This window comes from Cajanus cajan, chromosome 10 (genome assembly GCF_000230855.2).
Source record: "Cajanus cajan strain Asha chromosome 10, NIPB_CcT2T_4, whole genome shotgun sequence".
Classification (NCBI taxonomy): domain Eukaryota; kingdom Viridiplantae; phylum Streptophyta; class Magnoliopsida; order Fabales; family Fabaceae; genus Cajanus; species Cajanus cajan.
In genome coordinates this window covers 36,121,529-36,193,617 of record NC_138526.1, presented here as the reverse complement: position 1 = coordinate 36,193,617, position 72,089 = coordinate 36,121,529, and the positions used below count along the sequence as shown (strand labels likewise).

The window sequence follows — 72,089 nt, the reverse complement described above, 5'->3', positions numbered from 1 at the left end:
GCTTGTCTTGCAAGCTTCTAAACTCAAGCAAGGTAAGCTTACCTTACCATGGTTCTTAAGTGAACCATGGTCAAGGTTAGCTTCTCCTGCAAGCTAGCTAAACCGTAGGGAGTTAAGTACACCTTACCATGGTTCCTAGTGAACCATGGTTAAGGTTAACTTCTCCTAGAAGCTACCTCTACCCTATATATTTGTAACTCCTTCATTTGTAATCACTTTTGAACATTTGAGAAATAAAATTCTGTTTTCTCTCTCAAGAGTCCCTCTCCAAAACCGAATGAGAACCTTCTCTCCTAGGTTTTCTAGCAAAGTTTCTCAACTTTGCCTTGGTTCCTCAAGCTTCCTTCACAAGCTTTAGGAAGTGGCCGAACCTCCTCTAAGACTTCTCCTCCATTGAAGGTTCTTCAAAGGAGTTTTCAGAGGTCTCAAAGTGTCAACCTCAAGAAGCATCACGGTCCTTGCATGGAGACTTGAAGAATCAACATTCTTCTCCAAGTAACTCCATCATTTTTGGTATCTAGAGCCTAGTGCTCTTGAGGTTTTTTTGTTCTAACTTTTTCTAATAGAATCCGTGTTGTATCTTCCTCCTATTACATGTCTTCTTATGTTTGCTGAATGGATCTAGATTTTATACATACTTTGATGGATCCAAAATGTCACATAATAATTGTTTGATTCATATATGCTTGTTCTTCTAATTCTTGAATCAAACCGGTTTTGTTGTGCTTTAGGTTCCTTGCTTGTGCGTTTTTAATTTTTGCTTGAGTATCTCCATTCATTCACATGTGTCCGTGATTGGACAATATGCATTGAGTATAGATTTTGTTTCTTAATCAATTGTTTTGTCTTAGAAAGTAATGTGTAGTCCTTTGTATGTCAAAATTTCCTAGAATAGCTTGTTTTGACCTAATTTTTGTTTTGTGATGATTGAGTCCGAAATTTTTGTGTCTTTGCTTATTAAATTTGTACCTCACTATATGTGCTTTTGATTTACATGATTGAGTTCTTAATTTTCTATTAGTCCTAGCAAATTTCTTAGAGTTAGGTTTCTATTATGTCTTGTTAAAAAAGTTTTGTCAAAAAAATTTGTTAAACACTACTCCTATTAGGTTTCTTGTGTCTTGTTGAGTGGCTGAACCTTATTGAAACTTTTTGAGCCTTAAAACAGATACAAAACAGAGGTGTGAGTGTCTTAAATGCATGAGAAAAACAAAGGAAAAAGTGCTTAAAAATTTGACCTAAAATACTACAAAATTGTGAAGCACTAGAAAAGAAACATGCATGTGAACACCTTTGTTTTGTGTAATAATTTTTGCTGCAGTTATTCAGTATTAAAACCGAGACCTATAAGAGTCTAAAAGGCATTGAAACTCCTGAACATCAAAAGAAAAACAAGTGAAAAATATTTTGCAAAAGAAAAAGAAGAAAATTAGCAAAAGAAATAGCCAAAGAAAAAGCCAAAAAGGAGTGAAAATTGGTGAAGTGTTGCTCTCGGATTTGGTGTATTTTTGGTTACATCTTTGCATTGGTCCAGCCACATCTTTGTGTCTTGTTTGTTTTATAATCTTAGATTTTGATTTTTGTAATCCAATTCTAGTGCCATTCATAGGTTATTCTTGTGAGTGCTAGCTTTCAAAATTAACCTTAATTGTTGCTTGTCATTTGTGAAACTCTTTCTAGTCTTGTCTCTTTCTTTTCTACCATTTGGTGTAGCTATTCTAAATTGTTCCTTTTCAGTTTTTAGCACTAATATTCAGTCTTGAAGGTGGTTGAGTGCTTCTTAAAAGGTGTAGGAGGCCAAGGCAAAGGACATCCACTTGAAGGCTTTGGTGGTTGCTTAGGGAGTTTGTTCTCTCTTGGTGGCTAGGCTCTTGAAAACACCTAGAAGTGACTAATATCAAGGTTGCTTCTAAAAAGAGGAGTGAAACACTTTGTGAGGCTGCAGTTGGTGGCTGAATTGGAGCAAGAAGGAGTAAAGCTAATTGTGAAAATTTTTGTGAAAATTTAGAACTAAATTTAGTGACGGAATTTTTTGGTTTCTAAAACTAGTTTTTCCTTACAAAATCCGTCTCTAAATTTGTTTCTAAATTAGTGGCTAATTTGTTTTCTTTGAAATTAAGTGCAGCCACTAAATTCATTTGAAAGTAAATTTACATTTCATTTGGAGTGTGAATTTACATTTCATTTGAAGAAAATTTTAATTTTAATTTCCTTGTAATTTTTGTCTTCCAAATTTTTGTACAAGGCCTTTATTAAGGAGTGTCTTGGAGTGCCTTTGGTGTATCTCCATCTCTCCTTAAGAATTCTTTTAGTAAATCCGTGTAGCACTTGTGAGAGTGGTCCTTGAAGGTCTTTGGTGCCTCTCAAGCTCTCACTTAGGTTTAAATTGCTTACCACGCCTAGTTTATGTTTTCTTGTCTTTAAGTTTTCAAGCACTTTATGTTTTAAGCAATTTATGTTTTCAGTCATTTAAGTTTTCAAGCAATTTATGTTTTCTTGCTCTTTATGTTTTCAAGCATCTTATAAATTGTACACATAGGCACTTGCTTGTTATTTTCTTTAAGAAAAGTTCTTTGTGAGAAATTGTTTTGTGCAAGACAAAAGTACAAGGGGGTTTAGAGATTTTTACTTGAAGAGGCTTGGTTATTAAGTGGCTCTTTAGTAGCTCACCTCCCTCCAAAGTTCAATTTGTACTCTTAGACCTCTAAGTGCCAAGTCTAAGCACTTCAAAAATTTTATTTTCATAAAAACTATTTTTGTTTAGAAAAATCTCTTGAATTAAAATGTCTCAAAATTCCTCCAATAGTGAAAGTGATGACTCTCCAAAAAGTCTTTCTTACATCACTAAAGAGCTCAAATCACTTAAACTATGGAAAAAGCAAGAGTCCATTCAAAGAGAGAAGGAAAGAATTGAAAGAGAAGAACAACTTGCTTATCTTGAGGAAGAATTGAGAATTTTAAGGCAAGAGGAAGAAAAATTAAAAGAAGATATGAAGAAACATAGGAGAAAGAATAGGAGCTCACATTCCCAATACACATCCCCTAATGAAAGCATGAATCAAGGGGATCACTACCAACATACTCCTAGGAGGACCACAAAGCCTAGGGAAGTCAAAGTTGACCTCCCACAATATTTTGGCAAAGATGATGTGGAGTTATACCTAGATTGGGAAATGAAGGTTGAGCAACTCTTTGCTTGCCATAGGGTGAGTGAAGAGAGAAAATTCCCTCTGGCTACCCTTAGCTTCCAAGGGCATGCCATGTATTGGTGGACAGCCCTAGAAAGAGAGAGACGCCTCCACAATGATCCTCCAATTCAATATTGAAATGATCTTAAAAGTGCAATGAGGAGGAGGCACATTCCCACCTATTATGGAAGGGAGCTTATGAATAAGCTCCAAAGGCTCCAACAAAGGGATTTGTCTGTAGAACAGTACAGGCCACAAATGGAGCTTTTAATGATGAGGGCATGTATTAGGGAAGAGGAAGCCACCACTGTAGCTAGATTCCTAAGTGGTCTTGACTTAGAGATTAGAGACCAAGTGGAGCTACTACCCTACATGGACTTAAATGATTTAGTCCAACTTTGTGTAAGGGTAGAACAACAAATGTTGAGAAAATCTTCTTCTAAAAGAGAAGGCTCCCACTCTAGATCTCTTAAGAAAGACTACATGGAGGAGGAAAAATCTTTTGAAAAGAAAAATATTTTAGAACCCTCCAAGGAATTAGCTAAGAATAAGGATAAGAACAAAGAGAAGGGTAAAGGTACCCACACTCCACACACTAGCACAAAGACTAGTGATATTAAATGTTTCAAGTGTCTAGGGAGAGGCCACATTGCTTCTCAATTCCCTACAAAGAAAGTCATGATCTTAAGGGGGCATGACACTTATAGTAGTCAAGAAGAGACTACTACCTCCTCTTCTAGCGAGAGTGAGGTTGAAACAAAGCTTCAAAGGACCAAAGTGGAGCCAGTTTATCCTTATAAAGGAGAGCTCCTAATGCTTAGGAGAATCCTTCATAATCAACCTAGTGGTACCCTATCACAAAGAGAGAACATCTTTCATACAAGATGTAATATTTTAAATAATGCTTGTTTTCTTATTGTTGATAGTGGTTCATGGTGCAATTGTTGTAGCACTAGGTTGGTTAAAAAGATTAGTTTAATTACTATGCCACATCCTCAACCTTATCATTTGCAATGGCTTAATAAGGATGGCGACATAGTAGTTGACCAACAAGTGAAGGTCAAGTTTTCCATTGGGAAGTATGAGGACCAAGTTTTATGTGATATGGTACCAATGGAAGCTTGTCATATTTTGTTAGGAAGACCATGGCAATTTGAAAAGAAAACTATACATAATGGTCTTACTAATGAAATTTCTTTCACTCACAAGGAAAAGAAATTTGTACTTTATCCTCTTTTACCTCAACAAGTGGCTGAGGATCAAGCACAAATGAAAAACAAAAGAAAAAGAGAAAAGGTAGGGAAGAGTAAAGAGGAAGAAATATCCTCTAAGGGAATTATGTCTAAAGAGAATTGCTTTATCACTAAAGAATCTATGAAAACTATTCTCTTTATTCATAAAGACCTTAACTCTTACCCTCACGCTGCCACTAGTCTTGAAAAAGAGATTCACAAATCCATTATTTTTAAAGAAAAAGAATCTCAACTTCAAGATTTTGTGAAGGAGAAGTGGACTTCATTTAGTTCTACTTCTCATGCTACTTCCTTGGTGGTGCCCAAGGTAGATAGCCTTCCTTTTTGTAGGACTTGTCCTACCTTAGTTGTGTCAATAATGCACCCAATTTATGGAATATATTATTTGTTGGATATAACATATGAACCTTCAAGGTTCCTTGTGACAAATTCTTTTCATAACCATCCAACAAATAATATAATCCAAAATTGTTTAGGAAATTTCTTAGTAGTATTTTCCTTATTTTCTAGGAAATGTCTAGGTTACCACATAGGGTACTTTAGGCAAGATATTTTAGTTTTTGGGATTAAGTCTTTAGTGTGCTATAGTTTTAGTTTTACCACATTTTTAGGATTTAATAATATACCTAGTCTATGTTTAGGAGAGGATCCTATTCATTATACTAGTAGGTCTAGTGTCATTGATTTCATTAGGTTCCATGAAAGGATTTCTTCTAGGATATTCCTTTCACATTTATTTGTTGAAAATATCACCTCTAATGAATTTTATTATATATTTGTAGGTATGGCCAATAATCATGAGGACCCTCGAGATTTGAGGTCAAATCCTTTTCAAGAGGGAGGGGATGATAGACTATGGTCAAGGCCAAGGAATCCAAGAGGTGATATACTGAAAGAACCAAGAGGAATGGGATGATATTAAAGACCTTTTTCATATATTTTGTAAATAGTCTCTTGTATAGGTTATTTTTGCCTTTGTATTTGTGAGGCACTTTACTTGCTTTTTCCTAGTGATTGTATATTGTTTTTAAGGTAGGCTACTTGTAGAGTTTAGCTCCATTTAACCTCCCTAGTTGATACATTCATTTTGTATTTTTTCAGTAGGGAAAAGGGGGGTGACATTTAGCAATGCTTGAGGGTGTGCTTAGAAATTGGGCCTGAGTTGGGCCTAGGCAAAATTTTGCATATTGGACTCATTTTGCTCCTAATTTTTCATAGATTTGATTTAGCTAGGTCTCATCATCATATGATGAACCTAACTAAACCAAATCAAGGATTTTCAAATTAAATCATGGAGCATTTTGAGCCAAAGGCCGCCTAGCCCTTCCTTTCCTCTTTGGCCGAAATTTCAAGCATTCCTTCTTGAGTTTTCAAGCTTGTCTTGCAAGCTTCTAAACTCAAGCAAGGTAAGCTTACCTTACCATGGTTCTTAAGTGAACCATGGTCAAGGTTGGCTTCTCCTGCAAGCTAGCTAAACCGGAGGGAGTTAAGTACACCTTACCATGGTTCCTAGCACTACTACAAAAATACAAATCTACATCAGCACATCTACATCGGTTAACAAAAAAATGATGTAAAAATAAGGCACGGTGGCAGTATCGTAATTAGCTGTATAATATCAAGCATATTTACATCGGTTTTAAGTGAGACCGATATAAATATACAATAATCTACATCGGGTTTAAGAAGAACCGATGTAGTATTAGAAAGACGGTGGCATATTTGTAATTAAGCCAAAAACACAAAGAAATCTACATCGGTTAAGTTAGTGCCCGATGTAATATTGAGAACCCTTAATTTGCTTCCCGCGCGCGCAGTCCCTGAATCCCTAGCTTGCTCCTGAATATTGAGTTTTCTTTCCTCGCGCGCGCATGAGCCGTTGCCCCGCCATTGCCCTGCTGTTGCCCCGCCATTGCCCCGCTGTTGCCCCACCCTTGCCTCGCCCTTTCCCCTAAATCCATTGCTCCTGAGTAACCCTCTGTAAGCATCAACTGAATCCTTTTTCTTTGATTTGCTTACCTTGTATGCGCACCCATGAGCCCTTGCCCCTGAATCCCTTGCCCCTGAATAAACTTCTCTAAGCATCATCTATAACTTTATTATTTTATTTTCAGGTATAAGGTTTGTTTTGTGCAACCCCTTTCCCTCGAAGAAGCCTCTCTGGAAGCATTGGAAGCCTCATTGTGTTACTTTCGAATAGCAGGTTTGTCTCACCTGGTCGTAAGTTTCTGATGAATGTAAACAGATTCTGTGATTTCAAGTGGTTCTACTTTGGCTTTTTTATGTGATGGATTTAGATTCAATTATAAAGGAACTGTTAATAGTATGTTTGGTTAATTGGTTTAGTGTTCAAAGTTCAAACCATCGTGCATAAAATTAAATACGTGATAAAGTAAAAGTTATACATTGTTACTTAGCTTTATAACATAGAAATTTGAATCGATTTTGACAAAAATGAAGGCAAGCTAATTAACATGCAAGAAGTTTAGGACATGAGTATGCATACAGAAGCTTAAGAAGGTGTTAGCTAGTTGTGTTTGGCAACTACGGGATTACCAAAACCCAAGAAACATGCAGTGGAAGTTGGTCAAACAATTGAAGCAATCGCGTGTTGAAAATTGAAAAACTATTCTTAATTCATCTATGGGGTTAATTTAAGTTCTGTTTTTTACTTGAAAAAAATGACAATATTGACTCATTTTCCATTGCTTTCTTGTTCAGTCTAGGTTGAATATCATATCACGGCATGCGATTGTGTCATTTGTGTGTTAAAAGAAACTGAAATGAAAAGCAATGTGATGAGTGTTCTGCATTCTTGGCAATGTATGAACGGTTATGTGCTTATGAGTGGGTAGATTGGCCAATGCACTCTAATGTCCATTGCTAATCAGTTAATAAACCTCCGAGAATCAGAGTGTTCATTTTTTTTTCTGTTCATAGGTTTCTAACTTGTGTAAGAAGTTGTTGATTTGAATTGAACATTAGGTTCATTGTAAGGCTAAATATTTGACATTGAGGACTGCAGATGAAACAACTTAAACATTTCAAAAACCATTGTATATGTTGGTTAACTAGATAGATATTAGTATATTCATAAGGCCCTGCTGGGAGACTTGAAATTATTCATAAGCAGTTGAGAATTGAGATCCGAAATGGTGTGTGGTTTGAGGGATGTAATTGGAACAGGGATAAGGAAGTGTTGACCGTTGACCCTTTTGTGAGTTGGAGAGCAGAGGAAGATGATGCTGCAACAATGGGCGTCTCCATGTGGAAATCAATGAACCAACAAATACGCTGCACTTACCCAAATCCCATGTATATATATATTTTACTATTTTCATTTCAATTTCATTTCAAGATTTATGGAACCCTCATAAGTATTCTGCTTTTCTTTCTCATTCAAAATTTGCTTCTAGGGAGAGTATTCTGCAAAAAGGGATGCAACTCTGACGGGGAGACATGGGAGGAATGCGAGATCATTTCCATGTTTTTTTTTGTGTTTCTGCATCAATAGTTCGTTCCTATCCCTAATAAACTGTTTAAAAATAGGTAGTATCCAATTTGGTCTTTTAGAGTTTAACTACTTGTGTTGCTTTGGTAACTCAAAGTGCACTTACTTACAAATTGGTCTTTGAAAGTTTCAGTTTTCTAGTAACAAGTTAACGTTGTCAAGTTGTCACCTTGTATACAATTTCACACCTATTTATACAGTGTGCTCTCTAACTTGTCTGATTCCGACCTTTTGTCGGGAGGGGTGGTGCTTATTCTACCCTTCCCACGTGCATGAAAGGTCTTGGGCTCAAGGGTCTTGGTCCTTTGACCTTATAGAAGCTCGGCATTTGCTCTGTATACTTCGGTTGACTCTGTATAATTATTTTTACTATAGATATTTTCTGAACGATCTGCAGTTATTTTCCTCCACTTATGTGACACTGAAATTTATTATCTTTTATTTAATTTTACCATTACGTGTGTGTGCAGATAAATGTACCCATTCCTAGTTCCATTAAAATTGTTATATTGCATACCCATATCTGTTTCAAATTTCAATTACCATGCTAGTATCTATACAACATGTGCCACACCACACATCAAACTAAGACACTCAGATGCAACACAGAATCAACAGAAACAGGAGCTTAGTCTTCATTCCTTTCATGGTCAGAGATCTTGTCACATTTTGGATTACCTGACTGTGCACTAAATCTTACTATGAGGGCTGAAATGATGATTGTAGAAGTAGCTCTTGCAAGTTTGCAGAATTTGATTCTAATGTATGAATGATAAATTATTGGCCTACCAGGTCTGGAGGAATGCAATCAAATATGTTACAAGGACCCTATACTAAAGGACAAACAGTGGAGTGCTTATATTGATCGTTCACCTGGTGCGACCAGTTATTCAGAGGTATTTTCTTTCCTCCCATCCCATGCTTCTTTTACAGTTTTACCTCCCAAGTTTCCATTTTAGTATTTAGCTACATGCAACATAGTTTATTGCTGCTTTGGCTTATTCTAACAAAGTTTTTCTTTAATGGTTTCTACTCTCACAACTCGCATAAATTTAATGGTAAATTGAAATTTACCACCTTGAAGTTTTGTCCAAATCATTATGTGTACCAAATTTAAAATTGCACAACCCATCTATCATATTCCAAATGCATGCATTACAACCCCATAAATTGTAATAAAGAAACATACCGGTAGGAGAAACTGTCAGTTTTGTGTAAACTGTAGACAAAATAATGATCCAATACTCTATCATTTGTAGTTGTATATAGTGGGAAACAGAACAATGCAATGTGCTAAAAAATTAAAGCAAGATTGCAAATGGATCTTCATTGGTAGTGACTTGGTTTCAATTTTTAACTCATACTAAATTTAGTTTGAATTCATACTTATTCAACTCAAGCCCATGATTCAAGTGTTTGGTTTTGAGGATTATTGTTGGAGGGAAGAACATAAAATTGGGTAAATATCAAAGGCATATTTTTCTACACACCCTTTACATTTTTATCAATGACTTGATAATGGCTAAATTGAATACTTCCCCTCCCTAATATTTACCTGTTCATTTTGATCATGAGTGAAGCTTTTGAATTCCCCTCCCTAATATTATCTTTACGTGTACTAAACACTCCCTACGTGTACAATCACTGGTAATCGATTACCAGATACATATCACTTGTTTTGGCTTATGAAAACAATAACTATCATATATTTTGTTCAATTATATATTATCAGAAGTTTATAATGAGAAGGCACATATCTAGCCTTGTAAATCTTATAAACTTGTTTTTGATTTGGCAGGAAGTGTGCAGAGGGTCATAATTCTCTTCTTGACATCCATTAGTCAACACATATCCAGTTTGTCATATCTTGTTAGTAAGGTACGTTAAACTCAATTATGTTTATGTAGTTTATTTATCTAGTTGAAGAAATGAGATGAATTTTATTTATGTAGTTGATGAAATAAGATAATTTATATTTGGATCTTCTACCTTCTTAGATAAATGAAATAATAGGTTCAAATAACATTGAATTAGTGTATGGTTTGCTCTTCTACTATATAGAGAGACCCTAAATACTCAATTGTGTAAATAAATTTGTCTCCCAGAAGAGGAAAAATGGATCGTAGTTGGATAAATGCAAGAAGAATCACTGATGAGTATCAAAATGGGGTTGAACAGTTTTTGGAATTCGCTCAACAAAATCAAGCAGATTTGAATGGAAAATTTTATTTTCCTTGCGTTAATTGTTTGAATGGGAGACGACGTGTAATTGACGAAATACGAGACCATCTTATTTGTGATGGGTTTTTAACGAGCTATACAACATGGATATGGCATGGTGAAGATAAAGAAACTCAAACTGTGGCCCAAACTGAGGAAGGTGATGTACAAATGGAAGATCAAATATAAGACATGATTCGTGATGTGGGACAAGAGTTTTTCCAGCAAGCACAATCACATGTGTATGATACTTTAAAAAGTGACTCAGAGACACCTTTGTTTCCTGATTGTACAACCTTCACACGATTATCAGCAGTGTTGAGATTAATGAACTTGAAGGCAAAATATGGGTGGAGTGATAAAAGTTTATTTTGTTCTTTGAAATGCAGGAGTCTTCTTTCTTGTTTGGCCTTGGGTACATTGTTGCAGTTGTGTCTCTTTATGATGAATACAACAATGATATTCTTGACTTGAAAAAAGGATCCTGCTTCCCAAGGTTTCATTCTGCAATGCTTTCTATTGTTGACTTCTAACTCTATTGCGGTATCAGATTAGGACTTGCTATATTTTGGGTTTATTTGAGAGTTTTTGGTTTTCTTACTAGACATAATTTTGGCCCTTGCATCCATCTAATTCTAGGTTTCATTTCGTATGCCTACATGCTTTTACCTACAAATTTACTTGTACTTTGGTAATGTGCCCTGAGATGCTTTTATCCTATCTTATGTATTTGATCCTTTTCTAGAAATATGAAAGCCGTATTTGTTATAATGTTCATTTATTAAATATTTATAACCATAGAACTAAGCTTTAGTAAGTTCAAAACCAGAAGCACTTGCCAGAACTAGAAAACATGGAGAAACCAGCCTTTTGTCTCTTATGGATACCTTGAAGAATACCCCTCCTAATTGGGTGGGTTCGGATCCTTGTGATGGTTGGGATGGAATCAAGTGCAAGAATTCACGTGTTACATCAATGTAGAGTCTCCTACTGTATATGCTCAGTTGTTTCCTTCTGAATTTGTATTTGAAAGACTAACTTGTTTGCAAGTATTTGAAGAAGCTGACAACCTTGTAATTCAGAATTGATTGTTGAACTAGTAACTCAAATCTGATCGTTTTGATAAAAACAATTATAACAAAACAGGTGCTTTCTTGTCAACAGAATTCTTGTTGGTTGTAGCTTCAAGGGTCCTATTCCAGACAGCATAGGAAATCTGCAGGAGCTCCTCTTCTTGTAACGATTTTTTACTACATTATCTAGTGAAAATATTTTAGTTGGTCTAACTGAAAAGTCATGGTTTCATGTTCATTTTTATTTTCTACAAGAGGCTTCTGACATATAACTAATGTGTCTTTAGTTATCTTTAGCTTTTGTAACATAATGTTATATATGGCTTCCCTTCCCCTCTTCCCATCTTTCTTGTGAGTATTAACCCATGTTCTGAGTGGTGTTTTTGGCCATATAACCTGATCATCTCCCGATTTTAGTAAAGAGTTTGGTTGATTGGTTGCTTGGCCTATTTGTGTAAATTTGTCCCTTTTTTATATTTTGTTTGTCTTTGTCTTTGTATTTAGTAGTGTTTGGCTGATTGGTTAAAAGACAAAGTTAAATGATAGCAATACTAACTAATCATGGGCAATACTAGCTAAAAAAAATAGATCATGAGCTGGGCAAAGGCACCATATACAATTTATTATGGTAGAAAATTTATCATTTTTAATCAAATCTAAGGACCATGTTGTTGGTAAATGTATTGGGCAATGGAAATCGTTATCAGAGATGGGTCTTGCATTTGCATGTGTGATCGTGCTGTTGTGAAAATGTCATCTTCGGACTTGGGATTGGAGTTGATGTTTTTGGTTTTTTGAAATCTAATGGGTTGCCATTTATTATTGTATACCATGGACTTAGTGCCTTCTTATGAATACCCTGTTTTGTCTTTTTTAAAAATAGAATTCAAAGTTATAGCTTTATTATTAGAGTAGTTATTGTATCTGATAACCTCTAATTCAGGAAACTAACTGGAACTCAATAATTAGATTTTGAAATTATACTATGAATGAAATATGTTTATACAGGTAACCCAGAAAGAATCTAAAAAAATAATTGGTTATTATTATTTTTTTTTAAAATACAATCTACATCAGTTTAAAGTAAAACCGATGTAGATTTGAGTAAACATCTACATCGGTTTTTGGTATAACCGATGTAGATTTGCGTTCAAATCTACATTGATTTTAGTTACAACTGATGTAGATTTGAGTACACATCTACATCGGTTTTTGGTATAACAGATGTAGATTTGCGTTCAAATCTACATCGGTTTTAATTACAACCGATGTAGATTTGAACGCAAATTTACATCGGTTTTCTAACAACCGATGTAGATTTGAACGCAAATTTACATCGGCTTATTCTACATCGATTTTATAACCGATGTAAATTACCTTCCAGAACCGATGTAGAACAGTGCTTTTGTAGTAGTGTAGTGAACCATGGTTAAGGTTAACTTCTCCTAGAAGCTACCTCTACCCTATATATTTGTAACTCCTTCATTTGTAATCACTTTTGAACATTTGAGAAATAAAATTCTGTTTTCTCTCTCAAGAGTCCCTCTCCAAAACCGAATGAGAACCTTCTCTCCTAGGTTTTCTAGCAAAGTTTCTCAACTTTGCCTTGGTTCCTCAAGCTTCCTTCACAAGCTTTAGGAAGTGGCCGAACCTCCTCTAAGACTTCTCCTCCATTGAAGGTTCTTCAAAGGAGTTTTCAGAGGTCTCAAAGTGTCAACCTCAAGAAGCATCACGGTCCTTGCATGGAGACTTGAAGAATCAACATTCTTCTCCAAGTAACTCCATCACTCCCGAGTGACCCCACTCGGCCAAGGATGTGCCTTCGGAATCATACAAACAGGCTTCCCTCCCGAGTGACCCCACTCGGCCAAGGATGTGCCTTCGGAATCATACAAACAGGATTCCCTCCCGAGTGACCCCACTCAGCCAAGGATGTGCCTTCGGAATCATACAAACAAGATTCCCTCCCGAGTGACCCCACTCGGCCAAGGACGTGCCTTCGGAATCATACGCACACGCTTCCTTCCCGAGTGACCCCACTCGGCCAAGCGCGTGCCTTTAAAATCGTGCAAACAGGCTCCAAAAGCAGTTAAGTCTGAATACGCTCGTTCGGTTTTGAGCCACAGGTAAGCTCTGCTGAATGAGTCCATTCGGTATAGGTTCGGAAAAAGTACCTTTCACCACTCGGTCTTGGCTCAACGAGAAAACAAGCACGAGCAAACTAATTCGGTTTTGGATCAAAAGAGACCAAGTTCGAATAAGCTCATTCGTCTTTGAGCCACAAGTAAGCTCTTCCGAACGAGTACATTCGGCATAGGTTCGGAAAAAGTACCTTTCCCCACTCGGTCTTGGCTCAGTGAGGAAACAAATCCGAATACACTCATTCGACTTTGAGCTACAAGTAAGCTCTTCCGAATGAGTCCATTCGGCATAGGTTCCGAAAAAGTATCTTTCCCCACTCGGTCTTGGCTCAGCGAGGAAACAAATCCGAATACACTCATTCGGCTTTGAGCTACAAGTAAGCTCTTCCGAATGAGTCCATTCGGCATAGGTTCAGAAAAAGTACCTTTCCCCACTCGGTCTTGGCTCAGCGAGGAAACAAATCCGAATACACTCATTCGGTATTGATCCAAAAGTACGCGCTTCCTAGTGAGTCCAGTCGGTGTTGTCCCTATGAAGGCATCTATCTCAAAAGACCTCCTTCGGTTTTGGCTTAACACGCAGTATGGAATATTCAATTCAGCTCAAAGTTTTGCTTAAATTGTTTAAGTTAAAGACATACAACATCGTTCCGATACGCAAACACATTGTCTTTTTCATTAATAAAAAAAAGGGCAGGTTCTATCGACCTGAGATACAATGAGGGCTCTATCGGCCCTTACTACACAAAACAAAAAACAAAAAAAGGTCAATGATCACTCGTCGGGGTGGCTCGGAGCATCCTCTTGTGTTTTAGGCTCGTCCTCTTGGTCTTGGTTCGGCTCTTCTTGCTCATTATCAACCTCATCACCCGAAACATCGCGGGTGTCTTCATCTTCGGGGAAGTCAGTCGACTCATCGCTGTCGGGGATGGCTCCCTCGGGCATATCTTGGAAAGACATGAAAGACCCCTGGTAAAATTCTTTAGTCATGTCAAACTCAACCTTCCCGAAAGCGACCAAAGTACCTAGCCTGACGAAGAGCATGGCGAAAGCCGGCTTCATGCTGGGCGACAATGCGATCTTGCGCCTCCTCTTTTAATCGTTCCAACTCGGCCTTGGCCTCCTCTGCTTGGCGCTATTCTTCGTTGGCTGCCTTTTGAAGGTCCAGCCGAAGAGTGTCGTTGTTGCGCCTTTGCACGTCCAGTTCGGCAGCATGTTGGCGAGTCTTGGCAAGGGCTTCATCGGCCGTTGCCATTGCCTCGGCCGTTGTCTTTTCGGCATCCCCAAGCCTTTGTCTCAGTTGCATCAGCTCGCCGACCGGACCCATGGCAAGTTAATGTGCAAGCACCAGGGACCGAGACTGTACCTCACAATAGTATTTCCATTTTGACGCCACATCCAATTGCCCCAAAAACTCTCGGGTTTCCTCTAAAATATTGTTAGGCCGAATCATAGAGTCGGCCGAAGCACCCTCGCCCCAGAAGTTCCTTGACATCAAAGCAGGAGGCACACAAATTACCGTTCCGCCCGGAGAGGCCACGGTGTGCTTTGATTTCTTACTTTTCTCAGGCCTCTCTTCGGCACTCTTCCTCTTGTGACCTTCTTGAGCAGCTCCCTTCCCTTTCTTCCCTTTCTTTTGCTTACGGGTCGGAGAAGGAGGGCTTCGGTTATCCTACTTTGGCCGAGGAGTTTGGGCAATTGACGAGCTACCTACAGCCCCCGAAGTTTTGGCCTGCTGCATTCGGCCAGCTAATAAGTTGCAAATGTTGAATTGGTCAGCCCCAGCCACCACCATGATTCCTACAAAAAACATTCAAGTGAACATCAATATGCATTTAGCTTAAGGCCAAAACAGGACAAATCACGTACCTATCAAGTCGTTCTCCCATCGGGATGATTCGACTACATTAATTAGAGACCTCGTTGGCAAGCGCCGAGGCAATTGAAGCAAAAATTGTACATCTCGTAGCTCTTCGGCGGTGAGAAGCTCGTCCGGCACCTCATCATATGGCCGAGGGGCACGCGTCCAATACAAAGGAAATAAACTCCTCTCATCATTCCCGAAGAAGAAACGACGCCCATTCGGACGAATGGTTACTCGAAAAAATCCAGCCTTAAAATTTTTGTACGAGGAAGTAAAGCTATCCAGAAGCTGCCGAGTCCCCACTTGGTTAAGAGATACCCATTTGGCTAAATCCGAAGGCCGTGAAGAGTATAAATAGAGGAAAAGTAATGGTGAAGGCCTAATGTTCACACATCGGCACAAGTGCTTGAAGCCTTGAAGTTGAGCCCAGCTATTCGGGTGAAGTTGGGTAGGCGCTACATTCAAAACCCTAAGCACCCCCATCATAAACTCGTCAAACGACAGCTTAACCTTCAAATCTCGTAACAGGCAATCGTACATATAGAAGGATGCCATCCTATCGGCCTGTTTGTCCAAGCATACCATGTCGGGATTGGGAAAGGCGTTGTTTCGGCAAGCCCGAATCCCAATCGGATACGGCTCCTCTTAGCATCGAAGTTCAAACACTTGGTGTACTCCAACAAATTTGTAATCATTGAAGTATCTCGGTAGCGAGAGTAATAGGAGGTTACCTCTCCATTCACCCATTTGTACTCCGGCACTTCGGATGGCCCGTATCTTTACCGATTCGAGACACGTTTAGCTTTAATCGGCGTCTCTTGGCTCCCACTGGTCGAAGTCTCTTCGGATGTACTCCCACTCTCGCTGGACCGCCTATCTTCATTCGGTGGTATCTCCATGCTTGCATGCCCCGAATCCCTGGACGATGACCCCTCGGATGGTGATGACCGAGTCTCACTGGCCGAAGAGCTCCTAGAATAAGTAGCCATAAGATTAAAACTTACCAAAAATGAAAGCTTGAAACGGTCACTCGGAGCGCACGGTTAGATCTTCGAACTCGTTCGGAGAATATGATTCGGCTGAGAGCGATGTGTAGGAGAGGCCCTACCACTCATCACTATATATAGCAAGGGAAATAGGCGGGAAAATTCAAATATTTGAAAAAGTATAACCGTCTGATCTTCAAGACTCAACGGTAGAAATTGCTTAACCCTTCAACTCCCCATTCGACTTAACTCCATCTCTTTACCCTTGAAGAAGCTATACCTTCCCCAAGGCTAGGGGGCAAGTGTACTAGTAGGATCACTCGGTCACCAGTTAGCCGACACCCAATCAGCACTTGAACAGCCGAACCAGGTAGTCGATACCTAATCGGCACCCAAATGGCCGAGTCAGGTGGCCGATCAGACATCGGCCACTAGAATAACCCAAATCCTCAATCAGGAGTGTAAGATTATCCCTAATAAAGAGTTAAGAGATAATCATATCCATAAGCTGATTAAGGACGTATTACCTAATACGATATTCGTCACGGGCCCAAGGTCACCAGGGCCCATGGATGTCAGTATAAATAGCTCACGTCAAAAGGTAACGTCACTGTTCATTAATTATCATCGATATTTGTGCTTGTTCTGACTTGAGCGTCAGAGTTCCTTCTGCAAGTATCTCCACCCCCGGCTTACCGGAATATTCGATCGGAGTACTCGTTCGGCCCTTAGAATACAAGAAGATTACTGGTGTATCCTTTTTACAGGTACAGGACTATTTTGAAATTATTTACGCCTTTGGGGCAGTTTACCACGGTGTCGCTATGGGCCATAGCGACACTAGTGCCACGTGTAATTTTTTTTTAAAGTCATGAACGTCATATTATTAAAGTCGCTACAACCGGTAGCGTTTCATATAAAGTTGTTATAGTCTATAACGATACAAAACGGCTTCATATAAAGTCGCTATAACCTATAGCGACACCAACTAATTTTAATTTTTTTAAAAAAATTTATTTAAAATTTTAGTATATAAGATATTTACAAAAATATGATTTATTTAAATTTTTTATAGTGTATAATTATAATTTATAAAAAAAAAAATTTATAAAAAAAATAACTAAAGAGAAATAATATAAAAAAATGAAAAAGCAAAAAAATGAATGTTAAAATAAAAATTTAAAAAAAAAACTAAAATAAATGTGGAGAAAATTACATGTGGAAAAGAAAAAAAAAAGCAAAAATATAAAATATAAAATTAACTAAAGAAAAAAATGTAAGAAAAACGAAAAAAAAAAGAAGTATAAAATCAAAATATTTAAAAAAATTTGATAAAATAAATGTAGAAAAAGTATTAAAAAAAAAAGAGGTCATTGTAGCCCATAGCGACACAAGGTCGCTGTCAGTCCTAGCGCCTCTGCTAATCTATAAAAAAAAATATAAAATTGATTTAAAAAAATATATATAATAGAAAAAAAATATGTGAAGACAAAAATGTAAAATGAACGAAAAAAAATAAGTATAAAATAAAAATTAAAAAAATGATACATTAAATGTGGAAAAAGTAAAAAAAAAAAAAAAAAAAAAAAAAAAAAAAAAAGGAGGTCACTATAATTTGAAAAATAATTTGTAAATATATTAACGTTTTTAAATTATTTTATGGTAAGTTTTTTTTATACGGTGCCACATGTTGAATTTTTATTGAGTGTTTTTGTGGTATAAATGACACGTGACGAGCATGTAGGAAGATAGGCACAATATTTTTTGTTTGAACTATCTAGAGTCATTATGGCTCATAGCGACCTCAATTTTTTTTTTTTGTCTACCTAGAGTCGCTATGGGCTATAGCGACAAAAAGTCGCTATGGCCCACAACGACCTCAACTTTTTTATTTTCAAATTATTTATTTTTTTGAGTCATTGGATCATTTTTTTTTAGATTTATTTTACCATTTTTTTTTTAAAAATTATTTTTTAATTAATTATTTTTTTTTGCGTTTTTCTACATTCTTTCCCTTCACTTATTTTGGATTATTTGAAAAAATCTTGTGTTTTTTAATTATTTTTTTTCTAGATTTGTTTTTCCCATTTTTTAAAAAACATTATTTTATAATTCATTTTTTTTCTTCTGCCTTTTTTTTACATTTTTTTTCCTTTAGTTATTTTTCCTTTTATATTTTCCTTTTTCTTTTCTTTTTTAGATGTATTTTAATATTTTTTTTACTTTTTTTAAATTATATATATATATATATATATATATATATATATATATATATTTTATGGACTACAAGAGTCGCTAGGGCCTACAGCGAATTTGTGTCACTATGACACATAGCAACCTTTTTTTATTTATTTTATCAAATTTTTTAAAAAAATTATTTTTTACTCATTTTTTTTCAGTGTTTAGAATTTTTTTCTTTATAATTTTTTTTAATCTAAATTTTTTATTTAAATTTATCTTAAAATATACTATTAATTTATTTTTGGTTGACTAAACTATTTTGAGTTATTTAAAAAAAAATCTTGCTTTTTTTAAAAAATTTATAAAAATATTTTAAAAGATCAACTCTTAAAATAAATATATTTTAAAATATTTTTTTATTTCTATGAAAAAAATTTATTTTTTATAAAATTGAGTCATTTTAAATGGTGAAGGAGCTGATAACGACACTAGTAAAGTCGCTATAATCGGTAGCGACTTCTACGTGGCTAAATTCAAGTTATTTTCTATTACAAAAATAAAAAATAAAAAAGTTACACGTGGCATTGGTATCGCTATGACCTATAGCAACACTGTAGTAAAGTGTCCCAAAGGTATAAATAGTTTCAAAACAGCCTCATTTACGTAATTAATTTTAAAAATTACCCTACAATGATCAATCAAACCCTCGCCAAGTTGTTACTAGTTGCATACGAAAGTCTTAATCTAGCGTTTTCTTCTTCCACCCTTGTGTTTTTATTCACACAATTACGGTTACAACTTTGTTTATTTTATTTTTATATTTTTGGTGTGTTATGCAATTTGGTTCTTTGATGGAGGTTAGGAAGTTTTTCATTTTCGGTGAATTCCAAATTTACGAAAACAGAGTGATGAATGAATTAATCTTCTGTTGAATGCTTCATTTTGTTGTGTCGATTTCTTTATACTATCTTCATTTTACAAGGTGCTATCTTTTAAAATTAAAAATATAAATAAATACAATTAAATGTTTTAAAAATAAGGATAAAACAAAAAAAAAATAAGTTATAACTCATTTCATTCCATTTTTTTTTTTTCCAAACAACACAATGTGATTTTTGTTCCATTCCATCGTGAAATATCAAATAATGGAATAACATTTTTATTCCATTCCTTTTCATTATATTCCGATCTATTCGGTTCCTTTCTTTATCATCAATCAAAACAAAGCCTTAAACGATTGAATAAAAAATGATTTTATTTTCTGATTGGATTCGTACTACAAAAAGTTTCATAGCAATTGTTAACTAAATTTTGGCTAAATTATCTTACACTCAAGTAATTGTAAATAAAAGATTGTAAACAACTCAAGGCAAAAAAAGCTGTAAATGATAAATAAATGGTTGAAATAATGTCTTTTTTTTTTATAACAGCAAAATTAATATATAACGGACACAAGGCATACTCAAATCCAAATACAAAAAATAAAATTTTTCAAAATTACAACAAGATTAGTGGTATATCATCATCTAGTTAAAGTACACTAAAGCCCAACCTCCCACTAAGCCTCAACTCATACCATATTAACATTTACAAATAAATAAACTCTACAGAAACCGACTTTTTTTTTAAAATATATCATTTTTTTTAATTTATTTAAATAACTTGGACCACAGGTTATTTACCTAAATAACCCACTTTTGAGGCCAAGGTGAGAAATCGGTTACTGGGTAACCGATTTCTCAAAGGGTTTTTTTAAAAAAATTTCAAAAGCCCTTTGAGAAATCGGTTATCCAGTAATCGATAGCCTTTATTTTTCTTTTTTGTTTTTTTTTCTTTCATTTTTTGGTTTTTTTTTATATTTCTTTTTTCGTTTTTGTCCATAATTTATAAAAAATTATAATGAAAATTTTTAAAAAATATATTTAGTTTAGTTTATTTATTAAAATATTTAAAATATATATTTTATTTAAATTCGAATATTTTTTAAAAATATTGTTTTGATTAAAAAAGAAATATAATTAAAAAATTGAGATAATTTAATTAAAAATTATCAAATAAAACATGTATTAAAATATATATTTTAATAATGAAATTAAATTTTTAAATATATAAAAATTAATATTATAATTTAGTAAATAGATTTTAAAATTATAAATATCTTAATTAAGAATGACATTGATTTACGTGCTTCAGAAATCAAATGCTTTAGTGACGAGTGTCATGGATGCAGTGTGTCATTGATGACTGTGTCATTGATGCAGTGTGTCATTGATGCAGTGTTTAGGGTTTCAGAGTGTCATTGATGCTGTGTTTAGGGTTGTTGAGTGTAATTGATTGAAGCCTATCTCCACCTTCTATTTAAATGAGACCATTCTTGGGTTCAAATACAGAGTGCAATTGAGCCAAGTTTTCTTGTTTCTGTGTGTTAGTCTTTGTCTACAACAATGTCTTCCTCTTCTTTCCGTGTGTTAGTCTTCTTCAATGGTGAAATCACTCAAATAAACGACTTGGATACTTTTGTATCCTCTAACCCAATGTTTTTATCAGTTAGTTTACGAAAGCTAAGATCCAAAGAAGACTGAACTTACCACAACTACATTCAGTTGATCAACTTTACTTTCAATATCCACAAGTGGTAGGCGGAGGAATGCTTAATTTCTGGGCTATGAAGCTTAACGACGATGAAGACGTTCATGGTATGATTCAAATGGTTCGTTTCCTTAAACATCTTACTTCTTCTCAATTATATGCAGATCTCACACCAATAAATTCTTCCTATGAAAACTAACCTTCTTCCTATGAAAACCAACCTTCTTCCTATCAAAACCAACATTCTTCCTATCAAAATCAACGTTCTTCCTATCACAACCTACCTTCTTCCCATGAAAATCAACCTTCTTCATATGAAAACCAACCCTTTTATTATGAAATCCAACCTTCATTAGACGATTTTCATATACATGGATCCTTTACCAACCTCCTTACATTTGGAGTCTCACAAGAAGAACAAGAACAAGGAGTCCCTGAAGTTGGAGTTCCTGAAAAAGAAGTTGGTCCTTTCAGTGAGCGGGAAGACGATGCAAGACTCCAACAAGACGATGAACAAGACGAACAAGATCGTCTTCTACAACATCTTTGCACGTAAGCACATTCAATTTCCCAGCACACATGCATAATGTTGATTTACAAACAAATTTCACCGACCCAGAGTATAGACATGCACTTGACCATGTTGACGTCGAGTACTCTCCTGACAGCCTATTTCAAGGCATGACTTTCAACACAAAGGAGGAAGTCCAACATGTGTTAAATGCATACCATATAAAGAAATTAAAGGTTTGTATCATAGGGTGGAGAAATCATCACCAACATTAATTATTGCACGTTGTGTTAACATTACATGTGATTGGAGGTGCAGAGCGGCTTTTATTACTAGAAGCCAAAAATGGGAGCTTCGTAAGGTATCAAGTGAACATTCTTGTTCATCCCTTATTATCACACAAGATCATGTTAACCTTGGCTATGTATATATCAACAAAAGTATTCTTGCTTTGGCGGAGAGTGATCCATCTATTTCAATTCCAACAATAATAGCACACATCAAAAGTGCTGAAGGGTACAAAATCTCATACCGCAAAGCGTGGACGGCAAAGCAAAAGCCAATTAAAGACTTACATGGAAAATGGGAACAATCTTACCATGATTTACCCAAGTTGCTCAATGCCATGAGTGGATTTCTTAATGGATTTGTTGTTGAGAAGCAAACAAGGCCACTATACAACCAACAAGGTGAGATGGTTCATCATTATGTTCAATTCCATAGAGTATTTTGGACATTTAAACCTTATATCGATGGGTTCAAATACTGCAAGTCCATTGTTCAAGTTGATGGCACATTCTTGTATGGCAAATACAAAGGAACTCTCCTTGTGGCCGTGGCTCAAGACGGTAACAACAAAATCTTTCCAATTGCCTTTGCAATTGTTGAGGGTGAAACAACAGATGCATAGTTTTTCTTTCTACATTATCTCAAAAGACATGTTTGCCCTCAAGATGGCCTTTTCTTAATTTTGGACAGGCACGAGTCCATCAAAGCAGCCTACGCTAGACAAGGCAGTGGTTGAACACTCGACAATTCAGTGCATGTGCTCTGTATTCGCCATATTTCCCAAAACTTCATGAGGCATTTCAAGAACACAGAACGAAAAAAATTAATCATCAATATGGGTATGTACTTCTTATCATTAATTACTTTTATTTTTTTGACCATATTTCAACAATACTAAATTGTTCATTTTTTGCTAATCTCATTTCAAAGCTTATGGGATGACTGAGCCAAGATTCAATTACTACTACAATACACTAACGAGCGAACCAGAAATCAAGTGTAATTGAATGGTTCAACACCATACCAAAAACAATGGACTCTTGCATGGGACGGTGGCCAACGATGGGAACACATGACTACCAACTTGGCTGAGGCAATTAACTCCATTCTTAAAAAAATAAGAAATTTTCCAATTTCTGCAATTATCATGTCGACTTATAAGAGATGTAATGCCTTATTCATCCAAAGGGGGAAGGAAGTCAATGCTAAACTTAGGGCTGACCAAATTTATACTGAAATAATCAATAGGGCCATGAGAGATGCAGAATCAAAGGCTAACAGTTAACCCAAGGGATAACACGACCTACTAGAACTTTCACGATTAGACTATATGACAAGTGGTGTGATTGTGGGAAATTTCAGAAGCTACACATGTCATGCTCCCATGTTGTTGTTGCATGTAAGCATGTCACCACGATTACAAATCTTACATAGATCAGGTATACGCATTACAATATGTTTCAAATGTATATAACAAATTGTTTGGTGAACTGTCCAATGAATCTTATTAGCTGGATTGTGAAGAACCGCAAATCATACCAAATCCGAAAAACATTAGAAATAAAAAAATGTCGTCCAAAGTCATCAAGAATACGCACTGAAATGGATATGGTTGAACCAGGACAACCAAAAAGATGTTTTTTTTTGCAGGAATGTAGGTCACTCAAAGAAGAAATGTCCTTACCGTCAAGGGAGTTCAAGCCATCAAGCTTAAAATGTGATGAAACATTCCAAATGTTGTACTTTGTTTTCTATTATTTTATATAAAAATAGTCTTTTTTTATTTTATTTAATATTTATTTCATTATTTAATCTTATTCTAAAAACTTAACTAAATACTTTTTTTTAAATAATATAATTTTTTTAAAATCTGAAAATTAAAAATTGATAAACAAAAAAAGAAATATAAAAAAATGGAAAAAAAAATGAAAAAAAAAAATATATTATAAAATAAAAAAAAAGTCACATAAACCTCCCATAAGAGCATAACTGAGAAGCACATGATACACCTTATGAAGTCAACTATATTTCCTCACCATTAGAACCAGTTATCCTATTATGTAAATTGATTAATTTGGTTGAAACATGTTTTTTTTTCCTGCTATTTTTATAGAATACTAACATCGATCAATTGTTTCTCCTCATTATGGTAACTACGCACTACTTACATTTTTACGAAATCATAGTTAATTTGATTTTAGAAAAACTACTCTCATGCTCTAATCTTTAGTACATGTTAATTTAAGCATACTGTAGATTTGGGCCTAGCATAGCACACATTAATACTAATTAGTACCAGCAGTTTAGCTACTTAACGTAATCAGTCTCCACAGGTTATTAATTGATTTAGCAACCGATTTTCTCAATTTAGCGATTCAATTATCAGTCTCTAAAATGAATTCCTTGTATTATAACAACACATTATTGAAAATTATAAAATTACAAGAGCTTCATTGAATAAATTTCAGACATACGAAATTTCATATTTTTTAATAAATTTTAACTAATAAAAAATATATATAACTATTTTCAGAAAACCTCTTTAATATTTTTCATAACTACATGTACCTATCTTGACAACAATCAATTTTTATGTAACTCAACCCAGAATTTTTCCATCATTATCTAGCATAATGAATATTTAAAAGAAATTTTATTGCTACTTCACATCGTATATAACCCATTTTAATTTGATTCTAGAAAATTTCAACTGTTGCTCGCTCTAAATATAAAAAATTCAAGAAAAATAATATTTAATTAAAAAAACCTCTATCTCCGTTCAAAATAGTATGACCGTATTCATTTATATCTATATATAAAAAATATTAAAAATTACCTATTCTTGTAAATTTAAAATTTAAACTTCAGATCTTCAAAATTAATGATTAAATATAACACTAATTTATTTAAAAATATTAATAATTTTTAAGTATTTTAAATAAATATATGTTTCAACTCCACTAATTCTTAAATAAACCTAAAACCCCCATATACCAAGTGGTGGTCCATATTTACAATCCTACAACTACAACAAAATATATTTTTAGTGGCATTTAATATGATTTTTAGTAGTAATAAAAATTGCTACAAAATCTTTTAGCGGCAATTATTCTGAATGCTGATAAAAATCTTTATAATAGTTGGAAAAAATGTATAACTTTTTGTGACATTTTTTACTTTTTACTCGATATGAGGCTTGTAAAATGAGAATTATCTTTTACTTATATATTTTTTAATTATTTTATCTCCTAATTAATTATTTTATTAATAGTCGATGTGAGATTTGAATTTTTCCCAATACACCCCCTCAAGTTTAGGGACTATTGAGAATAGTAAGTTATAGGTCTAACTTAATCTTACAAAACAAACTTGTAAGGTGAGAGTTATCATCTATTTATATACTTTTTAATTATTTTATTTTTAGTCGATGTGAGACTAAAGTTTTTCTAAATAAATAATTGTCGCTAATAATAAATTTTGGTGTGATATAAATACATTGTTAGTGGCCATTATATATTACTCATTAATATTTTTATTAACTAATAAAATAAAAATAATTAATTTATTGCTACTAAATATAATAATCAATTTTGTTGTTTATTAAACATTTCAGTAATTAATTGTTGAAGCTTACGCAATCTTTGTGACGTTATTCTACATTTAGGTTAATGTATATCCTTCTTAGCAAGGTTGTGCTGTAACGTTGAGCACTCAACTCAATTACGTATCGGAGAGTGGAAAAAAGTTAAACCTAATTGTCTCGAGATTCCAAATTAAAAGTTGAACTTCTCTTAATTATATCTGATAAATGAAGGTGTTGGGTTTCACCTCATCACAAAGGAAAAGAAAAAAAAAAAAACCCTAATCCTTGATGGTCGACAGAAACTGAAAGGCAACAGAGAAATGCTAATATCTTGTGGTCTTGAAGGAGAAGTGTTGCCATGAGCTGAAGTTCTTGTAGTTCATCAATACTCTCAGTCTAACAGCTTTCGCGAATACTATTTTTCTTCTTCCAACGACGCCGTTTCACCTGTGAATGAGAGCGATTCCTTGATGATGGAATGGAACAACGTTGCAAGGGCTCCAAAATTCAATACAATGGAGGTAATTCATGATATTATATTTACTATTTTCGTAAGTAGGCTTAAATTCTCATAATAATATAATAGCTGTTTTACTTTTAATTGGTTGGTCAGTTGATGAGTTTTTCTTTTTCTTGTTTTTTATTTTTGAAAAATAAAATAAAATTATTAGCATGTGGTTCGAACCAAAGTTACATGTCGCTCTACACAAATGATGTTAGAAGCTTTAAACACGATATTAGATATAACATACACATATGATGTCAAAAGCTTTAAACACGATATTAATTGGATAGATATAACTAATTAAGGTTATATTAATAAATATTATCTAAATTATTTGAGAATTTTTAAAAAAGATCCTTAAACAAAAAGAATATTTTAATTGGGTCTTCAAATATGCAATAATAATAATAATAGTATGAATTCTTAGAATTTTCAAAACCATATAAAATTATCAATTTTTCTTTCTTGCTATTTCCAGGTTGTCAATAACTATAACCCGAAAAGCCTATTTTTTTTATTTTTTTTTTAAGTTTAGAAATACAATTTTAAAAAATATTTCAAAAACCTATTTAAAAATTCTTAAATATTCCATCAACCTACTTAAGAATGTAACACTACATATATATTAAATTTTTTTTATCATTATAATTGTTTACCTAAATTTTAAAAATTAAAAACCTTTTCTGAAGTTACAACGTTATAGTTACAATATTATAAAGGAGTTTTGACCTATATATTGATGATCACATGAGGTAAACAATAAACTAAATCACAACCTTAACTTGTTGACCTAAAATTTTAGACACTTTGTTTTTTTTTTTCGCTTATTTTATAGATTATAGTATATTATTTTATTTATTTTATTATTTATATGGGACAACATCTTGACTTTATTTTTAATCACTAGAAATGTGAGTTTAATTTTACTTATCATAAGTTTATTATTATTATTTTTTCTAATAATGTATGTGTTTCATATATTCAGGGTGACAAAACAGGACAATTTACATGTTTTGTCTTATCCCACCAAAAGAAGAAGTTGAGACAAACTAATTCATCTTGAATAAGTGAATTGAAAGTTAAAATTCACCTAATTTATGAATGAGTTGGCAGACTAATCAACCTAAAATTAAAAATAACATAAATAAAAATAAACTTAAAGTCCTTATTTAGTAAACATTACAATATGACTATTGTACAACTTGTGTCTTAGTTTTTCTATTTATGCTATTGATTTTTTGCCTATCAAAATATGTTTTTTTTTTGTTAACAAAGAAAAGAGACATATTAATTAAATTGGTTTAATGATACCAAAAATTCAAATACAAATCATAAGTCAAGAAGGATATATAAGAGAGTTTGATACTCGATTTTTTTTTGAACAGCAAAAAAGTAATATATTAAGTGTTGCAAGAAGTACCATAAACCCATTTACAATTGAACAAAATAGATAGCTATATTATAACATGTCCCTTAATTATTTCTATAACCCATTGTTTTTGTCATGACATAACAAAATTAAAAAATTCAGATTGCAGGTTGCAAAGCTTAATTTCTCACTCGTACATTCCAGCAGTTTTCAACACCCCGAATGACCAAATCCTCTTATAGTTTGTATGCATCAAGGGCTACAGTTCCTGTTGTGCCCAAAGTATGTGGGTATCCTCCAAAGTCCCACATTGGAGAGTCTTGAAGGGAGGAATGTTGTGCCCAAAGAGTGGGTATCCTCCAAAGTCCCACATTGGAGAGTCTTGAAGGGAGGAATGTTGTGCCCAAAGTGTGTGGGTATCCTCCAAAGTCCCACATCATGTAGTTTGAAGAAGGGAGTGGTAGACTACTACTATAAATAAGAGGTGATAGTTAGTGTCTACTCACCACAACAACATAGGTTCCAATGGGTGTATTGGGGACTTGGGTAGTTGTGTGTCATGAGAGGGTTTTCAAGTTTTTCCAGAAAACTTGTGTATGAAGGTTTCCAAGTTTTTCCAGAAAACTTGTGAGTGAGAGGGTTTGCAATTTTGTCCTTGTAAAAATTGTAAGTAGAGAGAAATAAAATGAGTTTGTTTTTGTTTCTCTATTTTTGTGTGTATGCTTCCGCTGTCCCTGTTTGAAGGCTTCTTTTCCCAACAGTGGTATCAGAGCCGCTGGTTTGATCGGGTGACCGGCTCGATGATGGAGTAGTGTACCAGGGAGGAAGAGAAGCAGTGTACCGAGGAGGTCATATGGAGGAGGGTTTCCAAGTTTCGCCAGAAAACTTGTGGGAAGGGGTTTTCAAGTTTCACCCATAAAACTTGTGAAGAGATGGGTTTCCAAGTTTCGCCAGAAAACTTGTGGGAAGGGGTTTTCAAGTTTCACCCAGAAAACTTGTGAAGAGAAGATGTTTTCAAGTTTCCCCAGAAAAACTTGTGAGAAAGGGTTTTCAAGTTTCGCCAGGAAAACTTGTGAAGGAGGGTTTCCAAGCTTTGCCAGAAAACTTGTGAATGATGATGGGTTAATGTGAGACTTTGGATGAAGGGAGGAATGTTGTGCCCAAAGTATGTGGGTATCCTCCAAAGTCCCACATTGGAGAGTCTTGAAGGGAGGAATGTTGTGCCCAAAGAGTGGGTATCCTCCAAAGTCCCACATTGGAGAGTCTTGAAGGGAGGAATGTTGTGCCCAAAGTGTGTGGGTATCCTCCAAAGTCCCACATCATGTAGTTTGAAGAAGGGAGTGGTAGACTACTACTATAAATAAGAGGTGATAGTTAGTGTCTACTCACCACAACAACATAGGTTCCAATGGGTGTATTGGGGACTTGGGTAGTTGTGTGTCATGAGAGGGTTTTCAAGTTTTTCCAGAAAACTTGTGTATGAAGGTTTCCAAGTTTTTCCAGAAAACTTGTGAGTGAGAGGGTTTGCAATTTTGTCCTTGTAAAAATTGTAAGTAGAGAGAAATAAAATGAGTTTGTTTTTGTTTCTCTATTTTTGTGTGTATGCTTCCGCTGTCCCTGTTTGAAGGCTTCTTTTCCCAACAGTTCCTATATACTTGCAAATAACTGCTACCATTGCAAAATTATAACTCCATATACAGTGTCCTTTTTCTACTTTTCATCTAGCTAGTTTCCTTATAGTCACCCAAGTTGTTATAATTGTCCTGTTTTATTGGTCCCTACAGAAATTAATCATGTATCAGCACTACAAGAAAATTGTCGTATACTAACACACATCCTATAATAACATAATAAGTGTGAATATAAGTTATAGTGACACACAAAATATGTTATTAAATCTCATTCAAAATCAATACTAAAATTGTGTGTAACTATATGCCAAATTGATATATACCTACATATATTATACTTATAGTGATACTTTTTGTATGTCACTATATATAACATTTATTGTAGTGCAATCCCCTTTGAATAAGCAGAGTCCTGGAAATTAATCATGTATCAGTCCCCTTTGAGTAAGCAAAGTCCTGGATTGAGGCACCATTGAGACAATGAGTATTGGAAGGAATTTTGCAGCGAATATATTTTTTTTATCAACAAAATAATAATATTAAAGTGGTACAAGGGTATCAAATATGGTGACTCAGGAGCAACTTGCTATTACAATGGGTTACTAAGTATTTAAATACCAAGAGATAGTAAATGAAAAGTAATCAATCAAAATACCATCGCTACACCGCTATCACAAAATCTGACTACCCAGCTACATTCCACCTCCACCAAGCTTCTCGTACTTAATCCACCATTAGACACCTCAGATCATTAATATGTAACACGTGTTGTATAGATACGGTAAGCCTCCATATCAAAAAAATATATATATTGCATATGCCTCGTGTTATTATATTTCACTGTATTGCTGTTGCTTTCTATAAGTCATCCCTAAATTCCTGAAAAATCACTTTTGGCCTATCCAAACATGTCTACTTTGACTAAAAATTGAGGATACACAAACCTGGATTAATTGGAAGACCGCTGGGAGAAGTAGTAGTGAAAAGGGTTAAACTTTAATTTTAGCTAAGTCCAAGCTGTGAATATATTGTCCTTCAACTTGCTTTTGTCAAAATGTCCCTCTCTAAAGATGTAGTTTCTATGATTTCATATACACTAAGTTGTTGTGCACCAAACTATCCTCCACTTTTCTATTCCAGCTTTGGAGCTTAGGACACTTGAAGTTTGTTCAACATGACTTACAAGATTCTTAGGTAAGATTTTGAGTGTGTTGACCCATTCAAACCATTGTTTCCATAGTCCCTCTCTTTCTTTACAAGTGAGTAGGATATGAGAAATAGATTTTGGTTGAGAACAATAGAAGGGACAATGAGAAGTGCACTAAAGTTCCATAGTTGAATGGATTTGTAGTCCACCATATTCCCGTGCTACTCCTTGTATAGTGCCTTGTAAGCTATATTAAGCGAAAATTTTCCATTGCTACCAACTAGCCAAAGCCAATTGTCATCCTCTCTTTTATTCATTTTTACATTGGATAACAGATGTATAAACACAAAGTAAACCAGTCAACAAATCGACAAAACTAAACTAGTGTGCTAAAATAAAATCTTAACAGCATAATTGTCAATTCAAATAACAACAAAGTGACCATCCCCAAATTAATTATAACAATATAACAGATAGTGAGATGACTAAGAGTACAATCACAGTTTAATCCAATTTTGATAACCCCTACAATCAAAAGAGCCTAGATATCAATAGTTTTTTTTTTTTTTTCATATTCACAATTGCTTATACAAGACAATAACACTTAGCCTATGAGAAAGAGATAATTTAGTCATCAATCATGTATAGATTATTCCATTGACAATAAGAATCAACAACTTGTGCAAACTGTTTTAGGTTTTCACCATAATTTTCAAGAGGTATTTAAATTGAATTTTCATCACTAGTATGTTATACATATCCAGTTACGATCCATGTTTCTGCATATCATTCATAAGATTTTAAGCAATCATATGGACACATTTTCAAAATGGAAAGCCATAAGCCATTGAAAATTTTTTGTGTTTGATAATCAAGATTGATCTATAGTCATGCAATTAGACTATCTTGGATTGCTACTATCACTAGTAGAAAAAACACTTTTAAGATCGGTTCTTTGACCGATCTTAAAAGAACTGATCTTAAAAGTTAAACTTTTTAAGATCGGTTGACAGCCGATCTTAAAAGTTAGACTTTTAAGATCGGTCGTTCCGACAGCCAATCTTAAAAGCTGGTACTTTTAAGATCGGTCCTACTGATAGTCGATCTTAAAAGCTGCACTTTTAAGATCGGTCCTACTAATAGCCGATCTTAAAAGTTGAACTTTTAAGATCGGTTATGGTAATAGCCGATCTTAAAAACGAGACTTTTAAGATCGGCTATTACCATGACCGATCTTAAAAGTCCAGATTTTTTTTTTAAAAATGATTAGCTTGTTTTGAGAAGGTTCCTGAACAAAACCTACAAATTAATACCAGGCAGTTGATATATTTTCAAAGGTTTGTAATACATACAAAATATAGGATAACTTTTTTGAAATATATCCAACACATAAATGTATACATAATTAGTACATAATAAGTATTTTTTATAAAGTATAAGTCCTAACTAGCCAGTGTTTCAATGAAAAATGTAGGTCATTGCTCCCTAATGATGTTTATGTCTTCTAGTGACAATGGTGACCGATCTATAAATATCTGTTAAGGAAAATTTAGAACAATTAGAAGTATTCATAAAACATTACAAAATGAAATTTTGAAATAAAACTTTCAAAATTATAAAACTTACTTCAGTTCACCCAGATACTATTTGTGAATTAACAATAGTATGCATTGTCTTCATTACATAGTATCCGCACTCATAGTTTCCATTTTGTTTATGAGACTGAAAAAAGAATATAATAATTAATTTCAATAATAATGGTAATTCAAAACAAAATACCTTAGAAAAATATTATTACTTGAATAAAATAACTTACTTTAACAAATAACCACTGCATTTTTTTCTTTGACTTTGAACCCTTAAATATATGATATCCTTCTATTGTCCTATAATAAAATGATATTATTATTATAGTTTAAAAGAAAACGTAATGATAATCAATAAAATAAATTAGTTTTTTAAACAACTTACTTATCTAATAATTGTTTGAAGTTTGTAGGAGGAGGTTAATTTATACATTGAACAAAAGCATAAAGATCTATTCTCCATAGGACAGATAACTATAAGTTGCCAATGAGCACTGCATTGACAAACAATTAGTAATAGAGAATACATTTTTTAAAATTTTATAAACAATTATATGCAAGTAGACTTACTCAAAAAAGTAAGGGGCTAGGTAAACATTTTTATTTGATTCAAACATCCAATTCTGGATGTAAGCTTGTATTTCTTCTGCCTTGTTCCCATTTTTTTGGATTGACTCGGGTTCCAAAAATCCATAAATTTTATCATTCCCTTTCTCCACACTCAACTTATGGATAAATCTACAAGGTCAGAAACAAAGTTAGATAAAAGCAACAAAACAAAATTAAAATTAATTCAAATACTTACAATATCCACAACTGTAAAATTGATATGTTCAACATACAGTGCCCGTGTGTAATCTCTGATATGTTACTCTGACTTATATACAAGGGTACTTTACTAGGTACGCCAAACACTTTAGGAGCCCAAGGGATCTATTTAGGCTGATCATTATCTTCCATATCTGCAACTAATTTCCACAGCCTCTTTATTGGAGAAAGATTTCTAGAAGGGATAAGCATGACATTTGGTGGGGCAACAACATCCTATTCAACAAAGTACAAAATATTATACTACATTATAATATAACAACAATAAATTAAAATTAAATAATTAAATAAAATTCCTCCACAGATAAAACCTTCACCAACTTACGAGGCCACTGAAGGAAGGTATTTAGGGCTTGTCCTATAGTTTGAACCTCTTGTGTGGGCACAAGAACTCTAGCATTTGGGTGTCTAACATGCAACACTAAAACCCTTACCATTTCATCTCCCATGATCTAATGGTGCACAATGGACCCCAAGATGTGAATCCTCCCTCTGCCCACAGGATCGAGTGATCCATTAATGAATAACTCACATCGATTAGAGGTATCAGGGTTAGTGGCAGTAGCAGGGGGATCAATAGCTGCACATGATCCCTTTGTACTCACATGTTCAACAACTGGTTTTGTCACAAGAGTATTTTGTTGAAACTGTTGGCTAAATGTCTGCATATACTCTTGTAGTTGCCTTTGCATCTCCTCTTTCATTTGCCTTTACACGTCCTATTTCAAAGTTTCTACAACTTGAGACACCTTTAATTCCACCAACTGATCTACTGAGCTACATGAGTGTGAAGTTGATTGTTTTCCAAAGTAAGTTTGCAAGTTATGACCTTTACCAGCTGCCCGAACCCGACCTGTGTGCTCAGGCTTCCCAATGGCAACAATAAGTATATCTTGTCGTCCATGGGAAACAAAAGATCCTTCTTTGGCTTGTTGTTCCAATATATCCTGCAATATAAGACATAAAGAATTTAATAAACCGTTATTGATCTTACTATCTTGATATCATATGAATAATAAAATTATACTCACTATCTTGCTAGCAATCTCCTTTGTTGCCTCAATTGTAAACTCGCCCATTTTTTTTATGCGGGAAAACTTCCATAATTCATGGTGCATGGGTGGAGACGGAGGATCACTAACTGCAATGTCATCTTGGCTAGTCTGATGCTTCATAGCCTTTTCCTTCATGATCTTCTTCTTAAGCAATTGATAACCCCCACGAGACGTAATAACATATGTTTCATTCTTTGCCTGAGTCTCTTGTGCCTTCTTTCTTTTCTTCTAAAAAAGTATCATATAGTGAGATTAAGGGCAAAAAATAATATTGACAATCATATTCCCATGCCTACGTGTAATGCATTCAAGGCTAATACAAAAGCATATTTTGAACCTTTAAATATATGCATATCATAATAAATGGTTTGGACTCACTACAAGAATGTTTCAATTTAGAGTCGGCCAAAAGCCGACTCTAAATCATAAAAGCCGACGCAATATTGTCGGTTATTCGTCGGTTTTTGGCCGACGCTAAATAAGTTGACACAATTTTTTTTGTGTCGGCTAAGCCGTCACTAACAAATTTATTTATTTTAATTTTTTATTGTCGGTTAAGCCGACACTATGTTGACACAAATTTTATTTTATTTTTTTCTTTATCTTCTTTTTCTCGCTTATCATTTATTCGTTCGTATTTTTAACATTCCTGGGACTCGATCCGTGAACCTTGAGGTCTTAAGTAAACTTGATAACCAAGTGTACTAGAACACATTATGCGTATATAACATTGAAAAAATTATTTTTATCTCTCTGAAAGCATGTATATTATTTAAATATAGCGTCGGCTTTTCCGATGCTAAACTTAAAATAAATTTAATTTAAATTTATTTTAAGTTTAGCGTCGAAAAAGCCGACGCTATTCTTTAAATATAGCGTCGGCTTTTCCGACACTAACTTAATTTAAATTTAAATTTAATTAGTGTCGGAAAAGTCGACGCTATATTTAAAGAATAGCGTCGGCTTTTCCGATGCTAAACTTAAAATAAATTTAAATTAAATATTTTAAGTTTAGCGTCGGAAAAGCCGACGCTATATTTAAATAATAGCGTCGGCTTTTCCGACGCTAAACTTAAAATATTTAATTTAAATTTATTTTAAGTTTAGCGTCGGATCTTAAAATAGCGTCGACTTTTCCGACACTATTTGCGTCAGCTATTAACCGACGCTTATTTTTTTTTCGCTTATTCAGCGTTTTCTTGTAGTGACTGGTTGCCATTAATGACAATGAAAAGTTTAACTAGGATTATTTTTAATATTACAAGACAATCCTAATTAGATAAAATGTTATATGTCGGCAAACAATTTATAGTTTTTTCTGTTTGTTGGAATTATAATGAACACATATTATTTCAATTTTTCATTAATAAGTTGATTTTAATGGTTCAAATAATAGATAGTTAATTATTACTACCAAAAGTAAATAGATTATAGTGTTATAATTAAAAGTAACACTCTTATTTGTTTCAAAAATATAAAAATCAACTATACATAGTCACACCACAAACAAGATAAACCTCCAGCGCTGGTGAAAAGGATAAGCAAATAGATTTGTCTAACTACAGAAAGCAAAAGATAAGTACTGCTAAAGGTGTTAATTCAGGCTTACCCTTTCATATGTTTCATCAAGAATTATTGCTCCAGTTACAAGAACTCGAACCATATAGGATGTGAAGTCCTTGAAAATATCATCTATATGAGCCACGTAAGGCTTCAAAACATCACAACTATTGAACACTGCTATCTGTTAAGGAAAATGGCATCTAATATATAAATTGATATGGAAAGAGTGTGACAACAAAAATAAACTGCCATGATGACTAGTTTCATTTTAGGTAAAGCCTAGACAACTCTGCCTAATGAGGAGCAACTAATTTTTTAACCAAATTAAAGCTTTTAAATTCTGAGTAAGGAATAGACATGATTCACAGCAGAACATTATTGCATTGTTTCATCTATGGACAATATATCCTCTGCTCGCATTCTTTCATCATTTCGTCTCCATGTTCCAATTCAAACAAAATAGCCTATCATGTTATTTTCCTTTTTGAATCAAAATTGGGAAATAAAATTGAAAAACTTATATTCAACTTACTGTAAACAGAAAGACTAAAAATAAGACTGTTATAGCAAGGATACGTAAAGATGTGAACTCTTTCAGATTTAATGACTTCAGAGATGGATTATTTTCTACAGAATTATCTTCATAAAACCAATTCGCATACTCCACAAGAAACAAGATCCTTTCAAATGACTGAAGATCTTCCTTTGGCACATTTAGCACAAATCGGCTGCAATATAAACAACACAAGAAGAACTTTCATAAGAAAAAAAAAACATAGGAAGACACAATTGTACTTAACAAAATAAAAAGTGAAGAAAGTCAAAGCAAAAGACTTTGAGTGTTACAGAGTTAAAGGACACTATCACTGTATGTCTATGACAGTTCATTTCAAAGACCTTCACTATTATTGCAAAATCAAAATAAAAAACATGAAAGATTATTATAGCAAAAAAAAAAAACACTATTATTATGCTTATAGAGAAAATGTATGTCTTAGCTAGAACTGGTGACCAGGGAGTGTGATAAATTTTAAGTGTGATAAATTTATATATTTTTTTGTTTCTTGGTTAACTTTACCGAACTCTTGAGTCTTGATAAATTGCTGATAAGACCTACATCTACTCAACATTTCCTCCCCTGAACGGAAATTGCTGATAGCAAGCAATCAGTTTACATCTGCCATTAATTGAAGTCCAAGTAGCTCACAGAGTTTTATAAAACTCTCCAATTTCAGTAGCTTGGTCATTATATCAGTAATTTGACTCAACAAGAATAAGATAAGACTTACACCTACTCAACAAAACTTGTAAATTCAAATGTTAAACTTCCACAAGGATTAGGGGATCTCACCAAATCTTGGGGGTTATAGAAACTTTGCTAAAAAAAATTATTTAACCATGTGTGTGAACATCTGTGTGATTGGGTTGATTAACCCAAAAAAGTCATACTTTGTAAAAAAATTTAAAAAAATAAACATGCAGAAATGTGTTGTAAACTTGTAATGCAAATGCTAATTGGTTGGTTTAGCTAAAAGCACATGATGAGGGAGCGTAAACAAATCTTAACAACTTATTTTAGAAAGAAAAGCTGGGGATTAGGTTGTATTGAATAGCTTATCACTGGAATGTCAAAAAGAAAGCACAAACAACAAGACAAATTAATCAGTACTTAGCTAAAAATTAAACACAGTCCACAATCCACATAACATCCCTGGAAAATGCATTCGAAAAATGCATTTTAAAAGCAAAAGAGGTATTTTTTTCTAGTTGACTACTCATTCGAAAAATGCATTTTTTTTTCTCATTTGAAAAATAAACAGCTATAAATTTTGTTATCTTAATATAACCAAACTAAAATTAAGAAACAACTTCTTTACCTGACCTATGACTACAAGCAAAATATAAAGTATGCAGGCAGACAGCAGCAAACAACGATGCCAATAAGACATTGAATAGCAACATAGATGAATACAATCACAACGTCAAAAGCAAGAAATGTGATACAGAGCCTGCATCGCACAATATGCAATAAAGCTGAGGTGAATCCCTTGTCACCTAGTAGAACCCAACAATCCACAATATTTGTGGACTTTATGAGTTTTGTGATGCTGACAAAATAATTCATAAGCTTTCTTAAGGTAAAAAAAATAGTTCTACAATCAAAACACAACCTAGATTGCTAAACACAACAAAGCATAATCCGCACTCACAAGAAGATACTCTAAAAATCGAGGTAGAGAGAGTGAAACCTTTTAGGGTTTCATCGATACAGCAATGTGCAAGAGAATGAGCTTAGAGCACGGAAGACAATGAGGAAGCACGGAAGCATGAAAGCTTAGTAGAATGAACAAGAACGAGAATGAAGCGAAAGACAATGAGGCGCATTTACGAGTTCTCCAACAAATTTAGAATGAACTTTTAAGATCGGTCATTAAAGAGCTGATCTTAAAAATGACGCGGTGACATTTTTGTAAATAAGGTTACAACTTTTAAGATCGGTCACATTTTAGCCGATCTTAAAACTACTTTTAAGATCGGCTAAAATGACCGATCTTAAAAGTTGCAACCTTATCTACAAAAATGCCACCGCGTCACTTTTAAAATCAGTTAAAATATGATTGATCTTAAAAATTGTAACTTTATTTATAAAAATTCCACCGCTTTACTTTTAAGATCGGCTCTTTAAGAACCGATCTTAAAACCTCGATCTTAAAAATAATTTTTGTACTAGTGTGTTACCCTTTTACAAGAATAATAATGAAATTTTACAAGTTCCACTAATAAATAATGGTATAATTACACATTTTTCATTCATTCTCTAAATTTAATTTTTCTCCCTTAGGTATTAAATGGCTTACAACCTTTGATTTTGTACACTAACTTTATTTTTAATTTGACTTGACATTTAAGCAACACAAGTATAAACCAAAGTATATTAACCTTAGTATTAACTACTAAATTAATACAAGTATCAACTAGAAAGTCATTAAATTGATACAAGTATACGCACACTCAAATCACAACAAGAATCTCAAGTAGACATAGGGTCAATCAACTATAGTGAATACAAGTATCAATTGTAAATTAATAGTCAAATTAAGATTTTTTGAATTTTAATACATTACAGGATAATTGAAGGCACAATAACAAAATAATTATTACAACTCTAGAATCTTGGTAGCCAATCAGTTGCCATATTAGATTACTAAATCTTATGCTCCATATTCGAAGAAAAGGAAGTAAAGTACCTTCTTTATCGCAAAAATGATTTATTTACTTCAAAAGTAAGTCTTGATAAATTTACTTAACTCAATAATTCATGTTCTACATCAAATCTTGACAAGTAAATCATTAAATTAAAAGTTCTTAATGCATAAATCAAATTTACTAATTTTTAAGAAATTAGTCTTCCAGGAAGAAAGTGTTTACTTAGAAAACACTTTACAATTTTAACATGCATAATTCTTAGTCTCCATAGCCAGATGTTATGCATATATAGAGAGATCTTCATCCCACATAAAATAAAACCTGAACTATGAATTGAAATGATTGTTGTCTTAACTCCACATTTTACATATATGCATACACATAGATCATAACTACTAGGATTGACCTATTGATAAGGAGTTAAGATAATATACATAAAGTCCTAGATTCAAACCTTGTTGATGTAATTGTAATTTTTACAAATAAAAAAAATACTCATAAATCATTGGCTTGTAAAGTGAAACTTGAATTATGAACTGATGGCATAACTGTTGTTTACAATAAGCGGAGGAGCAAGAGAATCATATCACATCCATGGAAACAATGGGGAGAAAGGGTCAAAAGACATTAGGGATGACAAATAAACTAATACTCGTGGGTAATACTCGAAACCGTCCCGACTTTGACGAAAAATATCCAGTTTGACCAGGTACGGGTACAGATACAGGTAAAACCCGAAATTAATATTAAATTGGGGATGAGGACGGGGACGAGGATGAGTATATACTTACCTGTCCCATTCACGTCCCCATCCTTGGTTTAATACCTGTTTCTGATTTGATTGTTTTAAAGAATTTTAATATTTAATTATGTGTATTGTTTATTATGATGTAAAATATCTGTAGTTGTTTAATTATTAAGAAGTCTCTTGATTAAAATATGAGATAGACTATCTAATTACAATTGTAATATAATGGAAAGATAAGTTAAAATATTGTGAATTTTTTTTTGAAAAAAATAATTTTTGACGCGTACAAGTACGAGTACGGTACGAGTATACCCGATACCCGACGGGAACGAGGATAGGACAGAAATTACATACCTGACGATTATGGAGACAAGGAAGAGAATGGGTTTGAACCGTAGGAACATGTAGGGGTATTATAAAACCCGTATCTAACCCGCCTCGTTGTCATGCCTAAAAGACATCAATGATGGGAGTGAAGGACAATATAATAAGGTGGTGATGAAGAATTCAAAATGATATATAATAGTTAGCAATTTAGCAAGCTACTTTAAAAGACTAGTCCTATAAAAAATATTTCATATAGTAACATACAAAAAGTGTTACTATAGATATAATCAGTGATGGATCCAGAAATTTTAGGTAGTGGGGGCAATACTTACTCATATATTTGTAATATTAAAAATTTTACATATAACTTTTAAAAGTATAAATATATATCATAATTATTTTTACAAGTTTTTATATTTACAATTATGATTAAGGATGAAAATAAATCAGGTCAGACTAGGTTATATTATAATTTAATAGATTTGAACCTAACTTTCTTTAAAATTACATGTCTTCAATATGACTTATTTATCTATCATAAATATTTTTTAAATGTTTGGTTAGAACTACAATCTTAAAGACCTACTTTATAATAATTTAACACTAAAAAAACCATAAAAATAAATATGTTAAATTTTATAAAAAAAAATTTAATTTATTTATGATATAAACATGTTTTTAATATTTGATATAAATTTTTAGATGATAATTTATTTTAAAATATATTTTATAATAAAAATTTAAAATAGAATATAAATCTTTCAATCTTTCCTATTTGATTTTTTCTAATCAACATATACAATCTTACAATCTTTACTATTTTGATTTTTTTTAATCAACGTATACAATAAATTGAAAGTATAAAAGGTAAATATGCATAGTGCAAATTTTATTTTATCAAAAATTAATTTTTTTAACATATTACATTATATAAGTGAACATTAATATATATATATATATATATTAATTAAACTTTTTTTAAAAAACTGATTCATTATTAAGGGGTATTATTTATTACATATGAGAACTAATCTCCTTCGAAAGTTTGAAAAATGTCAAATAAATGAACACTTCCTTCAAATTTATATTTTATACATATGATAATTTAAATATATATATATATATATATATATATATATTATTAGAATATAAATTTTATTTTTTAAAATATATTATATTTTTTGATAAAAAAAAATATGTAAGGAGAAAATGGTAGTAGGGGCAAGTGCCCCACTGTCTCAAATATAGATCCGTCCCTGGATATAATATATATATATATATATATATATATAAGTATAAATTAATTTGATATATTATTACATATAATTTTAATATTAATTTTAAATAAGATTCAACAATATATATTATTTATCATTATAATTTATATCTATTCTTTTTAACAATATAACAACATTTAGTATATTTATATTATTAATAAAAGTAACTTTTAGTGATATCTATGTATGGAGTATGTGTTTCTATAAGACAATTATTTTGAAGTGTAAATTTTGAGTGTTCGTAACTGTTGGTGATTGTATGAGTGATTTGGCAGCATAACTCAGTAGTACAAATTTTGTTTTGTGCTTCATAACGTGCACCTGTTTGATTTCCTACTGAAATTGCATTTTCAGGAGAAAAATGAAGTTGTACTGTATCGATTATATTGCTTGAAAATTTTCTTGTGATTTTTGGAGTTTCTGATGAAGTTTAGAGTTCAGGAGCTAATTGATAGTGCCAATAGTGGTTGGACTTTGATTATAGAACAGTTAAATCAACACACTCACAAGAACCACTATCTAGACATGCCAATATTCTAGTATGAACATGGACTAAAATATATACAACAATATATGACGAAACCAAATTGAAATATAAGATTACAAACATCAGATTATTATATGAAGAAAAAAGGATGGAGTCATATGGACAGAACAAATAGTTTAGGTAAAGGAATTAAAAATAGAAATTATTTTCCAAAAACCTCGGTTCTTCTCCACAAAGTTTTTTTTTTTTTTTTATTCTTGAGAAAGGTTTTTAATAAATTATAAACATTTTCCATAAATAAGAATCCACTTAAGCAACTCGTCACCGTTAAAGAGAAAAGAAAACCGAAAGATCTTAAAAATGGTGTTGTGTATAACTACAAGACCCAAAAAAAAAAATAATAATAATAATAATAACGAAAGCAATTTTATCAAGATACATGCATTAATTGAAGATGTCCCAATTACATCTATCTATAATTGTTTCCTTTTTTGGTACAATTTTTATTAATACACTGATATGAGCACAAGCGCCGCAGCAGGCAGCAAAAGAAACATGACAAAATTTAAGAGTATATTCTTCACAAGTATAAAACAAATTAGACCATTCTTGTATATATCTCTTACATTCACTTAAAAATAAAATATTTTCATGTAATTTAGTGATATGATACTTATCACTAAACTTATCTTAATGAAGATGAGCAGGGTGGGTCAGATTCTCTTGGCGTTTTACATTCCAACATTCATGAGTTAGGGCTAACAAGAGTTACTTTTCCTCAACTACCAACCCATTTGTTTTTGTGGACCAACATTGGAATCTAAAGCATTTGGGCCCATGCTCCGTAGATCCAATAATTGCTACGTACTAATAATAGGTTGAGTTCTGTCCCTAGATGTAAATGCATCAACTGAATTTAGTAGTGAGTTTAATGTATAGGCTTTCTTTGGTTGTCCTACTGTCATGACTGCTTTTGTTTACGTGCCATTTTTAATGTTTCACTTGCAGAACTCTTCACCCATGTGTACAGTAGCTGCTGCATCAGCTAAAGCATAAGTGATATATAATATCTTCCATTTGAAAATGAAACAGGCCATGCTTAAAAAGAAACCATCCCTATAGACAATGCTTTATTCTAGGATTTAATTGTTTAAATATTATTTTTTTAATAATTTTTTTTTGTTGAAATATGTACAATAGGAAGATAATAAATTGGAAGTTACAAATCTAAAAAAAATCATCATTCCAAGCTACATGGACACCATAGTTGGGTAGATTTACTTAAAGCATTTAACAATTCGCTATGAGTGACTTAAGTTAGAAACTATACCAGAAAGATCAAGATAACTTGCTTAAGCAAATAGAAGACTTGCTCTTGACAAGAAAAATTCACTCAAAGTGACCAGATTCAAACTTAAAGTGAGTCAAGTCAGAAAGTAACTCGTGAAGATGGTTAAAGCTTAATATATAAAATATTTTTATGATTATTTATCAATTTGAATTAATAAAATATAGTATCAAATAGTTTTAAATTTTTTTAAAATTTTGTATACTTGATTTATGCATTAAAAATTTAAATTTAATTAATAGTTGAATCGTTAAAATTTGATGTAAAACATGAATTATTAAATAAAATAAATTTATACTAATGCTTACTCTTGGAGTAAGTGGTCTGCTCATATATATATATATATATATATATATATATATATATATATATATATATATATATATATATATATATATATATATATGTATATATATATGAGAGATCTGTTTATTCTGGGAGTAAGTCTACCTAGACTTATTTTATTTAATAACTCATGTTCTATATCAAATTTCAACGATCGAACCGTTGAATTTAAAGTGCTTAATGTATAGAGAAAATATGCAAATAATGAAATAATTTTATAATTATCCGTCAATTTTGAATTAATGAAATAAAGTATCAAATGATTTTCAAAATTTTTAAAAATTTGCAGACTTGATATATACATTAAGAACTTTAAATTCAACGGTTGGATCCACTACAAGGAAATTGCCATATAGTGACACAATAAGTGTCACTAAAAACTACTTTTACCTACACAATAAATATAATACATGTTGGTATATTGTTAAAAAGTGTAGGTATAAGTTATAGTAACACAAAATATGTTATTAAATCTCATTCAAAATCAACACTAAAATTGTGTGTAGTTATATGCCAATTAGATATATACCTACATATATTATACTTATAGTGACACTTTTTGAATGTCAATACATGTAACATTTTTTGTAATGTTGAAATTTGATGTAGAACATGAATTATTGAACGGAGTAAGCCTAAGTAGACTTACTCCTAGAGTAAACGGATCTCTCCTCATGATATATGGAGGGATCCGTTTATTCCAAAGGTAAGTTTAAATCTACTTAGACTTACTTCATTTAATAACTCATGTTTTACATTAAATTTTAACAATTCAATCGTCGAATTTAAAGTTTTTAATGCATTGATCAAGTTTGTAAATTTTTTAAAAATTCAAAAATCATTTAATATTTCTTTTCATTAATTCAAATCAACATATAAAATAATTTTATGATTATCCATTAATTTGAATTAATAAAACAAAATATCAAATGATTTTAATTTTTTTTAAAAATTTACAAACTTAATCTATGTATTAAAAGCTTTAAATTTAACAGTTAAATTGCTAAAATTTAATGTAAAACATATGAATTATTTAACAAAGTATATTTAGATAGACTTACTCTTAAAGTAATAAATAAATCCATTTTATATATATATATATAAGGTTTATTTATTACATGTGGGATAGAAGCAAACACGTTAATTTACATATGCGGTTTCATACTCCGGGCCTCATTCAATAAATGACCATTTCAATTTGAAGGGAAACCACTTAACCAGTTGTTTATTTAATGTAGATTGTCATTTTGTGAGTGTGTGAAGTCCATATAGTGGTTCAACTTTGACTATAGAATAGTTAATAGGTCAACGCACACGCATAAGACCGCCATCTAGACAAGCCAATCTGGCTACTATGAACATGCACATATATACTGAGATTGATAAAACGTACAGTTTAGTCAACAGATTTTTGCTTGAAGAGACAGATATATAATTAATATTGTTTTCCAACAACCACATTCTCTAGATCTATAAATATGGCATAATCATTCTTACTCACTTTGCAGCAATTCAAAGTTATAAAATCAGTTCTGACTCTTAGTATATGAGAAATTTGCAAGCACAAACCATATTACTTAATCATATTACTTACCATGGTTCGTTTTCTATTGGGAAACCTTACACCTAAGATCCTTGTTCAATCACTGAATTCCATGCCTCGCCTAGCTGCATCCCTCAAGTAAATATCTACTTATTGTCTCTTTGCTGCATCTTTTTACCTCAGTTTATGCCATTAATGTTTCAAAAAAAAGTATTTTTTTTTTTTAACTTCAATCAAGCTCTACGAATATCATTTAGAGTAACTTATATATATCAACATATATGAAGAAATTAGTCTGTTTAGAAAGATAGTGTATGCATATGGTCATGTTAAAACACACTACAGTTTTTAAATGGGTAAATATTCCCAGTAGTCTTGGCTATATATTTGGTCCATGAAATGAAATATAAATAATGAAGTTACATGATTGTTGTTTAGAATGGTGAGACGTGGAGGAGCAAGAGGATCAAATCACAGCCATGGAGGCGGTGGAGAGAGAGGGTCAGAAGACCTCAGCGATGGGAAGGGAGGAGAACATAATAAGGTGGTGCTGAAGAATTCAGAATGATGTATAACAGTTAGCAATTTAGCAAGCTGCTTTAAAAGACTAGTGATTTTGAGTGTTCCTAATTATCAGTGATTGTATGAGTGATTTGGTAGCACAATTCAGTAGTTTTGTTTTGTGATTCATAGCGTGAAAGTATTAAAATTATTAACTATTACATTACTTGATAACTTTATATTAAATATGAATTTTGTCAATTCAACTATTAAATTATAATTTAATAATTAAATTTTTAAAATTGAACAACAATTTAAAAATAATTAATGTGTTGATATTTTAGTATATTTTAAAATATATATCACATCAATTTTGTTCTACAAAAAAATAATATTAAATCATCTTGAATTAATATAAAATTTTATACACATGATATAAAAGTAAGAAACTTTTAATCTAACAATAAATTTTAAAAAATTCACATTTAATTAAAAGTTATTGAATGATATAATATACACTACAAAAAAAAATACTCATTACTAACGGACTTTTTTCCACATATAAATATTCATATGAAAAATGACATTATCAATGAATTTTCTCAATGAATATGTGTCTGTTTAAAACATAAACAATTTCGACGGATATTATTCACAAATTTTTTTCGTCTAAAATTTTAGATGGATGTTACCCATAGATTTTCTCCATGAGAAAATTATGATGTTTCAGATTGATATTTCTTACGGATTATCTATCTAAAACGTTATTTGTCAAAAATGTAAAAAAAAAAATTCATCAGTAACTTTAAAAAATATAATGATATAAAAGATTAACAAATTAAATTCTTAAATATTTAACTAATTTTATCATGCTAATGAATTTTCCATACCAATTATATATATATATATAATTTATAATTAAATGATAGTATAAAATAAAATTTTACTATCAATATATTTTAATATTATATATAGTTAATTTTATTTAAATTGAGAAATATATAAATAGTGAAAGGACATTAATGCATGATAGTCTAAAATTAAAAGATAATTTCTTAATATTTATAATAATTTTTCTAATTTTAAACTATGTTATTTTTAATAAAATAAGATTGTTATTTAATATAATTTTTAAATAATTTTTTAAAAATATTATGAACAATACCCACGAAATTATCAACGGGTGTATCCGTCGGTAATTATCGACAGATGTATCCATAGATAATTATTCGTAAGTAACTACCCACGGATATATCTGTCTGTAATTACATATGAATGTATCCATCGATAAAATTGTCAAAAAGTTACCTATGACTAAAAATTTGTCTGTAACTATTTCATATGAGCAATTTATTGATGAATTATAGTTTGTCAGTAATTCGTCATAAACAAAATATTATCTACGAATTTTTTGAGTTACTCACAAAGAATTTTGATCATCTATAATAAAAATTATATTAATATCGTTTAAATCTTTATCAGACATATATATAGAGAAACGGGTAGATTTTTAGTGAATTAGGGAACCTTTAAGAGTTACTACTATAATATTATTGACTATAAAACAAGTTATGGGTTGTTAAAAGAAGACAAAAGCATTGCAAAAGTAGGGGAAATTAAATTCAAAATTTAGGTGCAATTTTTTAAATTTTTTTAATTTTTTAATGAAATTAGAGTTTTATAATTGTAGTTATGCAATAAAAATTTGTATTAAACATCAATATGGATGGTCGACATGAAATCTAATGACGAAAGTAAAATAACATTAAAAGCACATGCATGGCATGAATAATAGTAGTATTTCTATCTTATTAATTAGTTTTGTTAAATAAAGAAAGAATCCTTGGTCAATCGATTATCATTCAAAGTCAAACAACAAGTGGCACTTAAGTTGACCGTGAATCCATCGAATTATAATACGCGTTTCAAGACTGAGTTTGAGATCTTCAAAACAGTGGCATGTTCACACGTACTCTTCATCCACAAACTCCTATATGACGATAGGATCACTACCATTTCTGATATATATGTGATTATATAGAAAACATTGTGAGTTTTATTTCTTTGTTTTATATGTATTTTCTACGAATTAACTTGGTTTCATCGTACTCTCAATAATATGAGGCTTTATTGCGTATATCGAATCGTTGATAATTATATATAGTCATATTCATGTCAAGAATCTTTCGAACTTGTCAAATACATTAATTTGTAACATTTCTAACAATTATAATTTTTTGGAAACAAGGAAAAAGAAGGGAAGGGTAATTTCTCATTGCTAAAGTAAATATTTTTTTACAATAAAAAATAAGTTTCTTGATTAATAAATTAAAATATGTAATATTTGTCTACCCTCAATTCCATATAAATCCAAACTCTCAAACATACCAAAATGTGTAGTCACATATATATATATATATATATATATATGAGAAGAGATTTGTTTACTCGAAGAATAAATCTATTTAAACTTATTTCATTTAATAACTCAAAATTTAACGATTTAATTGTTGAATTTAAAATTTTTAATGCATAAATTAAGTCTATAAATTTTTTAAAAGATTTAAAATTATTAGATATTTTATTTTATTAGTTTAAATTAACGTATAAAATGATTTAATGATTATCTATTAATTTAAATTAATGAAAGGAAATATTAAATAATTTTTAAATTTTTTAAAAATTTAAAAATTTAATCTAAGTATTGAAAATTTTAAATTTAATAATTAGATTATTAAAAATTGATAAAAACATGAGTTATTGATCAAAATAAATGTATGTAAATTTACTCCTAGAATAATTGAATTTTTTCTCATATATATAATTGTTGAAGAAAAAATAAAAGAAGGATTAAGTAAATAAAATAAAATAAGAGTTAATCATCTATACGCTGCCAGTATAAAGATTTTTACATTGGTAATTAATTATATCTTTTAAATTATCTTATTTTATTTTCATTTTATTAAATAAGTCCATGACATAACACTATTAAAAGATATGATTGATTGTCAATGTAAAAAAATTTTACACTGACAATATATAAGTGTTTAACTCATAAAATAAAGTAGACTTGACGTTGACCAAAGTGTTCAAGCCTTTTTCATAATATTAATTATTTTATAAAAAGGTGAGAAATAGAGGACCACTCAAAGGTTTATTTATTACATGATTAAGAAAGCAGCAAACACGTTTGCATGGTTGATCCTCACGGACCTCATTCAATAATTGACCATTTCATTTCAATTTGAAATGACAGCAACAAGTTGTTTACTTTTACTTGAATTGTCATTTTCCGAGTGTCTCAAGACTCGTGTCCAGCTTGTATAGTGGTTCCACTTTCATTCTAGCAAATCAGTATAGTTAATAAACTAGAATTAAACTCCATGCACACTTATATAATTTTGTTTGTGTATAAAATATTGTTAAGCTTTTAACTTTCTAAAAATTTATGAATATAATATAATTATTAAGAAATTTTACTTTTAACTATTAGATTGATAAAATTCAGTATAAATTGTTAGTATATTAAGTGGAAAAAAAAATCAAAGTAAGTAGATTTCATATATACATAGGTAAAAGTAGATTAAAGTTAAACATAAGATAATACACATACATGGGAATTAAAAAGACCCATTTGAGCAGAACAATACAAAATGTAACAAGATTAGTCAAAAGAGTTAGTTTGAATAAGAAATATTAATTAATTATTTGCCAACAACCAGATTCTCCAGCTCCATAAATTTGGCATAATTCTTTGGCTGATCCACCATAATAAATAAATAATAAATAAAAATTACAAAAATAAATTAATAAAAAAACTATTTTCTAAATTAAATAATTTTGGACATGTCAGATGTGGAAGAAAGAAGAAAACGGTAAACAGTAACGATTTGTAGAAAATGTTACACGCATTCATACTGTTCATACGAAATAAATTAATTAAAAAAATGTCAATGAAAGTAACGAGTTTCAAAGGTGTCAGAAAACAAAAGAAAAACATCATGGCATTTGACATTTTCTTCTCAAATATTTCTCCTTGAGCATCAGATAATGTACACTTCAACTTTACTTGAGCATTAAATTGCATTTCTAGGCTCAACCAAGCTCATGATCACCCTCGTTGTCGTATTCGTAGCTGAAGTTGATTTTTAGCATTTACCTTTGTTTACTATAATACATCCAATCATCAATAGTTTTTGTTATTTTAAAATCAAAAAGACTGCATGTGTATATAAAATATTAATAATTAGATTTTATTTAATTATAAAGATAAAATGATTCTAATTTAATTTATCATGAGAAGGGTTGGAGGAACAAGAGGATCAAATGATTCTAAGTGTTCGTAACAATTGTCAGTGATTGTATGAGTGATTGATTTCCTAGCATAAGACTGTAGTATGATGATGTATTAGTGACTTGCATTATTGAATTAATGTTCACACATATTATTTTTTCCTTCAAATATATAAAACAATATAGTTTAATTAGGATGACCTTTTATATTCGGAGAAAGTATGGATATTTTATTAAAATAATCATAAAAATCTTACTTATCAAAATACACATTTCCCAAATTATTCGCCAATTTTTTTAATAAGAAAATAGCAATTTTATTATACAACTAAACAAGTGTATAATGTATATAAGTTGTGCAAAAGTATAGTCAAACAGCAAAATACATTGTTGATATAATTTCACAATGGCTTTACACCTCTGTCAATTCCCCAACATAAAAATGAAACCCCTTAATACATCAATGGGTAAATAATAGAAAAAATTATTATTTCAAATAGTATTTCAATTGATCAGCCTGCCAAGATTTTTGAATCACCACTTTATTATTGAATCCAGAAGTATCTGGTCATACTTTTTAAAGGGTCATACTTTTTAAAGGGTTGTAACATCAATATAGAAATGCAATATTTAGATAATCTAACTTTAGTCTAAGTCAAAAATCTAAAAAAAATATTTAAAAAAAATTAATAGTATTTATTAGTTGTAAAAACTCAAAGGGAACAACATGTTGGAAGATGAAGAATCTACTAATCATTTTTATCAAGATGAGAAATCGGCTTTGGAGGTATTATTTTTCAATTATGCTTGAAAGTTAAAATGATTCATTGTGCAAAAAAAAAAATCAAATTATATTACATCAATGTAAATCACTATATGTTGAATAAAAGTTTAAATAAAATAATTTAATAATATAAATGCACTAAGTGTCGCCATGGGTAAACTTCTTAAGCTATGTCCTCCTTTCAACACAATTCACATCTTTTAGATGACCTTCCCTTGAGACTTATCTTAACTTTTTTTTTTTTTTTTTTAATGCCAGCAAATTTAGGATATAACTTTAGAGATCTCTACGCATTTTTGGATTATACACTATATCGTTGATAAATCTTTTTGCATCAATTAATTTCTTTTTAAAGCGATATAAAATATAACAACTTTTGTCACTAGATGTTGAACTACTTTTTTCTGTCAATTATGACTATACATTACCCAATATAGTATGAAATAACGAAACACTGCTTTACCAAAATAAAAATAAAAATAAAAAAAGAATAATAAAATAACGAAACACTACTATTAATTATCAAGTCAATTGCATTGTTTATCCATACTCTATACATGTAATCAAATATTAATAAATTAGTACAATAATATTAAAGATGTCAAATGAGTGAGTTGTCTAATATGATAAACTAATTTATGTTTTGATTGACTTATAAATTATGGTGTTGATTATTATGTGATCTTTTTCAGTATTGGAATTAATATCTTAGGGTTAAGACATGTAGAACCAGTTGGCCTAGCTTGACAAAATTGGCAAGATTCTTGAAAACTCACTTTGTAGAGCTTACTCCTTAGACCAGTAAAACATTTCAATAATTTTTTTTAATTATGATATTAGTATGAAATATCTATCATTAAAAATAATGACTAATTTATGTTAAAAAAAACGTATATAAAATAGATATTATTTTTCTAACATGAGATTTTAAGTCTGAATTGGAACTCTTGAGAACTTAGTTAAAAAACATAAATTTATGTTAACTAATGTGGGTATAGGCTTCATCATATTTGATAAGTCTAAATAATATACCATTCTCAAGAGTGAAAAATCCTAAATCAAAGTGCCATATATAGTTCCATCCATTTGAACCACTAATGATGCTGTTTGTGCAAACCTCAATCCATCTAACATATCCGCTGGGACGGATGTATGTGTTCCATTAGGTGGCTATGGCCCTAGCTCATAATTTTTTTTTTAATTTCTAAAATTGGTAAGTTCAATTATTTTTCATTTAGGATTTTTAAGAAGTTAAATATCAATTTTACTTAATTTTCTTTCACTCAAATTTCGTTTTGTTTTGTATTACAGTAACTTATTATTAATTATAGATCACATATATTTTTTATTGGTTCAATTAATAAGGACTTTCCAATAATTACAATTTTCATTGAGACATTTAAGTACATCTAATGTGTCACGACATCTTGTACATGTCAAGACCTTTAAAATTTACTTAATTCTTTTGTGTTTTTATTTATTAAATGTTTTTTTTATTATAATAATAGAATTAGAATTAAATCAATAAATAATACTTATTTTTGTTATCTTTTTAATTGTTGTCTTACAAAATTTAAGGTATACATTCCTGCATCACTTAAAGTTTTTTATTTTATCATATTTTATCCTAATATATTAAAAAATAAATAATAAAATTTAAAAAGTTAAAAATTAAATAAGTTGGATTATATTATTTGTTTGCAAAAATTCTGTCATATTATTCAATCAAGTTTTTATATAACTTTTTTTATAAATTTATTAACAGATATATTTTTTATGTATTATTTTTAAAGAAAAAAACTATTGAAGACTTGAGAATGATCAATTGAATTTTAAAGATTATAATGAAAGAAAATTTATTCTTATATATTGAACTCAAAATCAAAAACAGGTTTAACATATATTTTTAAGAGTATGATATAGAATTACAATTACAAATATAAAAATTGCTGAAAAACTTATTATTTCTTCAATTATAGATGACTTTCGTGATATAGAAAATAAATATTTTATATTTTGATAGACTATTAATAATCTACTTAACATTTTGAAACAAATATATATAAATATTTTTATTTAAAATTTAGTGACTATATATTTAATAAAAGAAACTTTTTTTTAAAGATGTCTCTAACTTTCGAGTTTGGAAAATGACTTTTCGGCGTGGCTCCGAGTCAGTAAAGATGAGATGACCTTGACAATGAGGCAAAAGACGTGCATTCCTCCGCATGTCCTGTGTATACCATACCTGCTCTATCATATTTGAAACCAGTGCATTATTGAGTTTTTTTTTTTTTTTTTTAATTATGTTACAGGTTTTCAACATATTTATCGTTAAAAATAATGATTAATATCCATTAAAAACATATAAAATAAATATTTTTTTTAACATAATTTATTTTATATTTAGAGAAATTAAATTTTTGGTAACTTAATTAAGATACGCAAACTATCATCACTTATCTTAATTAATATTTATTTGAGTATATATTATTTGGATACCTCAATTATAATACGTTAATACTGCGTAGACATTTATTGTTTTACATATTTATATTTATTTCTCTGTTATCTTTTTATCTCTCAAAATGTCAAATAGCATTAATATTTACACATTATTTTTCTTCAAATATATAAAACAATATAATATGCGCATTGTAACATCCCAAATTTTCTACTAATATAATAGTTATTATTATTTTTATATTTATGAAGATTATTTTTTCATAATTATTTAAATTGATTAAATGAGTTTTATTAAATATTTTGAATTTTAGTAATCCAGAATGGGTCATTCTAAATTATTAAAATGACCTATAGTTGGGAACGGACCATTCTAGTTTAAGAACGGGTCGTTCTAAACATGAGCGTTATGAGTTAAACTCAACTCCAGAACGGTTCGTTCTAGTTTAAGAACGGGCCGTTCTAGATGCGAATTTTACACATGACGAATGAGTCCACAACGGGTTGTTTCGGATTCGAAACGGGTCGTTCTGGCCACTCTTGATGTCTATAAATAGCACACTTTGACACTCCCAAAAGAACATTTTTCACTACTGACTTCTTTTTCTTCTACACTCTCTAAAGATTAAGGGGAATCTAGAGGAGGAGACCAACCAGATCCTGCTTTAGTTTCAGCTACTGCTTATTGAGGAACGGGGGAAAAAGGATTATTTGTATGCAAAGTTACATGAGGGAATTGGGTAGAGGAAGAATCCTGTAGGATTATGGGTAATTTTATAATTATTTCTGTTTGACGATTTGATGATCCCATTAAATTTTTCATGTATTGCGGATTATGAATATGAAAACAATTTATAAAAATGATGTCTAAAACTCTAGATATGGCTATTTTAGTGAACAGGGGTCAAGCTATCAGCGTGGAATATATCTGTTTCGGTTTCTGACATTTTTAGCTAAGTAGATGATGTTTTTAGAATTTCATGTCTTCATAAGAGTTGTAGATTATCCTCTTATGTTTCTTTTGAGATGGCTTTGAGCTTCTTTGGATGAGTATAACTCTCTATATGTTGTTTTCTTTGACAGTTGTCAAAGGGAGACACATGTTGTTTGATGTTCCAAGGTGTTATCATGTGAATTGAAAAGTTTTTTAAAGTAGTATGATACTAGGTTGCAGAGTTAGTTCATATATGTATAATGATAATATGTGAATTCATGGTGAATTGCTTGAGGGGTATGTGAACCATTATTTTGTTTGAACTTATCTATATTGTGTATGTGATGTGGAATTGAGTTATGGATTGTGGTGTGATGTCTTGGCACAAATGCATACATATTGTATCTATTGTTTTAGTATTGAATTGATAACATGATGTGGCGAAATGGTATGTTATGGCTTAATTGTTCAATTAATTATGATGTGAGTATGTTGGCATGAAATGAGATGTTGTATTGAATGTGAATATGATATGATTGTGTTTCCTAACACTTATGTCAGCGTGGCACGACCTTGGGCAAGAGATGTTATAGGAGTGACGTGAGCATAACATTTATTGTTTTACATACTTATATTTATTTCTCTGCTATCTTTTTATCACTCAAAATGTCAAATAGCATATTAATATCTACACATTATTTTCCTTCAAATATATAAAACAATATAACATGCATACAAGACTTATCATACATACTTACATTTATTTCTCTTCTATCTTTTTAATTATCTCTCAAAATGTCAAGTAGTATATAAATGTCCACACATTATTTTCCTTAAATATAAAATTATATATCTTAGAATTAATGAGTTTTAAGTATGGAAATTTTATTAAAAAATAACCATAAAAAATTAACTTATCAAAAGACTCATTTCCCAATTAAAAATCAATTTTATTAAGAGCATCTACAGTGAAAGCTGTTTATAAGCAATTCCCTATGCCACATCATGCCACATCAGCTCTTTTCATTGTTTATGGGTTGCTTAAATTTTAGCAAAATTGCTTGTAGAAGCTCCCATGCTTTAAAAAAGTGAAAAAAGTTGATGTGGCATGTGTGACACATGAGGTTGCTTATAAGCAACCTTCACTGCATATGCTCTAAGATGAGAAATCGGCTTTCGAGGTATCGGTTTTAAAAATAAATAAATAAATCTTATACGGGATATCTAAACTATAAACACATTAGTATATTGTTAAAAAAAATATAGGTATAAATTATAATGAAAAATAAAATATATTGTTTTATCTTATTCAAAATCAACATTAAAATTATATGTGAGTATATATTAAATAAAGTTTTACCTACATATATTATATTTGCGATAACACTTTTTTGTATATCATTGTATATAAAATATGCTGGTTTTTTTATAAATAATTATTTTTTTAAATGAATGATGGTTTTAAGTGTGTTACAATTACGTTTTAAAGTTAAAATGATCCATTAATTTCCTCCGTAAAAAAATCAAATTATATTACATCAACGTAAAACACTAATATGTTGGACAAAATTTTGTATTTAAATAATTTAATAATACAAATGCACTAAGTGTCGGCATAATAAGGATAACTTTTCTTACTAGTTACGTATCTTTGTTTCAACACAATCCACATCTTTGTAGATGAACCTTTCACCAAGGTTTATCTCATTATAAATGCAGATAAAAAATCTCTCTGCAATTTTGGATTATGAATTATTGTTGAGAAATCAATACAAAATTTGTTATCATGGACACATAGTTAGGAATGAAAAAGTCATAAATAAAGAATCTGTTTGAAGTTAATGTATTTTTTTCCTCTATTCTTTTAATTATTTTTACCTATTATAATTCAAATAATAACTTTATTTTAAAATAAATGAAATTAGACTGATTTAAATAATAACCCTTTTGTAATATATTTCTTTAATTCTTTATTTTTTATTCATATTAATGTATATTTTCCTTAATAACCTTATTTTAAAAAAAAATCTTTTTTACTTTCATCTTCTTTTTAGAAAACATGACTCAGAGGTTTACATTACTAAAGGACATTGCAGTAGAAAAAATTGATTGGAAGATAGTTCATATAATAAGATTGTAGAGACTGCCAAAGTTTAAGAATTCATTGCAAACAAATTCTTTAGAAATGATTTTGGTGGATGAAGCATTTTTTTTACATAAATTATAACAATTATAAATTTCATTGTTGGATAGTGTAATTTTTTGTTTTTACTTTTGTTTGAAATTTTTATCTTCACCAAAAATTATAATTAGTAAGAATATTGTTTTCATAATCAATTACAATGAGTCAATGATCTTAGTAAAGATATTGATAAAAAAATTTGCACATATGTTATTTTTTAGAAGCTATAATGATTTTTTTCTATATTCTATTAATTATTTTTACCTATTATAATCTATACCAGTATAAAGGGGATACCCTTTTCGGTAACTACCTTGATCTTCACTTTTTTTACCATTATACCCTTTTATTTTAAAAAAAATTAAAAATATTTTTTAATCAAATTTAAGAACTTAAAACTAACATATTAATCATAATACTAATTAGATCAATATACTTTTATCATTTAATTTTTTTTAATATAGGCACGAAGTGTCTCGACCCACTAGTTCAAATAATAACTTTATTTTAAAATAAATGAAATTAGTCTGATTCAAATAATAACCCTTTTGTAAATATATTTCTTTCATTCTTTATGTTTTATTCATATTAATATATTAGCTTTTACTTAATAGTCTTTCCTTAATAGTTATTATTTCTGGATTATATTATTGCATTTTTAATTGATATAAAATCCTATTTAGTGTTGCTAAATTTTTTCAATTTGACTTTTCTATATTGCTGTCAAATCATTACATGACCTAGAGTTCAATTTTTTCTTTTGACAATATTGTTAACCTGAATGAAAAGTATTAATTGACATTGCAGTAGAGAAAATTGAGTGAAAGATAAGAGTTCGTATAATAAAGTTGTGGAGGCTGCCAAAGTTTAAGAATCCATTGCAAACAAATTCCTTGGAGATGATTTTGGTGGATGAAGAAGTTTTCTTTTTTCATAAATTATAACAATTATAAATTTCATTGTTGGATAGTGTAGTTTTTTGTTTTTGCTTCTATTTGAAATTTTCATCTTCACCAAAAAAGTATGATTAGTAAAGATATTATTTTCAAAATCAATTACAATGAGTCAATGATCTTAGCAAAGATATTGATAAATTTTTTTGCACAAATGTTGTGTTTTAGAAGCTAATGCATTTTTTTCCTCTATTCTTTTAATTATTTTTTACCTATTATAATTTAAATAATAACCTTATTTTAAAATAAATGAAATTAGTCTGATTCAAATAATAACCCTTTTGTAAATATATTTCTTTAATTCTTTATTTTTTATTCATATTAATATATTAGGTTTTACTTAATAGCCTTTCCTTGATAGTTATTATTTCTAGATTATATTCTTGCATTTTTAATTGATAAAATCTTATTTACTGTTGCTAGATTTTTTTAATCTAACTTTTTTATCTTGCTGCCCAATCATTACATTACCTAAAGTTCAATTTTTGCTTTTGATAATATTGTTTTAACTTGAATGAAAAGTATTCATACATAACTTGAAGCACTTTTTAACATAATTGTATATTAAATAGATATTAGCCTTTCCTTAATATGTTTTTTTAAGTTCATTGTTATTACTATTAATTAAGTAGATTGATATTACTATGTTTTAAAATTAAGTAATTCTTATTTCCTTTTCATTTCAAATTTCTTTATTTATTTTTGAGTTGATTGACATAACTTTATTCTTTTTAGTTGATTTATATATTACTCTTTGTTGAGACTTGAGCTAACACTAATCACATACAATTATTAATGACCTCAGTGTAATTGCTAATTTACTGATTTGATTCAATTAAGATATGAAATAATGTTTTTAATCAATTTTTTTTTATTAAAATATAACATGACTACATTTTAGAAGCTAATGTATTTTTTTCTCTATTCTTTTAATATTTTTTTTACCTATTATAAGTCAAATAATAACCTTATTTTAAAACAAATGAAATTAGTCTCATCCAAATCTTTCAATTTTTTTTTCTTTTTAACCAAATCCTACAATTCAATATCTTTTCAAAAGAAGACTTATTGTCACTTTTGTATGTACAAATCATTTTGTTTAAGGCTAATTACTACAATAATTATGTTGTATTCTTGCATTTTTACTTGATGAATTTTTATGTAGTATTGTTGGATTTTTTTTTTTCAGTTTGACCTTTTTATTTTTCTGCCAACTCATTACATGTCCTTCACTTCAATTTTTTCTTTTGATAATATTGTTTTAACATGAATGAAAAGTATTTATACGTAATTTCTTATGTATTGATTACAGCTTTTTAAGGTCAATTGATAATTTTTATTAACAGAGAAATATTGCACAAGATCTGAACTCAATCATATAATACCATTAACATAAATGTACACCAATCATATATGTTATAAAAAAAAATATTGTTTCATATTTTATTAATTTTATCTTTTAAAATTTATTATAAAATTTCTAAATATAAAACTAATTTGTAATTGTTCAAAAATATTGTATAAAGATATATTGTAATATTAATTATATTTATGTATTTACATAATTTCTTTTTAAACAAATATTATAAATTTTGTTTAGTTTTTTTTTTCTATAATGATTTTCAAAATAATTAGATTTTATACTTTGATTACTGATTCAAAAATTAAACTAAAGTTTCTACAGATAAAGATGTTACACAATTAAAAAAAATGAATATCAAACAATTATTAAGACGTTACACAAATAAAATTCAAAGGTTAGTATATTTTTTGATTGGTGATGGTTGGTTAAAGCAAATAAGCCAAAATAATCACTACCCCATCCGATAATTAAAGCATTTGGGTTTTGGTTGCTTTTAAATAACAAAACAAAAACTTTTGGAATGTGACTTTACTGCACATTGGTGGATGATTTTTTAGATAAACTCAATTAATAGAAGCAAGTGGATTTTGCTTTCTTCAATGAACATTTGGTGTTTGTTTCTTGCAGCACATGATTAAAAGGTGATTAGTGACTCTTCATTTTTAATTTTAATGGTTGCAACAACAATTAAAGGTATTTAATATTAAAATATTAAAATTTCATTATATTTAGATTGTTATGTTAGAAGCTGTTCATTTTTCATTATGTCATATGTAGTACAGAGTTATTTATATGACAAATGATAGACACTTTATACTTTAAAAGAGGTATGTGTTATGTTATTTATTTAAAGTATTTTATTAAAATACATTATTATAATATTATTATTATTTCTTTATTTTTTATTTCTTCTTTTCTGAATATTCTTTTCTCAATGTTATTCTTTTTTTTTTCTCTCTTTGAACACAAATGATTCAATGATGGATTTATCTACTATATCATATATACTGTGAGTGATTATTAGTTTCTAAAATTTAATCACCATCCAAGTTGAACATGTTATGTCTCGTACATATACTGAAATTTCTTTTTGAAAAATTCTGCTATATACATATTTCTTCCTCTATGACTATTCTTCTCTCAATATGATTTTTTTTCCTTTCAATGCCAAAGATCCCATTGCCTCATTTATTTATTGCCAAACATATATCGTGCAGGTGATTTTTAAATTATCTAACCTTTTATTTGCTTGCCAAACTATAACTTTCTAAATATTTATGGTTTTGATTCATATTGAAAAGACAAAGGGTTGTTGTATAACTTTTTATGGTTGTTTGGAAGGTTTTAATTTTTAATTTAAAAGAAAAAAAAAAGAGAACTTAATAGGTGGACATTTGACTTTTGTTAGTACACTGCATACCCTCTCGGTAGTATATATTATCCTTTTAGATTTAGCTCCCAAGCGAGAGTCATTTAAGAAAATAAATAAATAATTTTATTTATTGATAGGTATAACTTCTTAAATTTTCTTTCAGTGCTAAACATTATAAATTGTTTATAATAGATATTTAATATTTTCTTTAATTTCTTCAGATTTTGAGTATTCAGAGACAAGCAGTATTATGGATGATAATGTTGAAAAAAAATGAAAGAACTTAAAATCATTTTGTAAAGATGTTCAATATTGTAATCGCAGTAAATGTGTTAGAGTGTGTCATTCAAATGTCACCAATGGTTAGTGATAATATGTCCCAATGTTACATATTAAGAATAAAAATATTTTTCTTCCAAAATATTTAATTATATAAAGCACTTTAAAATGTAATTAATATATGAGTGTGTATTTTACAGCTGTAGGAAATAATATTCTAAGTGATCGTTCCTGTAGGCATTATCTAAATAATTTTATTAGAGGAAGTGCAACACATCAAATCAAAAAATGTATTTGATGACATGTTGTTTGAAGAATGTGAATCAAATCATAAAACATTGCACAAGGGAAAGGATCACAAAAATTAATATGAAACAACGGTAGATTAATCATAACTTCAAAGCAAAATGTACTCATTGATGATATCCACTACCGATTGTATGTCTTCAATATTGTATTTTATTTTAAGTTTCATATTTTAACCATTAATCTATTACATGAAGACTTATTATTTTCTTATAATAATAAATAATTTATTGCGATATTGGTGATCCTATTTGTGAGTGCCAATAATGTAGAGCAATGATGTGGTATTTTAAGATAGTGCAAAACGGTTACAATCCAGCAAACCCTAGATTCTTTATGTTACATGTTCTACTAAAGGGCAATTAGGTACACCTAATGATGTTCATACACCAGAATTCCTTAATATTATCACTGCTTTCGGACTTCCAAATCATGAGGTGAAATTGAAAGTTGGTGTTCCGATAATGTTGTTGAGAAATATAGATCAATCGTATGGATTGTGTAAAGGAACTAGACTTATCATAACTCAGTTGGGTAAATATGTTTTGGAGGCAAAAGTGATATCAGGCAGCAATATTGGACAAAAGGTTTTTATTCCTTGATTTCCTTGATTTCATCAGATAAGAGAACTCCTTTCAAATTTCAACGTAGACAATTTCCAATAAACGTCTCCTTTGCCATGACAATAAATAAAAGTCAAGGAAAATTATTGAAGCATGTTGCTATCTAGCTTCCATTCTCACATGACCAATTATATGTCACAATATCTCGAGTCACATCTCACAGTGGTCTGAAAATTTTTATTTGTGACAATGAGGTAAATGATTCAAAATCTATTACTAATGTAGTTTATCAACAAGTCTTTCAAACTCTGACATAGGTAACTTGCATTTTTTTTTATAATAACATTATAAAAGCAAAATATCTCTACTTTAGTTCTAATTTACCAATTTTTCAGGCATTTCACCAAGTTTATTTTTCATGATGGATGTGTTCAGGAGTCATTACATAATTACTATATAAGGTAAAAATTTAATTTTGTTTCCTTTCTATTTGAATTACTGCCTCTTTATAGCATTTTAATATTACACCTCTTATAAGTTAATTATAAAGTATGTTTTTTCTTCAGGTTAATGCATTAGCTCATATTGTAGTTGATATTTTTGAAGTTGAGACACAATGCAATTTAGTTTTCCTAATACTTCATATTATCATGTTTTCAATAGTTTATTATTGTCATTTTATTTGTAAATCCAATCTAACGGTTGGATTTACAAAATTCACATTTAATATAAAGTTATTGAGCGGTGTAATACTTAGTAAAAGTTATATCGGTATTATTATTATAACCCTTCTCATTTTAAAATATATAAATTATTATTTAAACCTTTAAATTCATAATAAATAATTTAAATTGTATCATAATATTTATTTTAAATAGAAATAAGTAGATTGTTAATTATAAAATTAAGTATATATATAAATAAAGAGTAATTAAATATAATATAATTATTATTATTGGTAATATAATTATTATATATATTATTATATTTTTATAACGGTTCGGATAAATCGAAATGAGAGGGATCCATAGATAGTATAAGTATGAGATTGTATAGTTGATGATGACTTAAATGAATTAATTTGTACTACGCTTTCGATAGCTTACCTTATCAGAACTCCATAGTTAAGCGTGTTTGATTTGGAGTAATATAGGGATGGGTGACCTTCTGGGAAGCTTCCCAAGAACTGTGTAGTAAGGGCAAAACACGCTAAAAAGTGAAGTGTCGTGTAATAGAATCTTTGATAGGCCAAATATGAGGGTTGTTACATTAATAAATTTATTAAAATTAAACAAAAAAATTTCTGACGGATTTGTTCGTCGGAATCATATAAAATTTTTTAAACAATTTCTGACGGATTAATTTTTTCGACAGATTTTTTTTTCAACGCCCATTTTTTCGACGGATTTGCATCCATCATAAATCTGTCAAAAATAGAAAATTTTTGACGAATTTTTCTTCTTTTCGACGAATTATGTCCGTAAGAAATTTATGTTTTTCTTGTAGTGTGTTAATTTAAATTAATATGTAACAAAATATTAAATAGTTATAATTTTTCTAAAAGAATTGTAAACTTTGATCTATCAAAAATGTATAATTGATATGATAAGTGAGAGACTCTAATATATTCTAATGAGTATTTTAATCATGACATTTTTATTTTAATTAATTTGATGATCGAGAATAATAGTTCTCATTTTCATAATATACATCCCTTATTTATTTATATATATATATATATATATATATATATATATATATATTATATCTTATTACGACAAATAAGAAAGTTAAACAATAATATTTAAATTATACATAAAAATAAGCAATAGTTGAACTTAATATTCAATTACAATAAACAATTTCTTACGAGCTCATTATATTTATCATTTTCAAATATAATTACCATTCCTACTTATTATCACAGTTACTGACACTATATATAACGTATCTTAATTAATAACCTTTAAATTATGAATAAAAATAAGTAATGATTAAAGTTAATACTCAATTATAAACTCTCCAAGATCAATACATTAGTCACTTCGACGTAAGACTCAAAGGGATTCATCACTTCTATTGTGTGGCTGTTGCATTCGTTGTAGATATGTTGCCACGTAGTAGCAACAGTGACAACCCATTTTCAGAATGTGTAGCCATAGAGATAATTAAGAGATATAGAATTGCTGAACAAAAAAACAAAAACAAGGGATCGCTAGACTTGACCGGCCGTTGACCAAACAATCCACGTCTTCTTTCATAATATTAATTATTCTGTAAAAATATGAGAAATATAAGGACCACTCAAAGGTTTATTTATCAAAATTAATTACATTATTACAATCATGTGGGAAAGCACAAAACACGTTCACATGCATAATTTCATCCTCCGAGTCAATAATTGTACATTTCATTCCTTTATACTACCAAAAAAAATTAATGAAATACACTATTAAATATATATCTATCTATTGAGTAAAATAAGTCTAAGTAGATCTCTCTATATATATATGAAGAGGCATCTGTTTATTCCTAGATAGACTTATTTCATTTAATAACTTATGTTCTACATCAAATTTTAACCATTCAATCATTGAATTTAAAGTTCTTAATATATAGATCAAGTCTGCAAATTTTTAGAAAATTTAAAAATTATTTGATATTTTATTTTATTAATTCAAATCAATATATAAAATGATTTTATAATTATTTGTCAATTTGAATTAATGAAATGAAGTATCAAATAATTTTTATATTTTCTAAAAATTTGCAAGCTTAATCTATATATTAAGAACTTTAAATTCAATGATCGGATCGTTGAAATTTGATATATAACATGAGTTATTGAACAGAGTAAGTCTAGATAAACTTACTCCTAAAATAAACAGACTCTTCCTCATATATATATATATATATATTAATTTTTTTGAGATATATATGGTAAACGACGTAAAATAAATATAAGATAATACACATGTATGTATGTGAATCAAAAGCATCCATTAATTAATTTGAGCAGAACAATACAAAAATAACAAGAGTTTTGAAATAGGAATTAATAATTATTTGACAGTAACCACATTCTCTAGCTCTATAAATTTGGCATCATTCTTGCTCGCTTTGCAGCAATTCCAGTGACTCTTGGTATCTGAGCAATTTGCAAGCACAAACCATTACTTGCACTTGCTCATTAATCATATTACCCATCATGGTTCGTGCATTGGGAAACCTTACACCTAGAATCTTTCTTCAATCACTGAATTCCATATCTCGCCAAGCTACATCTTCGCTCAAGTATCTACTTTCTTCTTTTACTATTGTCTCTTTATTGCATCTATTTTCCAGCCATTAATGTTTCTGAAACTATTTTTTAACTTTAAGTTAAACTCCATGAATATCATACATATATATATATCACCATATATGAAGAAATTAGTTTTCTAGGAAGAGAGTGTATAGTTAAAACACTCTTTACAGTTTTTACATGCATAATTCTCAGTCGCCTTAGCCAGATGTTCTGCATTTATAGAGATCTTCATCCCACATAAAATAAAACTTGAACTATGAAGTATTGAACTGAAATGATTGTTGTCTTAACTCATCATTCTGCATATTACACAAACATACATCATAACTACTAAGATCGATTTAATGATACAGGAGTTGAGGTAATATACATAAGATCATACATTCTAACTTGTAGATCTTCGGCACATAAAGTGAAACTTGAATTACGAACTGATGACATGATATTGTTGTTAGAATAAGCGGAGGAGCAAGAGTATCAGATCACAGCCCTGGAAAAACTGATGACAGAGGAGTGTCAGATGACGCCACTCAGGGGAGCGGCGGAAAAAGTAATCGTGTGGGGCAATGAAGAATTCAGAATGATAGCAGTTAGCAATTTAGAAAGCTGCTTTAAGACTAGTGATTTTGAGTGTTCGTGATTATGAGTGATTTGGTAGCATGCATAAGACAGTAGTATGAGTGATTTTGCTTTTTTTGTTTTGAGTAAATATATATGAGTGATTTGGTAGCATGAATAAGACAGTAGTATGATGAGTGATTTTGCTTTTTTTGTTTTGGGCAAATATATGTGTGTGATTTGGTATCATAAGACAGTAGTATGAGTCGTTTTGCTTTCTTTTGTTTTGGCTAAATATATATATGAGTGATTTTGCTTTGTGCTTCATTACGTGCACCTGTTTGGTTTTCTGCTGCAATTACCTTTTCAGATGAAAAATGAAGTTTTACTGTACCAATTCATCATGCTTGACAATTTTCTTATATTCTTCAAATCCAAATAAAGCGGTACGTTCCCTTGTTTAAAATGTTTTTCAGAGTTAAAATATGAAAGTATATAATTAACAGAATGTAAATTCACCATTATTTTCATAAGAAGGTTCTTCCATTGTACCTCAACTTAAAGGTTGAGAAAACAAAAACTAGCTTTCAGAAAACATTTAAATCATTTCACCCGTACGTCCTGTTAATTTTTAAACTCTTGTACAGGTAAACTTAATCATGTATCTTTTTCTATGTCCTTTTTAATTAATTCATGTTTGACCCGTACAAGCCTATTTGTTAATCAAGTCAAATGCACACTAGTTTGGACTGAACAATATTTTTAATTATATGAATTAATATAGATTGGAGGGTTCAATCATAAGATTTTTTTATAATCAAAATATATTTATTGTAATTGGGTTAACAATCACACACAAGCAGTACCACATATGACATACACTACCTGATAATAAATGCATGACAAACAAACAGGCCAGATTCCAGAACTGCTACTATCCAACAAAACAATGCAAAAGCTGAGAAAAAGACGCAGGGCATCACATGGTTGTAGTCCCCATAGTTGTCTGTCCATATGGTAAAAACCACATGAAGCTAGCATTCACAAGCACACTCATGGTTTCCTTCTTATGTATTATAGTAACTAAAATGAAATTTAAATTTGATTATATGACAAACTTGATAATGAAATTAATAAAATGTGTTTTTGGAGATTCAAAGATTGTAAATTACTTATTTTGCAGCAGATTCAAGTAAGGTTATTTCTTAGTCTTGTTTTTGACCTACCTTTCAAGACATCGCAAGCGGACATAACATTGATTAAAAGACAACATGAATGTAGAAAAAGATGATAATGTATATTACGTTGCAAAAATCATTTGGGCATGTAAGAAATTAAAACCTATTGCTGTATCAGGACTTTCAAGTCGTTATTGGTGGCTTTTCTCTACGGAAGGAACATATCCACACAAAAACATCATCTCGATCGAGGATTAATTAATATGAGTTGACAATGGGCTTGCAATGAAACAAAACCAATTAGTACCAATATGATTATTAATTAATTAATTAAAATTGTTAACTTGTACTAACTCTTTGATGTAACTAGGTAAAAATGATTTTTTTAGTCATGCATCTAACTTTGAATGAAACTCCAGGCTTCTTCTTCTTTTTATTTTTTTATCGACAAAAGAAACATATATTATTAAAAAGGTACAAAGGGTACAAACACTCATATACATAGCATACAACAGATCATAATATATATTTATTCTTCATCACGTGAGTCAGAGACCAAAATAAACTGTACTACCTTGGAAACCAAATTACATCCCCACATGTTGTTGCTATTGATTCTACTATGCCCCTTATCAAATATTTATAAAGTTTCTACATGATTAAATATTTCATATATAAATATCATTTTTAAAAACCTGAATTGCTGATATTTGACAAAGTTATAAAAAAAAACAAAAAAAAAACACGTTTAGTAAGGAAACTGTTGTTTTATAAACATTTTGCGCGTTGTATATATATTGTTAAATAAAGATAAAAGTAATAGGATTTTAAAGACTTTCAAATCCTAAAACAATTATAATAATATATATAAAATTCATATTAAAAATGAATATTTAATATTATAATTAAAATGTGTAATATTTATTTAAAGGAAATAACAAAAACAATTCATTAAAAGTTGAGAAGACTTTTTTTTAACTTACTAAACAAAACAAAAATATCAGAGTATTCAATAATTAAATTTATTAAAAATATTAAAAGAATATATTAAGTAGAGATAAATCTAGGTATTTTACACGGTTCAATCAAATAAAATTGGTGTAATTTTTAATACACACTTCAATAATTTTAAATTAAATGTGAAATTTTCAAAACTTATCATTAGATTAAAAAAAATTTACTCCTAAATTATATATATATATATATATATTATATATATATATATATATATATATATATATATATATATATATCCCCAAAACCGAACTCGATATTAGAAATTAGTTTATAACAATTAACCCATCATACTCAATTAACTGAGTTAAACTGTTTTTTTTTTAAGTAAGAAGTTTGTATACATGTATACAATTTAATATTAACTTTCTTAATTTAATGGAAAATTAAAAAAATATATATATATATGTTACTACTTTTTTAAATCAATTAATTTGTATATTTTCACCTTTAATATATTATAAAGAAATAGATATTAAGTAATTTTATACAGGGTCAATGTGAATTATTCATGCTCGGTCATGCCACTGAATTGGACCATGCAACCATGGAAATACAGAGACCCGTTCCATACTTTTGACAACTTCAAACATATTACAATTTTCTTCTATTACTGCATACTTTTTCCCTATAAATATATCCCACCTTCAACGTAACACTACACCAATACCATAAACCAAACATTAACGTTTCGGGCTCTGATCATCTTCTGCATTAACTATTTCTGACAAGAGAGAAAATCAACTTTAGTTCGGTCTGTGTTGTTGTTCATCATGGCTCTTGCTGCTGGTAGTTTCGTGCACGTGCCACTGCTGCTAACGAAAAGAAGACATGATGGTGGAAGAGGACGTGATCCACAAACAAATAGTGTAGGGAACCTCAAAAGCACAACAACCAAAAGAAGAGGGAGTGCTCAACAAACGGAAAGAAAACACGATGGTGGAGTGGGAGGTGTTCCACAAACGAATAGTGTAGGGAAACTCAAAAGCACAACAAGCACCAAAAGTAGAGGGATTGTTCTACAACTGAAAAAAAGCAAAACAACCAGAAGGATAAGGAGTGTTCTACAAAGAAAAAGAAGACACGATGGAGGGAGAGGACGTGATCCACAAACGAATAACATAGGGCTTCTCAAAAGCACAAGAAGCAAAACAAGAGAGAGTGTTCTTCAGACAAAGAGAAAACATGATGGAGGGAGAGGACGTGATCCGCAAACAAATTAATTAGCATAGGGCAACACTATCACAAGCACAACTATAATTTTAAACTTGATCATGAGAACGTCTTAGTTACCAGTCTGCACAGTTTATGAGATAGGTTTCTTTGTTTTATTTGTATTTTCCCATACGTACGAAATTTGATTTCATACATATCCCGATCTCAACAACTGAAATCGTGTAATGATGTAAGGATTTTGTTGTATTAATTATTTATTTGGACACTCTCTCTTTTCACTATTATAAGTAAAGAAAAAAAATATTTTTTAAAATATAAACAAATTTCAACTACTTTTATCTTATTTAATGGTATTCTTTCTAAAACATTCTTCTATACATGAGTTTTTAATTGCACTACTTTTTTAAACATTTATAATAAGGATAATTTAAAAAAATATTGTGGATCATTAAAATTTGATACATATAAATAATTTTCTTAATATGTTTGAAATATTTCTTTTTTTACTTATAATAGATAATAGAGTGAATTGTATATATTGGATAGGTACACTAATGTACACAATACATTCTATGTCAATTACTTTTTATATCCTATGACGGGTTTGAATGCGACATAGATCCGGATGATATAGAATACTCATACTAAATCTTAAACCCTAAAATACTTATAACTAGTGATTCAGTTAAGGTCCATGGAGTGAGTGGAAAAGATGTGAAAGAAAACTAGGTGTCCTTTGGGACCTTTCAAAAGCCTAACCCTCATAATTAGTGATTTGACTAGGGTTTGGCCCCATGGTAACCTAACCCCTTATTTAGGATTCGAACCCTTCAATGGTTAAGCACCCCAAAAACCAACGGTTCAACCGCCCTCACCAGTAGAACCTACTTCTTAGGATTTGAACCTTTCAATGGTCAAATACCTAAGAGTTAAGGTACAAACGTTTGAGTGGTCAAACTATAGGGATGTCAATGGGGTGAAGTTAGTAATGGTAGTATGCTTTATCCTCCCCATCAAATAAACATTTGCTTCATACTTGTTTCCATATCTGTGCAAGTGTCATTAAGCAAGTACTTGTAATTTTTTTTAATATCCATAAATATTCATGGATGGTCATGGGTATTTATTAAAAAACATTAGCATAAAATTCTACATAAAGTCCACATAAAATAACATTTGCATAAATAAAAATGACATAATAATTGGATAAAAAATCTACATAAAATAAAATTTGCATAAATAAAATTTGCATAAATAAAATTTGTATAAAAAGCTTGCATAAATTAAAAAAAAAACTACATAAAACCCTTTAATGCACATATAGTCTAGAGAAAAATTGCATAAATTAAGTAATTTAATATTAGTAGGTATTCGTAAGTATGGATACTATGATACTAGTCCTTATCCTGTTAACATGTGGGTATAGAAAATACCCGTACGCATTACTTGCTGGTACTTGTTAACAATACTAATTTTTAACCTGTGACAAATATTTCCTACAAATATTCATAAGTGTGGATTTTTTTGTCATCCCTAGGATGAACAATCAAAGCCCCTCTCAACAATACTACTAAATGGAAAAGGTAAAAAGGTAGATAATCCATGTCATTAAAAATATCACCACACCAAACCATTGTTAAAGATAGATTACCTAATTGGCAATTGGGGATAACAACATGTAGGTCCAAAGCTCACTAAAGTTTGTACAGATAGAATAGTGGATATTGAGGTAAAGACATTATTCGCTCATTTATTATTAAGCATTATTTGTTATAAGTCAAGTCTTTACTTAAGTGTGGGTGTGACTTTTGCAAGTATCCACCCTTTAAAGCATTCAACAACTATTTATTAAGAAGACTTAGGAGCAAACACTACAAGAAATGTTACATACAATGACATATAAAGTGCGTGTTACTATAGATACAATATATATAAGTATAAATCTATTTGATATAAATTATATACAATTTTAATGTTGATTTTGAATGAGATTGAATAACATATATTGAGTGTCACTACAATTTATAATTACACTTTTTTAATGATATACTAACATATATTGTATGTATAGTGTAGGTAAAAGTAATTTTTAATGACAAATATTATGTCAGTATAAGATGTGTATCACTACATGACAATTTTTTTATAGTAGAAGGAGTGCCACATGATAAAATTATCCTTGTACCCCTAAGCGAGGTATACATTTAGCAAAGAATTGTTTGTTAAAGAGACCTTTGTTTGAAGTTCCCGAAGACATCATGGTTACTAGGAGTGGGTGTATGGGTCAAGATCTATGGACCGACCCACTAAACTCGTGACTTGTGCGAATACATACTCATTTTTACTAAAATTTGTATGATTTTAATAAATTTTTGGCGTAATTTGTGAAACTTGCATACTTCACGAGCGTAATTTGGAAAGCTAGTGAGCTAACCCATTTTACACTAAGTACTTAACAATGTTTTAAAGACATTATGACTTTAAGATTTGATTTTTGTATTTTGACTTTTTAAATTTTAAGATATTAACATTTAAGACTTTGATGTTCAGTTGATGTATTTGGACTTTTAATTTTTTAAGACATTAATATTTTGATTTCTTTAGAATGTGTAGCTTTGTATTTTTACTTAAAATGTTTGATGCTGCTTATAAATGTATTTATTTTCTTTTTTTAAGTATTATTTTTCTTTCTCGTGTTTTTAGAGCTTAAAAAGGGAAAGAAAAAAATTCTCTCAAGTTTAATAGTTTTTTTAATTTCAAATCATTAGGTTTAGGGTTTAAGGTTTAGGGTTTAGGTTTTAGGGTTTTACATGATGGACGTGACCCAAAATCTTTTGGATCATTTATTTTTTGGACCAAGTTTATCTCAATCTATTAAAAAAGTAGACCTTGTGAAACGTACCTTAAATGAGTGAGACTAGTTTATAAGTGTCAATTGTGTCTAAAGAAAATATTGAATTAGGACACTTATCTAGCATGATTTTTTTAAATAGAGTGATAAAATTATGACAAATATAAATAGAATCAAAAGGACTTTCAAATGAAGTGATTTTGTGGAGTGATGAGTCTTGTAACCAATTGTTTCCTTGTTTTATAGATTTTGGAGATTGAAACAAGAAGAAGTCCCTGGGAGCAAACGGCTCAGCCCTTTCAAAGGGCTGAGAACTTTTAAGGCAGAGAGCACATAAGAGGAATAGAGGCACAAGGGCTCAGTGCCTTAGAAGGGCTAAGCGGTTTGGCCATTGAACAGAAACAACATTTTCAACAGTTCAACGTTCAACACATAACAACACCCAACTTAATCACAACTTCACAACATCACAATAGATATGCAACTAAATCAACACAAAATCAACACATCAACAACTTATGCGTCGTCACGCATTTTAACTCGAAGATCTCCTACAACATGGGTGAGCAGTCTAAGTGGCTAGGCCCTACCGAACCGACAGCAAAGAACCTTTTTGGGCTTGCTAAGTAAACAACAAATTTGGATACCAATCCACAACACAATAATGGTTTCTCAGACTTTGTCACTTAAACAAGGAAGTATAGTACTATGTCAGGATAGAACAACTTGGTTTAGGCCTACCACGACATTAGCTAGCTCAACTAAGCCACCTATGGGATTAGCCTACCGACTATCCTCCAAATACTACAAGCCTCCGATACTCGGTTAAGAACTAAGTTCTCGACTTCTTATACTTTACTCGAATTGGCCGCTTGTAATCGGTATAGCTCGACCTGGCCCCTATACCGTGGTTGCTTTGTACACGTGTGCCTTGACCTTTCCCACACACGGGACCAACTAAGTCCTAGAGGAGAACAACACAATGTCCACTCCAAGGAACAACTTCCCAAGGAGGGTTTTCAACAAATTGTGCTCTCAGAAGACCACAACTATCTCAATCCACACAATAGGATGAGCAACTTCAAAAACATCTCCTCTAATCCTAGTGATCAACAACTTATCATCACAGTTTAATCAACTTTCAACTTAACAACACAGTTCAATTCAACAACTTAAACAACACACAACTTTTCAACTTATCTTCTCAATCAACTTTCAACTTAAAACAACATGGTCAACTCATAATTTTAACAACACAACTCAACAACACAACAACTTCTCAACAGTGTTTAACAACATGTCTTAGCAACAAAGCAACTCATTCAAATCATACATACGACATTTCTACACAATACACAACTATATCTTCTCATCATTTCACAATATTCAAAATTTTCTTAATCATAGGACCAAACATCTTCACACCCGGCGCAAGTAACTCGCGCCCGACCTGAACCTAACCTGAGAGCTCTAAAGCTCTCTCACGCCCAGCGTAGCATCATCACGCCTGGCATGTTGGTAGGCAGAGACTTCAAGGAGTTTCCCAAGCCTGGCGTGCCCAACTCACGCTCAGCGTGAAATCAGGTAGAGACCTCACAAGGGTCTAGCGCCCGACGCACTGCTCTACGCCCTGCGTCACCCTAGGCAAAGACTCCCAA

At 30.5% G+C, this 72,089-nt stretch overlaps 2 long non-coding RNA genes across 2 annotated transcripts; both read left to right on the top strand.

Annotated features, from left to right (window-relative positions):
* Positions 1-43,967: 43,967 nt before the first annotated feature.
* On the top strand, positions 43,968-45,101 carry LOC109789700 (uncharacterized). Its single transcript, XR_002238855.3, has 2 exons — positions 43,968-44,492; positions 44,793-45,101. It is a non-coding gene; the product is annotated as an uncharacterized LOC109789700 (long non-coding RNA).
* Positions 45,102-62,580: 17,479 nt separating this feature from the next.
* Positions 62,581-64,539, top strand: LOC109789697 (uncharacterized). Its single transcript, XR_002238854.3, has 2 exons — positions 62,581-63,641; positions 64,110-64,539. It is a non-coding gene; the product is annotated as an uncharacterized LOC109789697 (long non-coding RNA).
* The last annotated feature ends 7,550 nt before the right edge of the window (positions 64,540-72,089 follow it).